Raw genomic sequence first — 64,297 nt, forward strand, 5'->3', positions numbered from 1 at the left:
GATGAGCAGCAGATTACTTCTGACTTGTCCAGTGAGTTGTCAGAGTTTTAAAGTGACATGAAACATTCACAGATGCAGCAGTGTCCTTATTTTTCATCACTGTGAGCGCAGAAAGATGCCACAGTGAGTAGTATCCAGCTTTTGCCTACCTTAGGACAAATAAGACTCAAACTATAATTCAAGAATTTAAAACAATGTAGTAAGTTGGACCATAAAGACCCTGTAAAGTGAAATCCAAAGTTTTTGTCTTAACACTCTAGATATGTTGGAATATGGTTGCTGTAAACATGAAAATACTGAGATCTACATGTGACTGTATTCTGGATTTAGACCAGGAGAAAGTTTTGCACCTCTTTCCTGGCTTGGTTTCATGTTGGCCAATATGTGGGCTCGTTAGCCCACATATTGGTCCCGCCCCTCTAACACTACAATATAAAATCACAGAGCAGTTCATCTCAGTACAGTCTGTTGTTAGCTGATGTCAACGCCTTTATTGAAAGTTAACAGTCAGTCAAATGCTGTTTTTTTGTTCATTGCGAGGTAAATTTGCCAAATCTATCATGTGTAGTGGTCCATGGATCATTTAAAGAATCACAACAGATATTTCAGCCAGAAAAAAGACTTTTTCTCTTCTTTTAAGGTCAACAAAAGGTTAAGAAGCAGGCTGATGGTGTGAGTGATTTCCTCGATTCAGATTATAGGATTTTTTTTAATTTGAGAGTCTTCTGCTTCATTTTTCATGATTTTGAAGCTTAATTTTGTTAACTTTTTTAGTTGACTGAAATTTGATTTAGGAGTTCATAACACAGGGACCTGTCTTAAAACAAACCTAAATACAAATTCATTTTCACTTTACAGGGTCTTTAATCTTAGCATGAATTACATGTTAATCCTGACAAAATACATATAAAGAAATACAGAACATTTGAATGGCAGTTTTTCATATTAAATATAAATTCTCTGGGATATACAAGTCCATTTTTACAGCACTTCAACTCCATAAAGCGTCCCTACAAAACTAAACATAAATTCATTTCATTCAGAGGTCAGTTTTTAGAGATTTTCCTGGTTCATTTAACAATGAGTCCTTGATTTGTGCATCCAGATTCTAGAACTACACTATCTGATCAGATATGCGGGACACGTTGTCCATGTGGTTCACTTGAGTCGACAGGGATTTCCGGCTCTCTGTGCTCGTTCTGGTCCTTCTGCTCTTTGATTGATTTGGGCTTTTTCTGTAACATTGGCAGGAAAAAGCTGCTTTAAACTCCTTCCGGAACTTACCTGAGGACAAACAAAGAAAGAAATATGATTGAAAACCTAATACTGCTGTGAAAGATAAGAGGTTTGCCCAATCCCCAAAGCTGGAGCACTGAGCCCCCTCTGATTTTAACTGCGTCATGTGTGCAGTGTGTCCAAAGGGGCTTGAGATCCTGGTAATTAGACTCACTTTAACGGCATTACAGTTTCCTAGAAACAGGATGGGGTATGAAAAACACCTTATTTGCTCTTTTAGTACAATTTGTGACCTCTCAAAAACTCTCCTATTAACATTAAAGTCTCTGAAAACTACACATTCACATTGAAGTTCTCTCTTTATGAAATAAAAATACAGAGTTAGGTATTTTGTAGGATAGTATAAAAGAAAGGAAATGTGTGTTTGGTAGATTATTTCTTTGTTGAAACAATTCTTTGTGGCAATAAATCTTATACCACTGGAAAGCCTGTTTATTTCACTTTAAAATGGTGCCACATTTGTAAGGAACATTCATTAGTGGGATGAGCAGCATCTTCAAGCTGCAGTTCTGCAAAACCAAGTTGCAGAATTGTTAGGAGTGAGCCCTAGTGCCATCTCCAAACTAAAGGCTGAGTTCCATAAAACGGGGGATGTCAAACACAGTCCCAAGAAGGTGACACCCCAAGAAGACCTCTTCCTCACCCTGTCAGCACAAGTACCGTTGGCGGTCTTCTACAGATTTGCAGTCAAGGTTTGCAGGACAGCCTCTCTGCCCGGAACAGACTGCACTCAGCCAGTCCCTGATCTCACAGGGCTGCCAGGAGGCCTGCCATGACTATACAAACGTATGTCTTCTACATGACCATATATATCATCTGTTCACATTCAAGTGGCTTATTGTAAGTCTACCTTAAATGGTTGTGACATTATGGTTAATGATCGAATCTGAAAAAGCAGCATGGACTGAATGTTTGATAAGGGACAACAGGAATGAGGGAGTGGACATGTCTTATCCCACCTCCCTCTCAGCCCTGTCCACGATGTTCTCAAAGCATTTTTCTATATCTCATGATAGATGCACCTCAGCTGAAACTGTGCTGACGGGTGCGTTTGGCTGCATGTTTCTGCATAAAGTCCAAGTGAACAGTCTGTCAATACTTGTTTTCTTTGTTCTATCTCACCCTGTCATTGTGTCTGTGATCTCAGTGCAAAGCCACTGATGTGTCACTTGTCTTGTGAGTGCGCTCAGCTGCCAAACTTTGTGGATAATGGATCATGATTGGTGCAAATGCTCTTGTTGATATGATGCTAAAACGGGGCACACAGTGGACAAAGCAGATGTAGTTTATTCTTTGTGGATTTGGCCCTATGAGCACAGCTGATTCAGTGCTTGAGCTTCAACCATTGTCGACTTTTATTTAGTACTTCTATTTCTGCGTATAAAGAGAATGTGTACTTTTGAGTTAACCTTTATGATCAGATAAGGAACTTAGAAGCAAGTAACTGTATTGTTGTCTCCACATCATGTGCTAGAGGTCAGTCATAAACCAAAACAGCTGCTTCAGGTGGGGAGGCAGGTATCAAACTTACCACTGAGGAAGTTGTAGATGATGGGATTAGCCGCACTGTTGGCATATATGAGCCAGTGTGAGAACGTGAACCATGCGTAAACTTTCTCTCTGTCGTTGGTTTTCTTGAATGTTCCAAAGACTCTGTTGGCAAAAAAATGACACAAATTTCTCAGAGCTTTATTAATGCACTTCAAATCAGACTGTAGCAGAAAAGCAGAAAGATCTTAGTGCCATCAATGAATTCAGTCATAAAAAGTGAAGAAAGGAGATACAGAGGTAAGATAGTCATAATGAAAATTGCAAATTGAAAATGCAAATTGTACTGCTTTATCACATCATGGCTCTCTGTGTTCAAATGGCTTTTGATCCTGGAAGCAGCAGAGCTCCTCAGATTATTACCTTTTCATGACATTCAGCACGCTGATTGGCAGGTAGCACACAGCGAACACAAAGAGCACCGCCATAAGCATGCTGGCTGTCTTGCGGCGAGCTCGGACCTGTTTGATCTCAGCGCAGACCGTGCTGGTCCGGACTCTCGCCTGTTCTCCCACTGCTGGAGCGGAGGTCGAGCACTGCATCGACCTCCACTTCCTCTGCTGCACTGATGTGCTCCCAGGAATCTGTTGGTTAAATATATGTGCATGCATCAGCAGGGAAGACTTGCTTAAAGAGGATCAGTTTAAAGACAACAGGAAAAAGGAGGAGGAGTCAAGTGAAGATTGCTGATGATCTGTTTTAATCTTGGGTGCTGAGAACCATCACAAATAATTAAGAGTCACAGGACTGCTCAAGGCAATACTACAGAGTCATCAGCAAGCATTGTATTGATTGCTTTGGCAACAAAAGAAGCAGCAAATCTTTCATTTGTATGCCAACTGTTAGCTCCGTCACAGCCTATTATCATTTTAAATACAGTGATTGAGTGGAATGAAAATGTTCCAATGATTTCTGCTTCCAGGCTGCACGGTGGCACAGGGGTTAGCGCTGTTGCCTCACAGCAAGAAGGTGTGGGCTCTCTCCAGGTTCTCCGGCTCCCTCCCACCACCAAAGACATGCTTGTTAGGTTAATTGTTGACTCTAAATTGGCCGTAGGTGTGAGCGTGCCTGGTTGTCTGTCTCTGGTGACCAGTCCAGGGTGTACCCCACCTCTCGCCCAATGACAGCTGGGATAGGCTCCAGCACTTCCGTGACCCCAAATGGGATAAGCAGTATAGAAAATAAAGGATGGATGGGCTTCTGCTTCCTGCTCTGATTCTGGCTCAGAAAACTGAAACATAGAGCCACTAGAGCCAGGATGATGTCGATCTAAACTTGATATGCTACACCTTCCAAGGTTTTATTTTCTCCAAGTTTTATGTACATTCATTTCATTTTATTTGAAAAGGTCCAATGTATGTTAAAGGTTTTTTTTTTTCCTCACTTGCTTATCCTGTTCGGGGTTGGAGCCTATCCTAGCTGTTATAGGGCGAGAGGCAGAGTACATCCTGGACTGGTCACCAGTCAATCACATGGCTGACATGTACGGCCAATTTAGAGTCACCATCTAACCTAACAAGCCTGTCTTTAGCGGTGGGAGGAAGCCAGAGAACCCATGCATGCACGTGGAGAACACGCAAACTCCACACAGAAAGGCCCTGATCAGGAAGTGAACCAGGAACCTTCTTGTTATGGGGCAACAGCCCTAATCCCTGCACCACATTAAAGGTACAGTGTGTAAAAATGGGACTATCAACATCTAACAGTCAATTCTGGAGTGTGATGCTCATTTCTCTGGTGATAACTGTGGGAACCAGTGAAGTTTAAAAATCAATACATGCTTAACTGTTATTTGGTTCCTTCTATGGTGCCATAGAAACAGGCAAAATGCAAAAATCCAAGATGGCAGCTTCCTTGGAGGGGACCCTCCCTATGTATGAATACAAGGCTTATTCTGAGTTAATTTAAAACATAAATTTAAAAAATGTGTTATCAGATGTCAACACTAATTTAGATCAATCTACTTATAAATGTTATGTTTCATTTTAACCAAGCTTGTTTTGCTAAATGCTAATAGGCTAAATATTACACACTTCACCTTTAAAGGTATACTATGTAAAATTTGTAACATATATAAGGTGGATATCTAATATATCCTTACTAATGAATGCTGTTGAGTAATGACTTTCTGAAAGAGAGTGGAGTCAAAATCCCTCTGGGTTTGTTGTTCTCAGCTTTGTGTTCACATTGATGAGACAGCACTTCCAAACAAGTTTCTTTTTTGTTTTTTTTTGTTTTTGTTTTCTTTGCATGAACTTATATGCATTTCAAAGAAAACTGTTTTGCAGCAATCACTTGGAACTGTTCAAGGACAATTTGCAGACTGACTGCACTTTACATCTGAGTTTGCTGACAAATTAGGCTTTATGTTGATGAAAGTCTTTTCCATTTGACAATACTGGGTAAATGTGGCACTAATGCTGGCTTTACACCAGAGGACTTTAATAAAACTTTTAAATGACTTTTCAAAGACTGACATCTGAGACTGTCTCACATCTGAAGACAATTTGTCGGCAAGTTGCTGAATTTTTATTCACAAACTAAGATTGTGCAAAGACTGGAAATAAAATTCCTTGCAACTTTGCAAGTTACTGCTACAATAGAAGAACTATCCCAGACACACAGAATTAAAGGGAACTGTATGAAAATGCTGGTTGTCTCAGAACAGAAAGCCACAGGCTTTTACTTTCAAAAACTCAATAGAGGTTTACCGTACCTGTCATGTCAAACTGGAATGAATTGGCAGACATGAATCTAAATTTGAAGACATTTGAAGAAATTTGAAGACAGACATGAATCTAAATTTGCCAGCAGAACAAGCTCTGATCTTTGAGATAGGAAGGGAGAAGCTACTTGGTAAGAGGAATCTGCTTTTGGTTGTTTCAGTTGGAAGTAGGTTGTTGGCAGTTTTGCTTAGGCTGAACGTGTTAGTTTCACTCTCTCTGCAACAATAGGTGAGGCAGTTGATGCGTGTGGCTCCCTCTATTGATTGCTAAAGTGTAAACTGCCGGGGCGGAGTTTCACTGTAGTCCAAGCTTTAAGAGAGTTTGAATCTAAATTTGCCAGCTGGGGCGGTTAGCGGCTGTGCACAATCAACTCAATTGTGCACATCTGTGGCATTTCTCTCTATATAAGTACACAGACTGCGCTGAAGCGTCAGCGTAAGCGTCAGCCCTTGTGGAAGCCCAATTGTGTGAAGACCACATTGGGTAAAGACCAGCGAGCCTACCTGTGTGAGTCCACCAAACAAGGCCACCGACAGGCAGCACTGCCTCATAACAGTCTAACGCACCCCAGCAGTCTAACGCAACATGTGCAACCAAAAAATACAAGTCATATATGGGAACAGAAAGAAGCACAATAGTTACAGAAAACGAAACCTGCATAATCTATCCACTTTGCAGAATGCCTCTTTTCCACAACCTTTTATCACAGTTGGCCTCTGGAACTGCCAGTCTGCAGTTAACAAAGCAGAATTCATCAATTCCCTCACTAAACTGTCTAACATTCAGGTCCTAGCCCTGACAGAAACTTGGGTCCCTCCTGAGAACACTGTAACACCAACTGCTCTATCAGTTGATGCAGTGTTCTCTCATACACCTCGCTCTTCTGGCCGAGGAGGTGGCACAGGCATTATTCTTTCTCATAGCTGGAACTTCAGCCAGTTCAAACCCTTGGACAATAACACCTCATTTGAATATCATGCAGTACAGGTCACTGCCCCAATAAAGGCTTACATGGTTGTGGTATACCCCACCTGGGGTCACCTGGACAACTTTATTGTGGAACTGGACATGTTACTCTCAGACATCCCTGATGATGGCACACCATTGGTTGTCATGGGTGACATGAACATCCACTTGGATAGAGCCCAGGCTACTGATTTTATTTCACTACTGTCCTCCTTTGACTTGAAACTGATTCAAACGCCTCCTACACACAAGGCTGGTAATACACTGGATTTGATTCTAACTCGCAATTGCTCCACGGCTAATTTGAGTGTAACACCACTTCACCTCTCTGACCACTACTTCATTCAGTTCTCACTTGGCTTACCTGAACTTCAACAATCTACTACTCAATTAAGATCATACCGCAGAAACCTTCAGTCACTTGACCCAACACAGCTGTCTGATGAGGTCTCAGCTGCACTAGCCTCATGTAACGAGTCCTTCACATTCACTGTTAACGAGGCCACAGACACATTCTGCTCCTCACTGACCTCCTCTCTGGACAAACTCTGCCCTCTGGTGTCTAAGCCTATTCGAAATACTCCACCTTGTCCCTGGCTCACTGAGGTCATCAGAACCCAAAGGGCAGGGCTCAGAGCGGCAGAGAGAAAATGGCGTAAATCCAAACAAACCACTGACTTGAGTGCCTATCAGCAAAAACTGTCCTGTTTTACCTCTGCTCTAAAATCTGCTAAGAAGGCGTTCTATCAATCAAAGATCTGTGCTGCCACTGATGCACGCAAACTCTTCTCTGCTTTTAACTAGCTCCTCTCTCCTTCAAACCCACAACCCTCCAGTATGTTGACTCCAGACATGTTCGCCTCCTACTTCACTGACAAGGTTTCTACCATCAGCAACCAATTCTCTGAGCCTGTCCAACTCAGTTTTCTGCCACCAGCTAGTGATGCATCACTTAGCTCATTCTCTCCACTAAGTGAGAGCGAGGTCACCAGGCTTCTGCTTGACTCTAAGCCCACAACCTGTCCCCTCGATCCGATACCATCACATCTCTTGCAGGCGATTGAGCCCACAATCAGCCCTGCTGTGAGTTGTATCATTAACTCCTCTCTGTCCACAGGTGTTTTCCCAGCTGCTTTCAAGCAAGCGCGGGTTACACCACTGCTCAAAAAACCCACTCTCAACCCAGCCCTGGTTGGAAAATTACAGGCCGGTCTCACTTCTCATTCCTATCAAAAATACTGGAGCGCACAGTCTTCAACCAGCTCTCAGAACACTTGCAGAACAATGATCTACTTGATCAGAATCAGTCTGGCTTTAGGCGGGCCACTCTACCGAAACTGCACTTTTGTCGGTAACGGAATCACTGCTTGGCCAGAGCAGCTGGTCAGTCCTCAGTTCTCTTACTGCTGGATCTGTCTGCTGCCTTTGACACAGTAAACCACCAAATCCTCCTCTCCACACTCTCTTCACTTGGTATCTCAGGATCTGCCCTACAGTGGTTTAAGTCCTACCTCACAGGGAGATCTTTAGAGTATCATGGAAGGGAGGAGTGTCTAAACTGCATGGCTTATCAACAGGGGTGCCTCAAGGGTCTGTGCTTGGTCCCCTACTTTTCTCAATATACACCACCTCACTTGGTGCAATCATCCGCTCCCATGGCTTTTCTTATCACTGCTATGCAGACGACACACAGCTATTCCTGTCCTTTCCACCAGATGACACAACTGTCTCAGCTCGGATCTCATCCTGCCTTGCTGATATTTCTAAATGGATGAGGGAACGTCACCTTCAGCTCAACCTGCCCAAAACGGAGCTCATTATCATCCCAGCCAGTCCCACTATGGAACCGCAGATCAGTATCCAGCTTGGATCAAATAATCTCTTGCCCACTAAGTCAGCCCGGAATCTGGGTGTCATGATTGATGACCAGCTAACCTTCAAGCTCCATGTGGCCTCGATTGCTCGGTCCTGCCGTTTCGCCCTCTACAACATCAAGAGGATCAGACCCTACTTGACAGAGCATGCTACACAACTCCTGGTACAGGCTCTTATAATATCACTATTGACTACTGTAACTCATTACTGGCAGGCCTACCTGCATGCACAGTTATACCTCTGCAGTTGATCCAGAACGCAGCAGCACGTCTGGTCTTCAACCAACCCAAGAGAGCTCATGTCACGCCTCTTTTAATCTCTCTACACTGGCTTCCAGTTGCAGCTCGCATTAAATTCAAAACTCTAATCATTGCTTACAAAGCAGTAACTAAAACTGCTCCTGTTTACCTGGAGTCCCTCATCCAGGTCTACACCCCTTCTCGCCCACTACGCTCAGCCAGCGAAAGGCGCCTGGTACTTCCAGCACATCATGCTCCTAAGTCACTAGCTCGACTCTTCTCCTCTGTTGTCCCTAAATGGTGGAATGAATTACCCAACTCCATTTGATCTACAGACTCCCTGTCTACCTTCAAGAGAAGGCTAAAGACCCAGCTCTTCAGAGAACACTTTGCACTTAGCTAGGCAATTCTCTACTGTTGTCCCCAGTAGTAGATTGAGTCTCAGCCAGACTATTCTCCACTGCTGCCCCCAGTGGTTGAATGAGTTTCCCAACTATAGTTAGCTCGCACTGTCCTGCTCTACTTCTGGGATTTCTTTGCCCAGCTCTTTGGGAATGATCCAGCACTTGGTACTTGGTAAATAGTTGTTGTGAAGTCTAATGAATGGCGATTAGTGATCCCACATTTTCCTTGATTCATTGTTGCTGTCTAATAACGTATATTTTAGGTACTCTGCCTTAAACTCTACACGGCAGCACTTGCGTCCAATTGGACCTGAAGCACTTGATGGCACTTACTGATGTTGTTTCTTCCTGTCTAGATCATTGCTTGTGTTGTTCTTGCTCTCAAATGTACGTCGCTTTGGAGAAAAGCGTCTGCTAAATGACATTGTAACATTGTAACATGACACAGAAACAGGTGCAGCAAGGTCTGACTGCAGCTCAGGGCAGAAAAGTTTTAACTGCCCAAATCAAGTTTTATGACCACCTTACACCTAATGAGTGAGACACCAGAAGCACCCTCATGATTTCTGTCCGACTTTGAATTTTGACTGCGATTTTGAAATTGGAGGAAAAGTCGTTAGGTGTGCAGCCAGCATAATACGCCGTCGTCTCTGGTTCAGGAGTGGCTCGACACTAAGAAAACGTCACCTGTAGTCCATTTCCTGGACCCGTCTGTGTGTGTTGACTGCTGATCCCCTGACTCCAGCCTCAGTTTTCTCCTTGTGAAGCTCCCCTAAATTCTTAAATCTGCTTCGACAATCCTCTGAAGGCTGAGCTCATCCCTGTTGCTTGTGCACCTTTTCTTAAAACACTTTACCCTTCCAGTCAACTTTTCATGACTAAGCTTTGATACAGCCTTTGAGAACAGCCTGCCCTTTCAGCAGGGACCTTCTGTGGCTTACCCTCCTTTATAACTGTGTCAATGATTGTCCTCTGGACATTTGTCAAGTCAGCAGTCTTCCCCATGATTGTGGTTGTGTGTACTGAACCAGAGTGAGAGAATGAAGGCTCAGGAAACCTTTGGAAATCTGATTTCCACAATATTCTAATATTTTGAGATAGTGGATTTTTGTTTTTTATGAGCTGTGAGCCATAATTAGCAAGATTTATAACAAAAAAGTCTTGAAATATTTACCTTGTACTTTGTATAATGAAGTTTAACTTTCTGAAGTAAATCATAGGGGGAAAAAAACTTTGACAGATATTCTAATTTATTTAGATGCACCTGTAAGGTCATTGCAAGGAGAACAGAATTTCCCATCCAAAGAAAATACTTTTATAGTTGTGTTTGAGCTGCATATCTAAATAAGTCTTTAATCAACATTCCACATTTGTGCCTCTGTTAGCGTTTATACCTGCTGTCCAGTAGCCTTGGCTCTTTAATGCCTAACAAGACTCTAAACTGTGATGTTAATGACTAGTTTTTACTTTTCTGAGCATGATTCCAGAGGCTTTACACTTTGTTTAAACTCGATATCACTTTAATAAATAAAAGTAAGTGCTGGAATACACACCTGCTGACACCACAGCTTGTGACAGATCTGGATGTATGCTAGGATCATGAGACAGAGTGGTGCAAAGTATGTGACGATGAAAAAGCATGTGTGATACACCTTCGGGTAGATTTCAGCTGTTGAAAGAGAAAAAATAGTCAAACTTTATGGATTGAGACAGTTTGCTAAAACACATGACCTCATTACTGACATTATGCTGGCTCAACTCTCAGTCCTTGTATAACAACATGTTGACCTTTATGACACAAAGTCTCTTTATTGATATCCATTTGGTTGGCACTGAAATAAGCAGACTTTTTATTGCAAGCAGATTTCATCAGAAGAAACAACTGTCGCTTAAGAATCTTATCAACCATAGCTGGGGTTTTGAATGTTTTTGAAGACAGAATTTTATGCTAATATGATTAAAAATAATCCTGCCTGCAAAAGGAGTTGACATCATAGACTGACACTGACTCAAGCTGAGATGTAGATTCAAACTTCATGTTAATCTTTTTAAAGAATAGGTAGGTAGAGAAGTTTTAAAGATGTAATACTAGTCCAAGTTTGGCAACAGTTGTCAAACAGTAAAACCAAAATGCAGAAAAGACCAACTACAATTAGAGAAGACTCCTGATATTGACAGGTTTTTCTCTTATGCAATTCAGGTATTCCAAAATTTTTTTAAGGCTCAATGAGTCATTGGATGTTTTACCCTTTTATTGTGTTTATAAATCAATCATAATCAGTATCATTTGGCTTTGTATAATTAGTGAAATGAGGATCACCTGAGTGCAGTGAATGTGTCTCAAGTGATGTAGTGTAGACGTCTGTGTCTGGAAGGTCCATTCACTGATGAATCAGTATTCCTGGCTACCATTTCACTATGAAGACAAAAGAACACTCCAAGAAACTCAGAGACAAAGTAAGTGAAGGAAAACATAAGTCATGGGATGGATGCAAAAACATTTTCCAGGCCCAGAACATCCTCTGGAGTTCAGTTAAATCCATTCATCAAGAAATGGAGGGAATATTGCAGATGATGGAATCTGCCTAGGTCAGACCGTCCTCACAAACTGAGTGAGTATGCAAGGAGACAAGTGAGAGAGGCCACCAAGACACCTATGACTACTCTGGAGGAGTTCCAAGCTTCAGCAGCTGAGATGGGAGAGACTCTGCATAAAACAACGGTTGGTCAGGTTCTGCACCAGTCAAAGCTTTATGGGAGAGTGGCAAAGAGAAAGACACTGTTGAAGAAAACTGGACATTCACCAGTGTGGGAGACTCTATGGTCAAGTGGGAGAAAGTTCTTTGATCTGGTCAAACAACACCAAAAACTGTGCATCACCGCAACCACACCATCCCCACTGTGACATATGCTGGTGGCAGCATCATGCTGTGGGGATGCTTCTCGGCAGCCAGCCCTGGAAAGCTCTTAAAGGCAGAGGGCAAAAGTAATGCAGCAGCATTTATTTTCTAGCCAGACAACAGCCCTAAGCATACAATGAAAGCTGCACAAAAATGGTTCAAAGACAACAAAGTGAATGTTCTGGGGTGGCCGAGTCAAAACCCAGGCTGTCATCAGGTGGATCCGTCTTTCAGGGCCTCATGCAGATATATTTGTTCCCAGTCAAAGACTGAATGGACCAATCAGCTACAAGCAGCCTGTAGCCAATTGCAGCCAGAGAAGAGATTAGTGTGGATGCAGCTACTTTTTTACTAAAAGAAGATCAAAAAAAAAAAAGACAGCAGTGCCAGCCTACTGTACCCCGTCTTTTGCTGTTGTTTGGCCTGTTATAAATGTGACGGACCTAAGGGTCATCCAATCATCCTCAAAGATTTCTTTTCTAATTTTTTCCCTTCCCAAACACACCACCAATGGGCTGTTGCCCAGATGGATGTGAAATACATCTCATGCAGTGGATGTGTGAAACAGTATCTGACTGTCAGGTTAGTTCGTTTTTATAATCCATCAAGAATTACACCCTCTCTCTTTCTCAGACCACATGAGGGTTGCATGTATGGATTTTTTGGACTTTATAGAGGACAATGTAGCTACCTCAAGATTGTTATGAAAATAGGTAAAACATAAATGGAAAAGACAGAAAATGCTTACCTTAAATTAATATCAGGAAATGAAATAAGAGCAGTATTGTGCATGCTTTGAATTGGGTGCCTGACTCTGTCTCCACCTGTGTGTCAGATGACCTTTCTTTGATTTTGAGTCAGTCTTTTGCTTATGTTTCTTTCCTAGATGGTAACTAGGTGTCGACAATTTCAACTCCTCATCTGAAATGTCATCTGAGCTTTCACCATCCTCCTCTACTCCTGGCTTTCTTCCCCTTCTCTTCTTCCTCTGACAGATTAATGTCAGGCTTTTTCTTTGGCTTAACCGGGCTCTTTCACCTATAGTTCATGTTCTAAAGGGTTTCTGTGCTATCTGTGGACTCAAACAGACTGAATGCAATGCAAGAAAAAAAAATCTGTATCTGTCAGTCTAGTGCCACTCAAAAGAGATGAAATTTGAGAGGTAAATGTCATGATCTTAACAGCGGAAGAAAATTAATTCCTGGCTCTCTGTTGGATATTATAGAGAGCTTCTTTGTCATGTTCAACATTCTCTATATTGTCAGACACTACAGCACAGTGTAGCTACATTTTGTCACAGTGTGAGGTAACTATCCCCACACTGTCTACCTGCTAATTTGTTGAACCTTCACAACAACAAAAATGTTCAGTTTAGACACGTTGAGAGATCAGGAAAAATCCAGTTGCCCTTCTAGCTACCAAGGTAGACTGGGCAACAGTTCGTTCACATTTTGATAATATTGTTGCATCATTTGACATATGGTGTATTCCTACTGTTTCTCTTGCTAGATTACTTTTGAACTGACCTTGTTTATTGAGAAATTGAAGTACCTGAAGTGGATGCATTAATGAAGTGAGTTTAAAAGCGCTCTTTTGGTAATCAATTTAACATTTATAGACTTTGAAACTGTCTGTAATATTTCCCTTTATGTTCTTGTGTTATATATGGCAATGATTCTGTGTCTGAATGTGCACACAACATAAGCTGTTCTGAGAAGTGACGACAGTATGGACCAAATTACTTTATGAAAAGAGCAAAGAAAGGCATTAAAAGCACAGACTGTAAAAAGAATTGGATAAAGCTTGTGTGACGTCAGCCATTTGACTACAATCAGCACGCTCAAACAGCTTTTGAAGCAATCCGTGGTGGGCTCCATATTGAAATCACTTTAGATCAACCTAACGGCAGAGATGAGCCCGCCCACTGAGTTTGACTTCCTGTCAGCTAAGCTATCACAAAAGCTAGCCTTCTGGCTGACAGATAGGTAGCGTCTGCCTGTCAAGCTATCTGTCAGTCAAATGAGACGCACCAATCAGTGCACAGTGAGGTTTTTCCTAAATATAATCGAAAGGATTGTGGTACAAACCCCCCGCCCCTTCCAGTGTGTGCTCTTGCAGGCATTAGCTAGTGAGACAGGTTTCACTTTGAACCAGACTGTAAACCAGTTTATTCCTAGTGTAAAAACATGTGTTGTGTATGTGACTTCCAGTGTTCCTGCAGCCAGCCTCAAGTGGACACTCGCTGAATTGCAATTTTTTGCACTTCCGCACTGGCTTCATATTTCAGGACCGGTGGTTGCCGCTTGGTCAAAGGCTTTTCATGGCTGAAGATGTTATTGCTTTTCAACTTTGCCATGAGTTTGCGAACTTTACAGACAGGATGGTTAAGTTGTACTGTAAGTCAGCTGCAACAGCTGTAGCTATTAGCTCAGATGTAGCCACAGTGGCAGTTTAATCAGACCTCGGCTGCAGTCCTTTATCAAAGCAAGAGCAATAAGCCACACTGGAAGCTTTTCTTGGCAGTGAAGATGTTGCACGTCTCCAGATATGCTTTAGCACGAATTTTAGCAAGTGACAAGCTCGTTCATACACTATGGCAGCGCTAGCTTGTACAGCTCAGGTTAGCTCTGAAGGAGCATATGTCTACTACCTCATTTTGTCTTGTTGCTTGGATTGGCCCGTCATGAATTCGGTGGGCAGGGCATTCATCCAATCACCTTCTGAGAATTTTTGGAAAGGCCCTGCTCCTCTCAAACGCTTTGTGTGGGAATTTTCCCAGATGGATGTGAATAAAAAGGAGGGGCAGGAGGAGGGATGACACAACCCCGCTCATGCTCTGGATGTCCTTGCATATTACTAGGGGCGTAGGAAAATAATCTGTTGAAAAAAAAAAACAATGTCCACGCTTTTAGGGTGGAGTAAAGCCTGACTTACGCCGTCCACGCGATGCTGTCGTTGACCATTGGAAGCTCTGCATCGAGGGAATGCGAATCCTTGTTTATCTTCCGGTCACAGTAAACAATGGTGACCAATGGGACTAGGTGGAGCAGGTGTGTTTAGAGTTGGAGCTCATCGATATCAATGAACAAATTATTTTGTTGCAAATGTTGAAGCACAGGCGACAGGGAAGACATTTGTGGAGGTGGTCTGTAGGACCATTAAATGAGTTGAGGCTGAGAATGGGTGAATTTACCACACTGAGGGACCTGGATGACGTCTTGAGCAGACCAATGACAGCCCTTGCGATCCGTGTCGCCGCAACGCGTAGTTAGGATTTTTTGGAGGTGCGCATCAGGCTACGGCATAGGGGTCCGCGTCGACGCAGAGGGCTATGCGTAGCTACGCCGTCGACGTGACGCAGAAGCATAAATCAGGCTTAAGGGGTTGATGTGGTGGGTAAGCATGGCATAGAGTACTGTCTGAGTGGGTAGTAGGGTTACCACGAGCCCTTGGTAGATCTGTTGATGTCCCAAAACTTCTGGTGGTCTCCAGGCTTATTATCAGGAGTGAAAAGGCCCGGACAAAAGAGATGCTGTCGAGCCTGACCTTGGCTTGCCCTTCTCTAGCCCTGGATGGTCGTACATTAAGCCTTAGATGAATACTTAGCTCCCTGCATGCTTAAAACATATGCACCTGACTGTGTATGGAAAAAATGTAAAAACTTACATCTTTTATGCAAAATCTTTATACTTTAAAATCTACTTTAAACAGCTAAAAATATTTTGATATGTTAACAAAAATCAATAGGCCAGTGCAGCACTTATTTTACCTAATTTTGTTAACAGTTAAGGTTTCTTTTTGGTGTAAATTTGCTGGTCTGGCATTGTAGACCATCACAAATAAAGGCTGGGTTGTTCTATTATTTCTGGTTTAATTAGGATCTGAAGCACAGTCAAAAAAGTGTTTGTTGAATTAGCAAAGCAAAGATACGACAGGGCAGGATCACCAGGATGCAGGCAAACAGGAACTGCATATTTAATTAGTAAACCGATTTTGATCAGCAAACAAACAAGTATGGCTAGACCTTTGAAGCACAAAGGTAACTTAGACCAGCTGTCAGCTTTTTCAGGCAACTTGTGGATGAGTGAGGGACTAAAAGAGAGAGGACCAGGGTTCAGGAGGCACCACAAGGCTCAAAAACACTCCTGTAGGCAAAATTGACAGCAGGAAGTTTGGTGTCTTTGAGCTTTAAAATGTGAAATTCCTTTGTGGAGATCCTCCTGGAGGAAGTCTCTGATGGTCTGAAAACAATTTTGCAAAGAAACTGGTCCAACTCTCTTCAGAGGTTCTCTTCAGACACTCCAAAATGAAATATATAACCCATACACCTTCACATTTCAATGTTTTTTCCCTTTTTGTATTTTTGGTGTGACTTTGTGAGTTTCATCACTGTCAGAGGAAAGAGAGGAAGCAATTTTCAGGAACTGCAATCAGACAACAGGCTCAGTCAGGAAAATTCAAATCAAACAGGAAACAAATCTTATCAACACATGCTTGGTTTGATTGGCAACGAATAAATTTGTTTAAACCCTGGTGTTTGAAGAATGAGGGTTCAGTTTAACTGTCTAGTAAACTGAATGAGGAATATACAGTTGAAACCAGAAGTTTACATACACTAAATAAAAAGGCACATAAACTTTTTTTTCTCACCGTCTAACATTAAATCAGATTAAACTTTTCCTGTTTTTGGTCAATTAGGATTACCAAAATTATTTCTATTTGCTAAATGCCAGAGTAATGAGAGAGATCATTTTTTAGACAATTTTTTATTATTTTCTTGAGAGTCAGAAGTTTACATACATTTCATTACTATTTGGTAGCATTGCCTTTAAACTGTATGACTTGGGTCAAATGTTTTGGATATGCTTCCACAAGCTTCTCACAATAGTTTACAGGAATTTTGGCCCATTCCTCCTGGCAGAACTGGTGTAACTGAGCCAAGTTTGTAGGCCGCCTTGCTCGCACATGCCTTTTCAGCTCTGCCCATAAATTTTCAATGGGATTGAGATCAGGGCTTTGTGATGGCCTCTCCAAAACATTGACTTTGTTATCTTTAAGCCACTTTGGAACCAGTTTGGCAGTATGCTTAGGGTCATTGTCCATTTGGAAAACCCATTTGCGCCCAAGCTTTAACTTCCTGGCTGATGTCTTGAGATGTTGCTTCAGTATTTTCATATAATGTTCTTTCCTCATGATGCCATCTATTTTGTGAAGTGCACCAGTCCCTCCTGCAGCAAAACAACCCCACAACATGATGCTGCCACCCCCATGTTTCACAGTTGGGATGGTTTTCTCGGGCTTGCAAGCTTCCCCCTTTTTTCTCCAAATGTAACAATGATCATTATGGCCAAAAAGTTCAATTTTAGTTTCGTCAGACCACAGAACATGTCTCCAAAAATTAAGGTCTTTGTCCCTGTGTGCATTTGCAAACTGTAATCCATCTTTTTTACGTTTCTTTTGGAGTAATGGCTTCTTCCTGGGAGAGTGGCCTTTCAGCCCATGTCGGTACAGGACTCGTTTGACTGTTGATAATGACACACTCTTACCAGCTTCAGCCAGCATCTTCACAAGGTCTTTTGCTTTTGTTCTTGGGTTGAGATGCACTTTTCGGACCAAAGCACGTTCATCTCTGGGACACAGAACCCGTCTCCTTCCTGAGTGGTATGATGGCTGGACATTCCCATGGTGTTTTTACTTGTGTATAATTGTTTGAACAGATGAACGTGGCACCTTCAGGCATCTGGAAATTGCACCCAAGGATGAACCAGACTTGTGCAAGTCCACAATTCTCTTCCTGATATCTTGGCTGATTTCTTTTGATTTTCCCATGATGTTACACAAAGAAGCAGTGTGTTTCAGGTGTGCTTTAAAATACATCCACAGGTATGCCTCTGATTAACTCAAATGTTGTCAATAAACCTATCAGAGGCTTCCAAAGACATGACATCATCATCTGGGCTTTCCCAAATTGTTTAAAGACATAGTAATCTTAGTGTATGTAAACTTCTGACTTTGAGGAAAGTAATAAAAATTGTCTGAAAAAAATCATTTTCTCATTATTCTGGCATTTAGCAAATAGGAATAATTTTGGTAATCCTAATTGACCAAAAACAGGAAAAGTTGAATCTGATTTAATGTTAGAGGTTGAGAAAAAAAAAGTTTATATGCCTTTTTATATAGTGTATGTAAACTTCTGGTTTCAACTGTAAGTCTCAAATATTGTACTTAACATTAGCATGGGAAATATTTCTTTAAATATTAACTTGCAAAGTAATTTCAATATATTGCTCAGATTATGTTCATTGGTATGTTAAACATTCTCATAAATATTGGACAATATTATTTGATTTGCATTTACAATGTTCCTTGTAAATACTGGACTATATTATGCACATAGCATCGATAATATTATGTCAAATAAAAGACAATGAATTTTCATTTGCAGAGTTTTTCTTCATTTCAGTATGTGTCATTATTTCCAAATATTATATATATTACAGCGTGAACAAGGAAGGGCACTTTTTGAACAGCTTTTCTCCGTTGTTATTTGAAATTCATCAATGAAACAGAAACATTACTTTACTGCTGAGTAAAAACACCATCTGGGGTTTCGGTTTCACTGATGAACAGAGTCCTCAACCCAAAACAAGAAGTTTCCTGTAGAGGTGGGCGAGCTGAGCAGTGCATCTGGTCTCTGTTTGACCAGGAAAGACCGGAACAGACAGGAATTAGCTTGGGTGATAAAACTCACAACTGGACTAGAGATTAACTGTGTTTCAACACAAGTAAGGTGCAGAAAACATGAAGAAGATTCAGTAACAGCAGAGCCACCATAACAAGGCATGTCCCTCTTATTTCATTTTCAATTGAAATGAGAAATTCAGTGCCTTTAAAAACTGTTGGAAATATTGTAGATAATGCAAGTACTTAACTCAACAATAGTACAAAGGAGTAGTAGGACTAGGAGCAGGACACTCACAGCACTGAATCTGTGTGGATAGGTCTGTATCAGGCTTGAACATCTGGAAACTGCAATTTTACTCAATTTTCCAAAACTGATCATACTCTGTCAGGTTGCAGGAAGACTGTGGATGAACAGCCCCTTACAAGTCCAGCCACAAATTCTCTATTGGATTGAGGTCTGGGCTTTGACTCAACCACTCCAGAACATTCATTTTGTTGTCTTTAAACCATTTCTGTGTAGCTTTCAGTGTATCATTAGGGTCATTGTCTTGCTGGAAAATAAATCTTCTCCTAAGCTTTAGTTCTCTTGCAGACTGAATAAGATTGTTCTCCAGGATTTTCATATATTTTGCCTCATTCATTTTACCCTCTGCCTTTACAAGCCTTCCAGGGCTGGCTGCTGAAGAGCCCCCTCTACATAATGCTGCCACCACTGTGCTTCACAGTGGGCATGGTGTGTTTGTAGGGATGTGCAGCGTTTGGTGTCTGCAAAACATTGCATCTTCTCTGATGGCGAAAAAGCACCCTTTTGGTCTCATCAGACCAAAGAACTTTCTTCCACTTGACCATGGAGTCTCCCACATGCCTCATGGTGAACTCTAGTCAAGATTTAATGCGTCTTCATCATCAGTGGCTTTCTCTTTGCCACTCTCCCATAAACTTTGACAGGTGAAGAACCCGGGCAACAGTTGTTGTCTGCAGAGTCTCCCATCTCAGCTGCTGAAGCTTGTAACTCCATCAGAGTAGTCATAGGTGTCTTGGTGGTCTCTCTCACCGGTCTACTTCTTGCACAGTCACTCAGTTAGTGAGGACGTCCTGATCTAGGCAGATTTACACATGCACTATATTTCATCCATTTCTTGATGGTGGATTTAACTGACCTCTGGGGGATGTTCAGTGCCTTAGATTCTTTTTGTATCCATCCCCTGACTTTGACTTTTCATAACAATATTTTTGTTGGTTGCTTGGAGTGTTCTTTTGTCTTCATGGTGTAATGGTAGCATTGGTAGGCATACTGATAACCAGTGGCAGGACCTTCCAGACACAGGGGTCTTTACACTACCATCACTTGAGACACATTCACTGCACTCAGGTGATCCTGATCACACTAACTGGAAGACTACTAGCACCAGCTGTCTGGACTGCTGTTAAATTAGGTCAGACAATATTTATGTAATCACTTATTTTATATGACATATTTTTGTTCAGTTGGCATTACTTTGCAGAAATTTGTTTTCACTTTGACATTGAAGATGATTCGTTTTTAATTTTTGTGAAAAAAAAGACAAATTAAATTGACTACGATTGATTTATAAAATCAATTAAAGGGTAAAACATCCAAGGTGGTGAATTCTTTTCCCCTGCACTGTATTCATGGAATTTGATTTTAATGACAGCAAAGTTGCTTTTATTTTTATCACATAGTATATGCCACTGAAATTCATGCAGCTTGCAGAAATTGAGAGACTTGCACCATATTAAATAAGGAAAACTTTGTGGTAAACTAACCTCCCCAGTGCTCATCACACACTGTGAACAGGCTGGTCTTGTTTGTTAGTTCAGGCAGAAGGCTGCTGCTCTCCATCACAACAGCCTGAGGGATCATGATGATGCATGACACCACCCAAATGATAACAATGCTCTTACGAGCCCTCTTGGCAGTGCTCTTGAACATCAGCGGGTGGCAGATGGCATACCAGCGGTCCTGGGCGATGCAGCTCAGTGTCAGGACTGACACAGAAACTGAAATTGTCTGTTGAAAGAAGAAGACAAAAATTTGAAAATATGGTAGTATTTTTAACACTGCTCCATCAGAGGGTGGGATCAGTGGTAGAGTTGGTCACCTCTCGCCACACTTACAGGTCAGAGATTTGATCCCCAGCTCCTGCAGCCATGTGTCGAAGTGGGCAGAACACTGAACTCCAAATTGCTCCCAGGTGTATAACAATGCCTTAAATCTTTAGAATATTACACAGCTATAACTAAAAGTTCATCTAACTGCCAATCCAGTTATCAGCTCTTTTTTCTGACATACAACGTATTGATGAATATGCATTTGAAGGTAAAATTCATTTGCCTTTCAAAGCCGAATCAATAATTTAGCTTTTGCAAAAATTGCACAAGGAAAGCACAGATAAAAGCTCTTCAGGACCCAAAGAATCTGCGGCCAAACATCCATCATCTGAAAAAAATAGAAGAACTTAGCCTTCATTTTACAGCATCAAGAATATACTTTGTTATGATGAATGTTGCACCAGCAGTTTTTCTCTGCTGATTTCATTATTTGAAAAGTGAATCTACTCAAAGCAGAACTATAGCTGCTTCCATTACTCAGGGCTGACCCTCTGTTAAGGTCAGGAGCATGCAGAAGTAGCCCAGTTGTTATTACGATAAAGCAGTGAATAATGGTATTCAAATTCATTCACCAAAGAGGAGTTTTTGAGTAGCACAGTCATGTTATTCTGAAGGAGCAGAGGGTCAAAGACATTTCCTTGTCTCCTCTGATAGCACCGACTCCTCTCGCTGTCTGATTTACACACATTGCTGATGACTGAGCTCAACTAAACGAGGGAACTTTTCAATGATTCTTCTGTGAAATTCAACAAGGTCAGATGTGGAATGTTGATGCACGAGTGGCTTTCTGTTGGAGGGCTGTTGGTGTTTGTCCGGAATATTTACGAGTCCTTTTGGTTCAAATGGGTACACTGATATCATGTGGGAGATAAATGTTATTTGATCTGAGAGTTTCATTTCCTGTGGAAACAGCAAAGAGGGGGGTTGACTGGCTGCTCAGTATGACTAAGGTGCTTCAACAGTAAAGCAAAATTGGGTGCTCTTGGAAAACAGGGGGAAAAACTGTCCAAAAGAAGGGGAGAAAACCAGGCACTCCAAACACAAAACAGTGCAAATGAGGAAGGAAATACTAAAAAGCCTTTTTTTGTAATGGCCAAATCATTAAAAAGCCAACATGTTTCTACCAAACTGGTCCTCTTCAGGGCTAACAAACATTTGTGGTGTGGTCACTACTCTATGTAGACTACAGCCAATGAAGGCAGTCACATGGATCAGAAAGAAGAGAAGCCAGGAGAGAGTCTTCACACAAGGCTCACTAATCAGGTATTGGCCTCTCCCAATACAGGTGATGACCAATTAGAGGCAACCACAAACTCAGAGAAAAGACAAAGCAGGTGAGGCCTGTTAGGGGTGGGACAAAATATCGATGCAATGAAATGTTGCGATATTTCCCGGCACCAGACTGTATCTTTATTTCAAAATGTAGTATTGATATTTTATTAATTAATAATTTACGTTCATGGTACGGTAGTTTGTGGTGTAATTTCACCCTCTGACCACTAGTTGGCGGCAGGCTTCACCGGCTGGCAGCAGCATGCAGTTGACTCCTCCCTCTTCTCCTCTCTTTAGACAACAAGATCACGCTAGACTTCCTGTCTGAGCGAGCTGGTTGCTTGTGCCTACCCGGCAGAGCGACTTCTGCTACATTCATAGTGGATATGTGGACTAATTTTGGCTTCCAAAACATTAAAGACAGTACAAACTTAGGAGTCAAGTCGTTTGCAAGATATGCCAGAGTGAAATACTCGGACAACACGACGAACCTGTGAGTGGCATCACAGCAATTCAGCCAACGGTTAACATCAACAAACAAGCCTGTTGAAGCTACCGCTGGTCTCTACCCGTGCAACCATATTCACAGTCAATACTTCGCTTTATTTGTAAGGACCTCCATAAAACACAGTCCATCAGTCCTTAAAGCTGGACGTGACGATCATCTTGTCTCCCATATTCTCCTTCCACAAACACCTGGTCGTTACATGATGACATAAAAAACTGATGTAACACGAAATATAGAAGATTTTAGTACATTTACTCCATATTGATTTATTCCCCTTTTCTTAAAAAAAAATCCCCACAGCATTTTAATTCTGTGCAGCAAATGGGGAATATCCTCATCTTCAGATTGCACAAAGATAGTTAAAACTCGAGATGATGCAGGACTACATATTTTTAAATAGCTTAATTCTGTTTTGTTATAGTCCATATTAACTTAAAATTACATAGTAAGTTTTATATATATTTAGTATCCCTCTCTCTCTCTCTCTCTCTCTCTCTCTTTATATATATATATATATATATATATATATATACGGTGCTCAGCAAATTTATTAGACCACCCTAACCCTAACCAAAGTAAGGTTTATGCCACAGCTGCCCTAAATTAACAGCATTGGTAATTACCAAAATCATTTTTTATATTTCTACAATGGTTAATACACCAATATGTAGAAGCTCTTTAACCAAAATGATATTTTTAATACTAAAATTAATTATTATTGTTATCCATGAGTTTTCAAATTCACTGATTTACAAAAAAAAATTAAAAAATAGTAAAGCACATTATTATTTCTTGATTAATATGTCAGATTATAGTTATTTACTTGCATTCCTGAACAGAAAAATTAGTTTTAGTTGTTGAATGTTATGCTTGATTACTTTCCGACTTCTCAGAGAAGCCCAGTGAGCCGGCTCAAATTTGGGTGAATTCAGTTTGAAATTCCTCATTCCTGTTCAAAATGGTTAAACGTTGAATGCCCACTGAAAATGATAGAGTCCGCATTACAGCACTTCATGATGCTAGATGGTCTTTGAGACAAATATGACAGGGTGGTCTAATAAATTTGTTAAGCACTGTATATATATATATATACACACATACACATAATTATATATATTTATATACTCTGTATAGACTTTATGCACTTTATGTTATCTTCAGCTCAGTCTGTGTCAAATAAAGTGCAAATGACACTAAATTGCAATGAATAAACTGAGAAATCCTGCACTTGGCCATTTTACAAATATTTTGTATCTTATAGTAGACATATTTTGTGATGTATCGTTGTACAATCTTCTGGCAAAATATCAATTACCGCAGTATCACAACAATATCAGCATCGTGGACCATGTATCGCGTATCGTATCATGAGGTACCCTATGATTCCCACCCCTATTATGGAGCAATCAGACTGACAAGGCAGAATTAGGGAGTAGATGGGGCACTGATGGCAAAGTGCAGGATTGGGCAACTGGCGGCCACCTTGCTTAATCCGGCCCCCCATGTCAGTTTCAAATACCATTAAATACAAAACTTTAAAAAAAGATCGACAAAGTCTACCATGAATACATGAAAATCAATTCTCCTACAGTTTTTCACTACTGGTATATGGTCAGTACTTTTATTTAGTTTTTCTAATTGATTAGAAAATAAATAAATAAAAAAGATTTCCTTTTTTATTTTTTATTTTTTTGCTCCAATGATAAAATTTTATTTCATTTAATTTTTTTTAAAATATTTTATAAGTATTTATTTCAAATGTATTTTTTATTTCTAAATTCTTTAAAAGAAATAGGAATTAATTTATTTACTTTTTAACCTTTTATTTTAATTTAATTTTTACTTTTATTTATTTCATTCTATTTAGATTTTATTTATTTATTTTTAATTCATTTTTTTCTATTTCTTTGACTTAAATTTTTAATATAACTTTAGTTATCACTTTACTTTTTTAGATTTTATTGGCTGTGAGTTATTCATGTAAACCTTTTTTATTTTCATCACTTATTACACTTGTAAGAAAATAAATATGCAGGTAAAATAAGCAACTGTCATGTTCACTGCATTCCAAAAACAGCTTTAAATCTTTTTAATTTTGTGTTTCTCATTAAATCAACTACTTCTATTTCCACTTGAGTTCAAAATCACAAATTTTGGTATAATCAATGATCATGAATAAAACATATTCTTCCTTTCACTGAATTATTAGTAATCGCAGGGATTAAATTGAGAATAACCAACACTCTTTTACAATTTGGCTGTTTGGCATTAGCAATTAAATTAATGCAGGCCTCTTGGTAACCAGAGTTGTCCATCCCTGGCCTAGAGGTTAGGTAGCGCCCCAAGTGTACAGAGACCAGCCCGTGGCTCTTTCACCACATCATTCCCCATCCTCCACTCCCTGTTTCTGTCCACTGTCCTCTCTACTAAAGGCAAAAAGACCTATAATAAATCTTGGAGAAAAACAAAGAGGTAGTAGACATGTGCAGCTCCAATACTGAGCTGAGCTGTGCAGGCTAGTGCTGCCTCGTCCGTGGCCAAAACCTAACGGGAGGCTTTAAAAACATCTTCTCTGCCAAGAGAAGCTTTCAGTGTGGCTTTCTGCTCTTGTTCTAATAGAGATATGTGGCAAAGGTCTGATTAAACTGCAGCTTTTCTACAGTTACATCTGAGCTGATTGCTACAACAGTAGCAGCCATTGAGTACACCAGATCATAGCAAACTCATGCTGAAGCAGATCAGGGGAATAGCGAAACATCCTTTCTGTCATGAAAAGCTTTCAGTGTGGCTCTTTGCTTTTGTCCATTTCCTATAAAACTGCTGCTGTGGCTACATCCAAGCTAATCGCTCCACCAGCAGCTCACACTACTACTAACTACTGCAAACTTGTGGTGAAGCAGGTCGGCAGAAGAGTGAAAGCATGTTTTATATCATGAAAAGCTTTCAGTGCTGTTCTTCGCTCTTGCATTAATAAAGTATAGGTACATCTTAGCTAAATACTACACCAGTGACAGCCATTACTATCAGTTTCCAGTAAAACTAAACCCCATCTGTTGCTACGAAAAAACACTGATTATTCAAGCCCGTTTTCAAACCTGGCAAAAACATATATTGAAGTTTTGCAAGATGGATTTGCCAGATGACACACACAGAATCTGGCCAATCCACCCGCTTTGTGAGGTTAAACACACACACTGGGTTCAATCACGTTGACATATTCAGCCTGAGACTGGAAGTACATTTATAAAGCAGGTATATTGAGCTTTGAATAATATTCTATACACAGACCCTGCATGGTGACATTAAAGACTGAGTATGCTTTTCAAACAAAGAAACACAGAAAGCTTGAATGCAGAGGCGAGTGTGCAAACTGGTGGCCACTGGTTGTAATTTCACAATTACAGTCAAAACACGTGTAGCTTCCATCTGTAGTATCATCTTGTCTTCTTTGCAGAGGAATTAAAGGCTTAAGCCTGCAATGACTATATGTTACATGAGTCCACGAATCCAATAAATCACAGCCATAACTGGAACACAGCAGATGTCATAGCAACCACTCTGACATCAAGGGGAAATTGACTGCCATGTGAAAATGGGGAGTTCATCCCATCCTGAGAACTAATGCCACAAAAAGGACAAGTGTATAGTTTTCTTTCATATGAGCAATGTTTGTTAAAAAGTGCCAAGCTTTTTGAGGAAATAACTGGTTGAAGAGAGGAAAGAGTTGTAAGGCTGGAGGTACTTGTAGTTAATTTAGTGCACGCAGCATGATGGCTACCAAACCTGTTGGTTTGACCTCTCCTTTTAAAAATCAATGGGATGTGTACACAAGATGTAATGTGCACTTCTGTGTGATGTGTTGCTGTAAAGCCACAAACATGTCTGTCAAACCAGCTGGGACAGGCATGATCTGCATTGGAAGTCAATGTAGAAACATGTTTTAACAAATACTTAACTGGTGAATAAACATTTTGACAAAGTAATGAAAGATTAAACAGAGATGCAGACATCTTCTGTTTTTCATATCAGGCACTTGTGTGCTCGGTGTTGGCCTGCTGTCTTCCTGCTGTCACAGCCTTGTCTTCCTTCATAAGTTTTATCTCAATAAATTCCCTAAAAACAAAAAACTCACTGTATGACTAAGCCAGGAAATTTCAGAATAAAGTATTCTGTACTAGGGATGGGTACCTTTCACATTTGAACCGGTATGGTAGCGGTCCCGGTACACAATGGTGCCCATTTTCGGTACTTTTGAGTGTGAATAATATTCAATATTAAATGTTATATAACCTCAAAACTTATGAATTTTCAATATCAAAACACTATCAAGTATCAAATAAGCAAAAAGAAGCAAGAAATGGTTGGAGACAAAGTACTGGAGAGTTCTGAAGTGGCCAGCAATGAGCCCGGATCTGAATCCCATTGAACACCTATGGAGAGAACTTAAAATTGCTGGTGCAAGAAGGCACCCTTGGAGCAGTTAACAAAAGAAAGTGGTCCAAAATTCCAGTTGAAAGCCATAAGAAGAAGCTTGTTAATGGTTATAGGAAGTGATTGGTTTCAGTTATTTTTTCCCAGGGGCCAACAATTTTGGCCAATTTTTTTAGTTTTGTGTAAAATTACGTCAATTTTGGCTTTTATGTTTTTGTTTTTTTGTGTTGTTCCAATGCACATAAAGGAAATAAATGTGTATACCAAAACATCTGTAATTGCAACAATTTCTGGGAGACATGATGTATTTTCTGGAAAACTTCCAGGGGTGCCAATACTTTTGTCCATGACTGTATTTCTGATATAAGCTGTAGAGTCGCTGCCTCCAGAGAAATAATGAGAACAATCAGATAAGATGAGAGAGGACCGTCAGAAAGACATCTAGAGAGCAGCTGGGATTTGCTCTGTACTCTGTCAATAGAGTACAGCTGTTTTAGACTTCTTCAGCAGTGTAAAAATGCTGCAACAGTGTCAGAAGTTGAGAAACATTTCTACTGTGTTCTATTGTTTCACCACTTTCCAACAAAATGATAATGGCTACAATGTTATATGAAAATTTGATGTATTTCCTCTCACACTGCCACAACACAAATTAATGTGATGTGTACAGTAATGAGGGTTGAAGCAAAAAAAGTAACGTTTGAGTTACTTTTCAAAGTAACTAGTAACTTTTACAATGCAGTAACGCAGTTACTAACTCAGTTACTTTTTGCTAGCAGTAACTAGTAACTCTAACTTGTAACTATTTTTCAGTAGCTTGCCCAACACTGCTAACAACACAGCCAGATGCATACACAGACACAAGATTAAACTCCAGGTAAATCTGGTATGTGTGTATCATTATTGATAAATTTTGTGGGTTTTGTTAGTGAAATAACATTTGATGTTCTGAGTCAGGATTTCAATATTTTGTTGTATTATTCCTTTATTCAGTTTGGTTGTGTGCCTTATGTCATTTCAGATGCAGTCATTCCCTCATCTGCTTATCTACCCCAATCACCCTATCACCTAACCTGACACACCAGATGAATGTGTTTCACACATCCATCTGGGAAACCTTAAATACTAAGTGTTTGGGAAAGGGCAGAGGCTTTGAAAAAAACTCTGAGTGTGATTGGATGATTCACACCAATCCAATCAGGGCCAATCAGAGAAACAAAACACATGCAAAACACTGCACTGCTACTGAGGTGCGCGTGCGCAGCTACCAAGGAATAATGCGAACTATGGCAACTACAGACATGTAAGTGCACGACTTGTCGTTTTTGAAAAGAAAACAACTCACTGCTGTTCTTTGTTCTTCTTTTAACAAAGAAATGTCAAGTTCTGATAAAACTGGCACTGTAGCAGCGTCCATGCTAATCTCTTCTGCCATGATTGCATTGGCCTCTTGTTGCTGCTTGCTCACGATTCATGGCGTGCCTGAAAGTACTGCCCCTAAACGCTGATTGGTCATGTCACTTTCTAACCGGGCCAAAACCGTTTTGAGGGGAGTTTTGCAAGATGGATTTGCCAGTGAGCAACAAGGAAAGGGGGTATCCATCTGCTTTGTAAGGTTACCTAGCACCCTCTCACATTTGCAATTTCAAGCCACTCTTCTCACAATTTTTTTGTGCTTTTGTCTCATCTTAACCAACAGTTTACTATTGTCTTCCCCTGGTTTCAACTTAACCTGTCATGTTTTGACTTCACGTCACTTCTGTATTCGTTTTTTCCTTAGTAAAGGGTTTTTACTGTCCTTTCTGCCTCTAGAGTCATGCATTTTTGTTCCTTTTACCTTACGCTGTCAGTATATGCCACTTCTGTATCTATGTATGCTCTTTAAAGATTGTGGCAAGACATTTCCCTGGAAAAGGACGGTAAATGTATCTTTTTCAACCAGCACATGCACCTTTCTTTGAGCATACGATCAGGGATGTGCTATATTATTATCATTTAATGGCATTTAAATGTCAAGTCACAGTACGCCACAGAACACATCATCTAGAATATACTCACTGAATATCCAATCCACTTTATTTATATATCACATTTAAAAAATATTACGTTCTGCACACAGATCTTTAAACAATACAATTATGAATGAATTCTGAAATGAATGGGCAGCCAGAGAAGGGTAGCAAGAATAGGGGTGATGTGTTCATGTTTTCAAGTAACTGTAAAATGAGGAGCAGTGGCGTTATGGACTAACTACACACTTGCAAGGGAAGCCTGGATTAATGCAATATAAAGTGCACCGCAGTAGTCCAAACATGTAGAAATGAAAGCATGAATTACTCGCTCAAAGGGGTTGTAAGATGAAACCAATTTAATTTCAGTTAAAAGCCTCAGATGATAAAAACTTGATCTAACCGGATTAATCTGTTGAGCCAATTTAAAATCACCATTGATTTTTATACCAAGATTAGACACTGGGCTTCATAGAGGGTCAACAAAAGGTGCCTCAGTGATTCCACAAGAGGCAAACGACAACACAGTGAAAGAGAAACTGATCTGACCCGTCTTTCTTCATCTTTCTTTCGAGGGTAATTTTCAGGTCAGCAGCTGCTGCCTGTGTCAGGACTGGATTCCTTTACATTGTATGTCTTCTAGGGGTGGGAATCACAGGGTACCTCACTATACAATACGATACGATACGATATGTATCGCCACAATACCGATATCATCACGATACAGCAATACTGCGATAATTGATATCTTGCAAATGACTTGACACCTGTCTATTGTATATAGGCACAATAAGTGCTAGTGATGGTACCTGGTCTGCTTCCTGGTCTCTCATCAATTGGTGTGGGTACTCTGGCAGAGGCACAATTTTATTTTATGATTGGGGGTCTGGGAGGCTAAGACGCAATATAGAGCAGTAAAACAATCGTGTTGACTCCACATACATGAAGATTATTTAGACAAATAATCGCTTGCGAAAAGGCTACACTCGGGATACTCCCCCAGGACTGGGGGGGCGGGGGGCGCAAATCTTGCCTCAAACCTGGCTTTTCCTGTAGTGTGAGGTCACCTTAAGATTTCAGAAATTAAAGGAAGCTACAAGAAAAAAAGACACAACAGAGGAATCCAAGTTTGTGTTTTTTGATCAGCGGTTCGACAACAGCTTTCTTAAAACAAGCTGAGTGTGGTGATTTTGTTGAACTGATCTTATTTTGGTGGGTTCTGGTTCCGGTGTTTTGGTGTTTGTGGCTAACTTCACTCTGCTTCCTCTGAGGCGGCTCCTTTCCCCCCTTGGCGCTGAGGCTGATTGATCACACCTGAGTCCACTCTGCAATCAAGCTCCCCTTAAGAAGGCTGCACTGACTCGCCTCAGCGCCAGAGTATTGCCAACTTCTCACTAGTGGTACCTTGGCTCCTTCTCTGGTTTTCTTCTTTTCATGTGCATTTATTGAAGAATTCTAGTGATTGTTGTATATGCTCGAATCTAGCCCAGCTTGTCCTCCTTCTCTTCCAGTGCCTTACTCCTCATCTGACTACAGCCCAAACCCAGCACACTCTCTCCCTGGAGCCCTTCACTACCTCGGACCTGTGGATTCCCTCTTCTTCACTGAACTTGTCATAACTGATAAATCTGTTTAACTTCGCTTTTCTGGTCTGTATTCTGGGTTCAACTCACCACATCCACCACGTGAGACAGTGCCTGAGGTCAGACTGCCATTTACAATCAACTGAACGTTAGGACCAACCGTTTCCAAGACATGGTGAGATATAGTGGGAATACTATGAATATTTCCTTATCATGTGAAATATTTGGATTCAAAGACAAGATAAGAAGATGTATTTAAAGACCCTGTAAAGTGAAATCCAAAGTTTTTATCTTAACACTCTAGATATTTTGGAATATGGTTTATGTAAATGTGAAAACTCTGAGATCTACATGTGACTGAATTCTGGATTTAGACTGTTGGAGAGTTTTTCACCTCTTTCCTTGCTGGTTTTAATTTGGACAGAGCCAATATGTGGGCTCATGATGTCACAAGCCCTCAGTGGGAATGATCCCGCCCCTCTAACACTACAATATAAAATCACAGAGCAGTTCATCTCAGTACAGTCTGTTGTTAGCTGATGTCACTGCCTTTATTGAAAGTTAACAGTCAGTTAAATGCTGGGGGGGTTTTTTTGTTTATTGTGAGGTAAATTTGCCCAATCTATCAGCCACGGTGGTCTATGGATCATTTAAAGCCTCATGACAGAGATTTGAGAACTTCATATCTTCTTCTAAGGTCAACAAAACTTCAAGAGGCAGTCTAAAGTGCTTTCCTCCATTCAGATTGAATTTTTTTTTTTAATTTGAGAGGACCATATTTCTTCTGAGTGGGTGTGGCTTCAGCTCATTCAACAGAAACACCCACGCCATCCTGGAGCAGATTTTACTGCCTCAATTTTTATGATTTTGAAGCTTAATTTTATAAACTTACAGATGCTTTATTTGACTGAAGGTTGACCTGGTGGTTCACAAAACAAACCTAAATACAGATCTATTTTCACTTAACAGGGTCTTTAATACTGTGACTTATGATTTTTGAATATCTGCTCTCTTTGAGAGATAATATAATTCGCTGAATCTGGCTTATACTGCACACTGCAGTGAATTAAGTCACTTAAATACATGTTGAACAAGCAGAGAGATTTGATTCAGGGCTGTCTGTGATTTCTCCTTGTTTACTTCAACAATTAATAAACTGCTCCTTCAAAGTGACTACTAAATATGTGCTGCTAATGACTCCACATTCATTCTGCCAGTTTTTCTCTGCTGTTTCAAGATGTCTTTCAGGAATAAATCATGTAAATTCTGTCATTCCAGAGAAATACGAAGACAGTCATAGCTCTTGTTTTACCTCTACTCTTGGGAATGAGCCGTCCTAGGAAAGTGGAGCTTGTAAAACCAAGCAGTATGTGACATAACATGCAGGAGGGGATAAGGTAATTCCCAACTGGGAATTGGTTTGGAAGAAAAACCATACTGGAGGGTTTGTAAAAGCAGCGGGGGGTTGTCATTGCACATGCAGTAACAGTCAGAGTTACACTGAAGTGCACAGCAAGAAGCAGGGTGACTGTAACCATGAAAGACTTCAAACACATGTTTAATGCAAAGCCACAAGGTTTAATGCGTGTTCTAAGCTAGTGGGCAGACCAGCAGAAGACCCCCCACGATGTTTCACCAGTGTTGGGAAAACCAATGTTACCTTTAAGTTTGAGGCTGCAGGCATCCCATAATACAAAATGTGCATTTTCCATAAAGTTACACCTAAATTCACTTTCATATAGATTTTTACACAACTATCACAAGATTGTGCAGAAGCATGTAGGAGACAGGTTGACAACATCAAGGTGGCCTACAGCCTGATGAATATGTATGACGTTCTTTGGCTGATGTGTTGGCATAATAGGGACGACGTTAGACTGAATTTTTATAAAACTGCAATAGCAAAACATGTGCTCAAGGGGTGGCATCAAAGGTCTCCCACAGCGCAAATCTCATGACATACAAAGTATTTGATCATCCCCATCAATACAGAGTCAGAAAAATGTGCAAATAGAGAAACAGATCAGGCTTTGGTTCACATTCATACATTTATAAGAGCAAAATGATTCGCATTACAGATAGTGGTAGAAATATTGTTGCCAAGAGAGGATGAAAAGAGCAGCCACCAACAGATTTGATTGTTAATGATTTATTGGTTATGTCATTGTGCATATTATTCATGCTGTGCACTCACATGGCAGTTTTCTAGAGCAGAGATTAATGAGCCATCTCACACACTTACTATCCTTGTTGAGAGTTGCACATGCAAATCAGCAACTGTGACATGGCAGGGAAACAAAACAGAGAATAACAGCGACAGCCAATACGTGTCTTAAAGCCTTTAAACTCTGGGTCAAGGAGGAGTCAGGAGTTTGAACTCCTGTTTGCAGCCCTCAATGTTGCAAACAGGAGTTCAACTTCCTGACTATGCTGGGAAAGCACTCATTTGTCTGACCCAGCATCACTCATTCAGGGCTAACATCTTTATTTTAACCAATCAGCAGTGAGCAATGAGTGTAAACAGGAGCCTGGCATGAGTCCTGAGGAGGTGGGAGCGTAAAGTAAACTAAAGTAAACATCTAGCTTTGAATTAAAGTGTAAGTGAACCCCCAGCTCAAAGCTAATTCCGCTCACTTCAGGAATTCAAAAAATGCACAGAAAGTGGGCAGTTTGGTACTAAGAGGAGGGAGGGGACACGGATGTTTTTTTTTTTGTTTGTTTGTTTATTAAAGGACAGGGTTTCCCAGATGAAGCGGGAGTGACATAACATTGCAAAGCAGATGGATGAGCCCATTTCCATGTGTCTTACTGGGCAACAAGTCCATTTGGCATGCCAGGTTAGGAGTGACAGTGACTTCCCCTTGCCAGAAACTGACACAGAGTCCTGCAGCACTGCTGCCTCAGAGCAATCTTTAGAGGTGGAGGATTTTTCCCCTGAAGCAGGCTGTGGACTGGTGGTAGACCGTGGTTGTCCTGAGCACTACCTGTTTGCACCGTTTGCTCCAGCACCGGCGTTACTAAAGCCGGAGCTCTCAGAGCCGAAGCAGTGCAGGAAAGGATTGGAGTGATTTCTGAATGGGAAAGTCAGTCAGAAATGGTAATGCTATACTGTTTATATAGAGTTTGTGACGTAGGGGGACGTCACATAAGCCCCGCCTTTTCAGAAAAGATTTTTCAAGGCAGATGTCTGTTTGAGCTAATTAAAAGGCATTTCGTGACACTTGCCATTTCTTGATGATGGATTTAACTGAACTCTGAGGGAAGTTCAGTTTGTTTGTTTTTGGGGGGGTATCCATCCCCTGACTTTACTTTTTAATAACCTTTTCTCTGGGCTGCTTGGAGTGTTCTTTTGTTTTCATGGTGTAATGTAGCCAGGAGTACTGATTAACCAGTGACTGGACTTTTGAGACACAGGTGTCTTTAAACTACAATCACTGAGACATTCACTGCACTCAGGTGATCCCCAGTTCACTCATTTTGAGACTACTAGCATCAGTCAGCTGGACCTCTATTGAATAAGGTCAGTCACTTTAAAGGGGGTGAATATAATCATTGATATTACTTTGAAGAAATTTGTTTTTGACTTTGACATTAAAAATGTTGTTTTTGGCTTTTTTTTTTGGTCAAAATATCCAAATTATACTCATCATGATTGATCTATCAAATCAATAAAAGGGTAAAATATCCAAGGAGGTGAATCCTTTTTAGCTATATGCTCAACTTTTCATCTCTTTTCTTCTTCTACTCTCACAGTTAACAGTGGAGCAAATCAGTGTTAAACATTTAAGTAACCTTGTGTATTGTATATGGACATATAAATCAGGTTACCAGCCTACACAAGAAAACAATTGAATATATATACTTTTGAACAAGTCTTGATATTTTATTCATCCTTGACTAATAGTTTTTTTGCTGATTGAACCCTAAACACATCACCAATTATCTTTAATCCTGCTGGTTTCAACACAGATTTAAAATAAAGGGACTTATTACAAAGTTTGGATCATCACTTTTAAACACCAATTTTGCCAATTTTAGCATATTTTTGCCACTGAAAACCCATTTTTGTCAATTTAAACCCTTTCCACCACTTTTTCTGCCTGTTTTTGCCACTTCTAAACCAATTCTTGCTGCTTTCTCACATTTGTGCCTCTGTTGACCCATTATTGCCACTATTAACCATTTTTTACAACCCTTTTTGCCAATTTTAACCACAATTAACCCATTTTTGTCAGTTTATATCAATTTGTCATCCCATTCCACCCAATTTCTACCAAGTTTTTGCTCCTTAAAGCTATTTCAGCCTCTTTTTAATCCCATTTGACCACTTTTTGTGCCCATTTTGCACACTTTAACCCATTTATGTTTGTTAAAAATCCAATTTCACCTCCTTTTCCATCATTTTTTGCCATTATTAACCAATTTTAGCAGTTTTTAACCCATCTGAAATATGTTTTTGAACAAAAGTTTTCTTTTTTTATTTTTTAAGAAGGCTATTTAGTACACAAATGAATAAATACAGATATTGTTTCTTTGATTAGAGTGTCCAGATATAAAGTATGGTTTTCACAGCTTAACTTCATAATAGACCATGATTTTGCAGACCTCCATGGGCCCCCAGTTTGGCTGGGTCCCAGAAACCTCCCCCTTTATTCCTCCTTGTGGGCAGCCTTGTCTGCACATGACTGTTCTTGATTTTGCATGGCTGTGTTCAACCACCTTCAGGTGCAGCAGGGTCCCCGGTCTCTGGCACCTTTATTTTGGGGGTCGCAGGCTAAAAAGGCTGAGAACCACTGGTCTAAGGTACTGCATGCTGTATCAATTTGATTCACAACGCTAATGTGCTTAGTTCTTTTGAAAATCTTCTCATCGTGATTGGCAACTTCTAACATCCTGTTTGTAAAGCAAAGATCAAAAGCCGATCTCTTACCTGAAGATAAGGCACAATTTTGCAAAGCGTGTTTCCAAAGAACCACGTCTCTGTGATGTCCACCACAAGGCTGGCAGGCAGGCAGATGATGGTGACCAACACATCAGCCAAGGAGAGATTCACTATGAAGTAGTTGATAACAGTACGCATGTGGCGGTTTTTCCACACTGAAAAACAAACTGAAAGAGAAAAACAATCAATGAGAGCCCTAAGACTTCGTAATGGAAATTCATCCTCACATTAGTGTAAGGTGTACTATGTTCATTCCAACACCTCTGAGGGTAGCAGTTGATCAAAACGTTTCACTACAATCAGTCATTATGTTATTGTCTTTTGTTGCTGAAGGCAAAATAGCCAATAACAGTTTCCTCAGAATGAGTGTGGCATCACATACAGACTGTCACAATGAGTATTTAGAAAATCTGAAGTGATTTGGATAGTTGTGTTTTATTTAGGTGATTCATGGTTAAATCAATAGCTGTTTTTTGTTTTGTAATATCCAATCCACAGCAGCCTTGACAGTCATTTCAAATCAAAAGGTCACAGGTCTTCTTGAGCTACAGACCGCTTAAAGGCGAAGACAGCAGAGTAAATAACACCGACCTTCACACTTTCTCAGTGATTGAATAAGATTCAGTAAAAGTAAACACAAAGAGAAGTGCTGAGGTGAAAAGGCTGGGAAAAAGCAAATCTGCTGACAAAACAAGTTAAAAGAGAATCTCTGGTGTGTCTGTGTTTGTTTCAGCTGTGTAAAATAAAGTTGCATCAAAGGTCCTATAGAGCCATACTTCTGATCAGGTTTACGCACTGGTGGATAAACAGCGTAGTTTAAAAGCCACTGGACAAGTCTGGAATTTTCATATTTCTTTTCATCTATTTTGACAAAAAATATTTCTTTATAATCAAAGTATCCAACTAAAATATTTAATCAAATAAATAGAGCTGTTAAACAATTTGATAAAAACATTACATTTTATCTGAAAATTTCAGTGGTTAATTATGATTAATCATTCTTTTAATATATCTTCAGAATGAAATTATTTTGCATTTAACTGCATATACCAGGGATGCCCAAACTGTGGCCCCAAGGCCAAATACAGAAAATACATAAATTAAATGAGCATGGCCCACTTTTGCTTAACTGTATTATACTTTTTAATTACAGTACCAGGCAGTGCTACCATGCTAATTCTGTAAACCAACATTTTGATGAGTAGATTTTTTTTAATGTGTGTTTTTGTAAAGTGACTACAAATGGTAAAAGTATTACATATTTCTATAATACACTTAGGGCTGTTAACATTAATGCATTAACGCTTATGATGGATCTTGAAACCTTAACGCGTAAGAACGCAATTTAATCATATGACTAAGTTTGACCACAACTTGCTTCCGTAGTCTTCCAGCGTGGATGTTTACGTCCAAAAACTGTTGGTACATGCAGCAGTGATGAATGATCTTTACATCAAAGCACAACGAGTCTTAAGTTCCACCTTCAGGCAAAGCACATCTTTGCTAATGTTAGTCCAGTTAATCCAGAGTAGAAATCTGCAGTGGAATTGGCAAATGAGCTGAAGATGGAAAATATGATCCGTTCAGGTAACCTCAGTAAATTAGATGACTGTATTCTATATGTTATGATGTGTTCAAATGTCACATAAAAATGGGAAAAATTAGTTTTTCATGAGAAACCTCTATAAATACAGTGTGAATATGTTTATATTTGAGGTATATACAATAGATTTGACAGACTGAATCATAGCTTTTTAACTTGGCACTACTCAGCTAAGACCAACTGTAGTTAAATATTTGCCCTCATTTTGTCTTTCCACCAAACTGTAGCGTGTCGATAGTGGTATTGATAAGGACTAGTAACAATAAGGAGTATTGATAAGGGTATCAATATCAATAAAAATTATTGATCCCCATACCTATACCTATTCGAGACATCATCAAAATATACTTAAACTATTTTTAAAAATGCTTTGATTAATCATGATTAATCACAGAGTAGTATGTGATTAATTTGATTTTTTTTTTAATCGAGTAACAGCACTAAATATAATATAAAAATATTACAGCAGCATATAGCAGTACCGACAGCACTCAAGGGTCAGAGCCAGTGGTAGCCAGGGCCGTCCACTGCCTCCCCTGACTTTATTTTTTAATAACCTTTTCTCTGGGCTGCTTGGGGTGTGCTTTTGTTTCCACAGTGTAATGGTAGCCAGGAATACTGATAAACAAGTGAATGGACCTATCAGACACAGGTGTCTTTGCACTGTGAGACTACTCGCACATTTTGGAAGGACTTTTGTTGAATTTGGTCGGTCAAAGATTGTTTTAATTATTTTGGTCAAAAAAGCCTAATGATATCGACCATGATTGACTGTAACAACACTGTAAAATATTTTTTTCCATTTTCTATGGGAAAAAAAATGCACTGATGCACTGATTGATGCTTAATTAATTTGCTTTATTAAAAAAAAATAATATTAGTGTCAACCTTTTATGCCAGCGAGAAGTATCTGTGTCTAAGTTAAACATGTATGTCTGTTTGCCCAAAAGGGCATCAATAGTTCAACAAACTTTGTACGTATTAGGAACCAAGTTGTCATGAACACATGCCTCTACTGCAATGTTCATTTGTACTGCAGTAAAACTTGACAAGGAGCATCTATAAATATATTGACATAAGCTACAAACCCTTGAACTTTGTCCACTGCTTAAGGGAATGAAAGGTTGAACTACTTTCTTCCTTCTCTTTGTCCAATTAAAGGCTGAAAATAGCGGTGTTTTTCTCAGTGTGATTAAGTGCTACTTCTTTGTTGTGCATGTCGTATACAAAGAGAGCAAAGTTTCTGAAGACTCAGTGTTAGCTGAAAAGTATGCTCAAGTCTGAAAGCAGCAGAAAAATGTCTTTCTGCCTAGAGAGAAATGTCTGCAGGACACTTTTTCATCAGTCGTTATTTGCAAAGAACCAATTCGTAACAAATTTATCTCGTGACACTTTGCAAAGAGGGCAGGTGGAGACACTTTGTTTTGCATTATTCAATAGAGACTGTTTATGTGCTCTTCAGCATGTGGAGAGTTAGTGTTTCTAATAGGGTTGTGCTACACTCACATTGTCTTTAGTTTTCTTTAGCAGCATCTTTTCAATGTTCAGTACCTCACTTAAGTCAATATTACAAGTTGAAGTTAGAGCATCACTGCAGCAGAACTCAGCAGCACAGGCAGTCACACTGAATTATTTCCTCTGTGCCTGAGGGTGGAAAAACGTCAGCGAACAGAGAGCAGTGGGCTTTCCAGGGGATCCAAGAAACAAAGAGATGGGGAAAATCTATTCTATATACTTTGGTTTCTGTCTGCCTCTTCTATCCCTGTTCTGTACACTTAATAACAACAACAGTAAAGTGAAAACGAAACATGATGGAGGGGCTTTGAAGTGAAATCTCTAGTAGCTGATGATCAAACATTTGCTGATATTTTAGATGTTAGATGTCATCCCAATTGCATCTTTTAAGTCAAAACTACTTTGTGGATGAGGTCAAAATATGTGCTTCCACTGGAGAGAAAAATTGACTCATAGACCGTGTAAAACATGGATGAAGTCTCAGTGACGTCATCCTTTAGTTACAGAGATGTTACACAGCCCAGTGATGAAAGTCGCCATATTAGATCAACCAAGAAACATCAAAAGACGTGTAGATGAAGCAGCCAGACACACCAGATTGACTATTTCACATATCCATCACATGTATTTCATACTGGGCAACACCTCATAGACTAGAGCAGCCATTCCCAGACTTCACTGCATTGTGACCCAGTTAGAGACTTGAAAATCTTCCAGGGTCCAACCAAAACCTTCATTCAAATATTACATGAGACTTAAAGTATTAATCTCCTTTTTAAAAAAAAAAAAAAGTCTTAAACAGAGGATTTCAGTGCAAACACCTGGTTTTAACAAGAAACTGTTTGCATAGCCATTGAGTCTAATTAACGATCCACCAGCATTTATTTTGTTTAAACAGGCATCTAACAAAGTCACTCGTAATTTCTTTTCAAATATTAATATCTTCAAATGTGTGTTGCGGTTGTGTTTTGGTAGTTCTTGGACGTTTAAAAGGAAATGTATCATGTTATGAAGTATTCATGATCATTTAAAGCTACATTTAAATTTTCAGAATTATGTTTCTGGCTTTTATATGAGGTATACTGGCCTCTCGTGGCTCACCTGCAGTACCCTCAGGGCCCACTAGTGGATTAGTTTCGGAAGCACTGGACTAGAGATTCCAAAGTGGGGTGCATGGCCCCAAGGGGGGACTTGAAGCTATGACGAGGGGCTCAGCAAGACTGAATAAAACAATGCATGCCAACTTATCACAAAAGTCAGGAAATGTGTGTTTGGTAGATTAGTTTTTGTTCTAACAATGCTTCTTTGTAATAAAACCTCCGTTTTAAATTTTTTGGTGCCACATTTGTAGGGAACATGCACTGTTGCACACAAGTTTGGCACTGGCAGAGAAGATCTGGTACATTTTCATGGGCTCAACCCACATACTCAGCTCTGCTGCTCATCCCATAAATGCATGTTCATTAAAGTGGCACCATTTGAAAGGGAAATAAACATGCTTTCTAACGTAAGATTTATTGCCAAAAAGCATTTTGTCATCATGTCTTTCTTGAATGTCACTTTTGCTTTTCCAGCCATGACCTCTTAATTCTACAAGTCCAACAGAATTTGAAAGAAAAACATTTTAGGTCAGTTTGCATGAGGATAATTTTAATCTGGTCCTGACTCTCTGTGGCATGAATGAGGAAGAGATGGCAGTCTAATTGTACCTTTAAACTAGTCATCAAACACAACAAACCATAGATAGATTTCAGAGTGAAAGCTCAATCATTCAAAAACAGTCCGTTCATGCCCACACTGCCATCAGAACAGATCTTTTTAGACAAAACAAATAGAGATGCCTGTGCAATTAAACTTTCCTTTTTATTACTTCAAAGGTTTGTCTGTATATTCGAAGAAGCAGTTTATCGACAGCTGTCGGAAAAAAATGCATCAAGTATGCATTTTTTCATCAGCAACTCTTTGAACTCTTCTTGTTTCAAATATGCTGGATTATTCAAATGGGATGAAGCGCCTGTCACTGCAGCAATGCTCAACATCAAAGACAGGATGCAGACATTTAAAATCAGTCCTTTGTTCATATCTGAGCAGCTCAGTGGATATGAGAGCCACACTTTTCATGTAAGGTGATCTATTGCATTAGACTGTCAGCATTTATTTGCATACATACAGTACAATACACATGCTTGGATTACCTACTCTGCTTCTTCCATTAGAGGTCAAGGGGAGCCAATCCCAGCTGTCATTAGAGACTACAATAAACCTAACACATTTTGGTCTGTGGAAGACAGCCTGAGGAGCCTATACAAACGGAGCCTTATGGGGAGACTGCAAACTCCACACAGAAGGCCTCTGTGAGGAAACAGAGCAAACTACTTCTCCTCTTGCAGCCCTTGTGTACAGACATACTCAGTAATGTTTAAAGGTACATATCGTACATATCCCTCCACACATTAATATCTTTAAAAATGCACTAAATCCACTGTCTGAGCATTCCAGGTACACGTTGCGACTTCTCCTTAAAAATCCCTTGTGAATGACAAAATCATGTTACGACAGCTTTTTGCCTGTTAGATTCCATACCGTCCTCAGCTCTTGTCCAAATCTAACAGATTTTTTCATGCAGAGCACGTTTTCCAAAAATGGCACTCAGTGAATTTGCTTTCTTTACTGTAATTAAAGCATTACACTGATGTAGAGATTGTGGACTGTTCAAAGTAGTCCAAAGTAAAACAGTCTCTGCTGAGAGTAGCTCTAGCCTGGCAGCTTAGTTTGCCCCCCTCCTCGCTTGTATCTCATACTTATGACTTAGGATTCTGTTTTGTAGTTGCCTAACTTTCACATTTTTCTTTTTTTAGTGGTAGAAATGGGCTTCTATACTCTTTAAAGCACATCCTCGTGATTTTTCTCTGTAGTTTTATTTGTTGGGGCTCTCTCTCCTAGCCTGACATGCCAGATGGATTTGTTTCACACACCCATCTGGAAAACAAGGGCAGAGTCTTCCATGAGTGACCACCTATAATGGCATATGGGTAAAATAAAGTTTGATACCTGTAATTTTTCATATTGCGGAGATTGTGCCAAATTGTGCCCAAATGGCACAAGAGGGGATTTCGCCTGGATATTTTTAATTAAAACCTCTTATTTTGTCCTGAAAACCCTCTAGTGGCATGAAATTTGAAAGAGGTAATGTCAAAGTGTGGTGCTTTGGCCTACTGGAGATTTTTGGACTTCAACTGCATTATTTCTAAGTGATATATATGCTAAAATTGCAAAAAAAAAAAAAAAAAAAAGGCAATGATTAAATTTTTCATTTGCCAACTTAATTCTCTGTGACCCTGTAACATATATACACATATTTACCCTTCTGAATAAATGTCACAAGTGCCCTCTTCATAATGGTACCTTGATCATTCAAATAGACCTTGTAGTTACAGAGTTATACTTATTTAAAGATGGGCTGGAAATTTCGAGCAGTACCACAATAAAAGAGGCTTGGTCTTAACAGGTTGTTAATGAGCATGTCTTTGGTGGTAGGAGGAAGCTGGAGTACAAGAAGAGAACCCACGCATGCACGGGGAGAACATGCAAACTCTGCACAGAAAGGCCCTGACCCGTAAGTGAACCAGGGACCTTCTTGCTGTGAGGCAAGCCCATGCTATAGCAGCACCCACGTTAATCCCCACGCCATAATTGCACCAGCCTCTTGTCGCTGCTTGCCTATCTCACAACTCTGCTGCCCCCAAGAGTACAGCCCCTCGACGCTGATTGGTCCTGTCACTTTCTAACCGGGCCCAAACGGTTCAGATGGGAGCTTTGCAAGATGGATTCGCCAGTGAGAAACACGGAAAAGGGCGAATCCATCTGCTTTGCAAGGTTACTCTCTCCCCCTCCCTTTCTGTTTTCCTGCAGGGAATGACGAGAGTGCTAACAGCGGGGCATTAATAGAGTAAAGATTAGTCTACTGTCTGTTACAGCTGATGGAACTTCACTGCAGTTTTATGATGTACAAACTTAAACATAAATGATGTGTAAATGAGACCAGTAAATATTATTTTGACACTGCTATTACTGAGCCATAACCAGGAGTTAGAGCAGTCTGAAGCTCCCAGCTGTTTTTATTATCCATGTGTGGCTCCATTACGGATGATGATGATGTTTGAGTGTTTTCTTGGGGTTTCCTTCCTTCAGAGAGGAAACTTTGTCAAGGTGGTGCTTAATTAAACAATTAAAGCAATGAAAATACGTAATGACAAGTTAAATAAACACCGTGATGGTCAGAAGTCCAGCAGGAGTGGGTGGGAGCGGGATTAAGAAAAGAGTCCCATACAGGGCTCTAGTTATATAAATCAAATAAGCTCACTTTTACAAACAAAAAGGCAATTTAATGAAGCCCTGGAGTGTAAAAATAAAATAAAAGAAATAAAGCATTCGACACTCAAAATATCCTGGGGCAGAATTCTTATTCAAAAATTGTTCTAACTGTGTAAATATACACATAAGCTTTTATGTTTTTACGAAAGTTTCTTTAAACCAACAAACCATCACTAATGAACAAACACTTTATTGGGTACACATTCATTGTTCAGTTGACCCACTAAGATGTGGTCTCAGAGAATCAGTACATTGAAAACCTGTCAGCGTCACTGAATTCTGCACACGCTGAGTCCATTTTCATTTTCAATTTCTCTTGTGTTTGTTCAGCTCCAGTCAGCAGCATAGGTTTAAAGTCACTAAAAACTAACGATTTACATCTTTGACACCCAGACATCACATTTGTTAAATGAATCAGTACGAACATGCATGAGGGACCCTTAAATCTGCTCTGTAGACAAACATTTTTTTAACCTAGTATAAAAGCTACTGAAAGCTTTTTTTCCCTCTCCCACATCTCCCTACAGCTTATAGGCACTATCATACAAAAACAGATGCTGAAGAGAATGTCTCATCTTAAAAACCAAACAGGAAAACTGAATACACAATCCCCAATGAGCGCTTGGATTCACAGGAATGCAGCAGAGAAGCACAGCCGCTCTTATCCACCATTCAGTTCAGAGACAGAACGAGACTGACTGCTCTATGTTTTTTAATTTCTCACGTCTTAAATTTAAGTCCTCGTTCTCAGCCTGTGTAGCTTGGTTCCTGCATTGCCTGGCATCCTCTTGGGTTCCCATTGTTTTTATAGTACTTGATGTCAGTGTCTTGCCTGCATCCTGATGAGGTCCATGATGTCTTAGTTGTGTAGTATGGTTTGATGTCTGCACCCTGACTGATGTCCTGTGATGTCTTAGTCACATGATGTCTGGGTTTTGATGTAATTTGATGTTGTTGAATTATTATCTCAATCATATCTTTGGTTAGTTTCTCTGTGTGTTTTGGATTCTGCTGATGTTGTCGGGTTTCATTTGTTCTGTCTTCTTTTTTCCTTTATTTGGGTTTGTTGCTTTGTTCTTCTGTTTGCTTCTGCACATGTTAAAGCACTTTGTAAACCCATGTTTACAAAAGTTCTATACAAATAAAGTTATTACTATTATTATTATTATTATCATTATCATTATTATTATAGCAAAAAATGGACACTGAAATGTTTGCATGATGTTTAGCCAGTAACATCTCTGCTGCAAACAAAAAAAGAATTCAACTGGTGAAACACATTTAAGGTTAAAGGAATATAGCAAATTATGCAAACTGAAAACTGGAGTATACTCCAGTTTTCAGTTTGCTATATCCTATAGGACATTGTGATTTAATCTAAATGTAACTGCTCAGCCTAACAGCGAAGCATCTGGTAGTATTTGCTGCCAGCTGAAAGGATCTGCAGCGATTTGCTCTTAAGCACTGGCTTCATTTTTAAATACCAGAAGTCGAAACTGATAAAAATTTGATCCAATAATTACTACAATCCCTGAACACATGTATCTCTGTACATTCTTCAAATGTAGCTGGTAAACAGAATTAATGAGCTGCCAGTGCTTCAAAAGAGATGTGGGAGAAATTCCATGTCGGTTATTAGTTTTGCAACATGTGTCTGCCTGACTTGCATATAAGATGACCTTATTGTGAATGTTTAGCTGTTTGATGCCTGTGTTCCAGTTGATGCATGGACCCACTGATAACGTTCCCTGAACATAACAAACTAAATGTTCTTCATAGCAGCACTGGACAAGAGAGACGGCTTTACAAAAGAAAGCCCTGAAGGCTACAGAGGCACAACAGTTGTGTCACAACTACATAACAGGATCATGCTGATGTGCTGACTTGCTCATAACAGCATTTTTTCATGAATTGCTTGATATCATAAGTGATGATGTGCTAAAGTTCTGTGAGACTGGTTTGAAATATTTTGCCTACTAGAAACACCTTCAATGTCTGAACCACAGTCAGAACTAATGGGTTTCTGTCCATCACAACGATATTTCCAAACTCATCAGTACTGATATACCGGTAATATTTCAAGATATTTTTTGTTTTAATCTTAATGATTATGGCTTAAAGCTAATGAAAATCTAAAATCCACTATCTAAAAGTAATCAGACATCCAATTTGCAAAGGGTCCTGAGCCATTATTCTGCCTGATTGGTACCTGTTATGTTCAGGGATGAGTCCAGAGGCTCGTCATCATTGGAAGCAATCTCAATACAAAGAGATATCGAGATGAGATTCTGCAACCAGCTGCAATCCCACATCTCCACGGTCTGGGACTGAACTCTATCCTCTAAGATATCAACTCTCATCCCCACAAAGCAGGTTTATCAGAGACTACCTCCAGAATTTGGGAGTGGAGTGGATGGAATGGCCTGCCAGCATTCCTGACCTCAGCCATATTGAACACTTGTGGGATCAGCTTGGGCATGCTATTCGTGCCAGAGTGACCAACACAACCATGTTGGCTGACTTGTGACAAATGCTGGTTGAAGCATGGGATGCCATCCTACAGCAGTGTGTGACCAGGCTGGTGACCAGCATGAGGAGGAGGTGCGAGGTTGTTATGGCTGTGTATGGTTAAATGAATAAAATGTTAAATTGCCAATATGTTTTGTTTCTTCAGTACAGAAGAGGATAAGGGCCACTGAACAAAAAAAAGAAACGAAATTCTTTTATTAACTTGTGAGAAAAAAGTCAGAATTCTGATATTAAAGTCAGAATCCTGGGGAATAATGTCAAAATTCTGAGAAAAAAGTCAGAATTCTGAGTTTAAAGTCAGAATTCTGGGGTTAAACATGGTATTCTTAAAATAAAGTCAGAGTTCTGAGATTAAAGTCAGAATCCTGAGATAAAGTCAGAATTCTGAGATTAAAGACGAAGTTCTGAGATTAAAGTCAGAACCCTGGGAAATAATGTCAGAATTCTGAGTTTAAAGTCAGAATTCTAGGGTTAAACATGGTATTCTTAAAATAAAGTCAGAATTCTGAGTTTAAAGTCAGAACCCTGGGGAATAATGTCAGAATTCTAAGTTTAAAGTCAGAATTCTGGGGTTAAACATGGTATTCTTAAAATAAAGTCAGAGTTCTGAGATTAAAGTCAGAATCCTGGGAAATAATGTCAGAATTCTGAGTTTAAAGTCAGAATTCTGGGGTTAAACATGGTATTCTTAAAATAAAGTCAGAATTCTGAGTTTAAAGTCAGAATCCTGGGAAATAATGTCAGAATTCTGAGTTTAAAGTCAGAACCCTGGGGAATAATGTCAGAATTCTAAGTTTAAAGTCAGAATTCTGGGGTTAAACATGGTATTCTTAAAATAAAGTCAGAGTTCTGAGATTAAAGTCAGAATCCTGGGGAATAATGTCAAAATTCTGAGAAACAAGTCAGAATTCTGAGTTTAAAGTCAGAATTCTGGGGTTAAACATGGTATTCTTAAAATAAAGTCAGAGTTCTGAGATTAAAGTCAGAATCCTGGGAAATAATGTCAGAATTCTGAGTTTAAAGTCAGAATTCTGGGGTTAAACATGGTATTCTTCTGAGATTAAAGTCAGAATTCTGAGTTTAAAGTCAGAATTCTAAGTTTAAAGTCAGAATTCTGGGGTTAAACATGGTATTCTTAAAATAAAGTCAGAGTTCTGAGATTAAAGTCAGAATCCTGGGAAATAATGTCAGAATTCTGAGTTTAAAGTCAGAATTCTGGGGTTAAACATGGTATTCTTAAAATAAAGTCAGAGTTCTGAGATTAAAGTCAGAATCCTGAGATAAAGTCAGAATTCTGAGATTAAAGACGAAGTTCTGAGATTAAAGTCAGAATCCTGGGGAATAATGTCAGAATTCTGAGATAAAGTCAGAATTCTGAGATAAAGTCAGAATTCTGAGATTAAAGAAATGTTTTTTTCAGTGGCTGTAATCTTATACTTCAGACTTCAACCATCCAATCCAAAACAAAAATTTGCATCTCAAATGTTTTTTTCAGTGGCTGTAACCCTCTTCCATACTTCAGACTTCACCCATCCAATCCACCAAACAACACCAAACAATGTCAATGGCAGAATAAGCTGTTTGGCATTGGCAGAGAAGATTTAGGAAAAATTTCATAGGCACAACCCACATACTCAGCTCTGCTGCTCATCCCACAAATGCATGTTCCTGATGTGGCACCATTTAAAAGGGAAATGAACAGGCATTCCCACAGTATAAGATTTATTACCAAGCAGCATTGTTACAACAGAGAAATAATCTACCAAACACAAATTGCCTTACTTTGCGTGGTAAGTTTAGTTAAACTACACTATTGAAAGTATTATGACAAGGCAGCAGTTAATCTAGAAAATCTGTGGCAAGATGGGTCTCCTCTGGAAGAAACGAAGCAAAGAGTCAACCTCATAGCAAAGCAATACGTACTGATGGAAAAAAAAGCACTTAGCATCCTAAAGGAACACCTAAAGTCAGAGGTGGGAACTCTAACTCAGTGGATAAGTTCACTCATGGGGCAAATGTCTCACAACAATGGAGTTAATTAATAGGAGTTAATTTTGAAAATATTTAACCCTGAGATATCAACTGATTTATGCTGTGGACAAGAGCTGTTGGGGTGTGATGTGGAACCATCCTCCCTCTGTGCTACTGTACAGTCAACAGAGGTGGAGTATTGTTCTCAGGTAAAAGTACAGATACCCCAGTTAAACATTAAGTAGAAGTAAATGTAATGATTTCAGATTTTCAAAACAGTACCAGTACCCCCCAAAATACTACTTAATTACATTAGTTTTATCAAATGTAATTGGTTACGTTCCACCCTTGAAAATGCAAATGCAAAAGTGAAAGTACTGGAAAGTTTTAGATGCACCAGAGAGAGTGACTCCAGAATGAACACCTCATTAGCCTCACTTACTGAGGAGCTGAAGTGCTCTGCATGAGGCTGCAAACAGAGACATAATGAAGAGGGTGGATCCTGTGCACCCTCGAGTTCAATTTCCCTCTCTTCAGGCTAGCTGAATAAAGAACATGGCTGCCACTGAGGATGAAAACCATTTCTGTAAAGACAATAGCCTGACATGGTAAAGAAAAGAGAAACCCTGCAGTGAGATGGCAAAAACATTTGTAGAAAAAGTCAAAGAGCTGAGGCAGAGATGAATCAACTGTAAATGAAACTAGAGTATGTGCAGGTTAAAATTGCATCTGCTTGCTGTATTTTTCAGTGGCATGCTGGTCAGTGTACTTTCTGGCAGCTCCACTTCCTGGTTGAAACCAGACTGAAAAAACAGGAGAAACTTTCATTATTCCAGTTTTTGTTTTTTGACCAAAAATTAAAACACGAGCCATTATTCCGTTTTTTTGTTTTGTTTTGTTTTGTTTTAACCAAAAATAGGAAAAACGAAAAACAAGCCGTTATTCAGTTTTTCCGTTCTTGAACGAAAATGGAAAAAAAGGAAAACAAGACGTTTTTCTGTTTTTTCATTTTGGTCACAAAAACAGAAAAACAAAAACAAAAACAAAAAACAAACATGTTTTGACATGGAGACTTTTATTTTGAAATGCTCACCTTTCCCAATGACCACATTACTTCCTTTTCCCTAAGAATTTCATTAAATGAAGAAAACAAAATAATGGAATTGAAAAAAAAAAAAAAAATTGGACCAGTTTTTAGAAAATGTTGTTTTTCCGTTTTTCTGTTTTTGTGACCAAAATGGAAAAAAAAACAGAAAAATGACTCATTTTTCCATTTTTCCCATTTGTTGTGAAAAACGGAACAACGGAATAACAGCTTGTTTTTTCATTTTTTCCATTTTTGGTCAAAAACAAAACAAAAAAAAAAATAGAATAACAAGAGTTTCTCCCATTTTTTTCAGTCTGGGCTCAACCAGGAAATGGATCTGCCAGAAACTACACTGATCCATGCCTATCCACTGATGTGAAAATAGAAATTAATTTGTAGTGAGGCATCCAGCCATTCAGTTCCCCTTACCTCCACTATCTCACACTCTGAGTTGACCTATGAGTCAGTGGGCTTCTCAACTCTATCTGAAAACTATTCAAAGAATGAAAAGGCCAAATTAGGCAGAAAGATGAGGGACAGATTGGATGAAATTGAGGTGAAAATGGGGGAAAATGACAGATTCATTATGTCAGTCACAAAAGCTATTCTCCTCTCTACACCCATCAGTGCTCACAGGGTGAAAATATTCCATTATTTCTATCTTATAACACATTCTTCTGCAGATGCAAAAAATAAAAACATGCAAGGTGATTTTTTTCCCTCCTTTATTTTCTTCAGAAGATGCAAGGCGTAAAAACGCGTGCAACTATCTCTGTTGCATTTAGTTTTATTCCCCTTTGGTAAAAATATGAGAATGATGTCCTGAAATAAGTTAGCTATTGAAAGTATTTCACCACTTTACTTTCTTGCATGACTATTCCGTAGGAATGAAAAAAGACTTACCGAGCGAGTTTCCAATGAGAGAAACGAAGAAGACAATAATATAAGCCACGATGAGGACCCATTCATACTTTTTTGGGTGTAAGTACTCCCTCCAGATGTATCTGAGAAGTTCATCGTCATCATCCACGGGAGAGTGCAGCTCCTCGCAATCCTCACCCCCGGTGCTCTCAGTCATCCTTCCCGGGTTTTACTGGGACTGATTTTGTTCTGCTGTGCTCCGTGTGTCTGCAGTGTCTGTCAATAAAACCTCCTCAGTGAGGGAAACGCGCCTCGCTGACCGTCAGCGTGACGCTGATCCCTCCTCTGCCCTCATCGCGCGCCCACCGTAGGTCACACTCACACAGAGCGACTGACTCACCGCGAGAGGGGGGACACCTCAAATACCTGATCCAGCTCGACTAAACAGGGGGGTTCGGGTGGAGGGGAATCCTGGGAGAAGCAGAGGGATGACTGAGAAAAAACGCACGTGCCCTGTGAGCCAAATTTACTGCATCCTCCTGCTCATTCTTGTTATTTTCTGATGGGAACGTGCTCCCACTATTAACTTCAGCTTATTGACTGACCATTATGTAAATGTGCCAGATTGCAGACAAAGGCTAATTTTCATCTGTCCCCAGGTGTACAGATGCATCTAAAAAAATTAGAGTATAGAGGAGAAACTTCATTATATATTCTAACAGTGGTGTGAAGAGAGACTGCCTCCCCCCCGGCCCAATTGTTGAAAAACGCGCGCTAAAGTGCCCTCTTGGGAGCCAAAACGTGCACTAAAGTGTCCTCTTGGGAGGCAAAACACGTGCTAAGGTGCCCTCGAGAGCCAAAACGCACGCTAAAGTACCCTCTTTAGAGCCAAAACACACGCTAAAGTGCCCTCTTGGGAGCCAAATCATGTGCTAAAGTGCCCATCAACTGCCCTCTTGGGTGGAAGAAACACACTAAACTCCAGAACATTAGGACCAAGAAATACTATGAAACATTACTGTTGCAATGACTTTTATGTTGGGCCCTTTTTTGATCTATATTGAGCCAGAACTATATCTCACAGAACCAGTTGGGATTATCTGGTGCTAATATGGTGTTAAAATGCACTAGAATACAGGAAATGGCATCTACTTAATTGAAAATGTTCTGTTTGAATCCAGACCCCCTAGGGACTTATTTATTTATTTCTGTGTTCTTCACAGTCCAGCATTGAATCTACACAGTTCTTGTGGATGCTGATCCTAACTACAAACTAACTTGAGTAGTCTGTCTAGTTAAGTCTGTTTTAAGGCTATATAATGGGACATTTGTATAACATATAAACATGTCTAAAGTGCCGAACTTAGTGCCCTCTTCAGTGGCGAGAACGCGCTGTATGTGCCCTTTTTTTCTTTTTGCCGCTGCCCTTGAAAAAGTCTGTGCACACCACTGTTCTGAACATTAGAACCTACCTGGCCCTATGTGAAAGAGGGATTGTCCCCTAAACGTAATAACTGGTTGTTACACCCTTGGTGGCAACAACTGCAAACAAGCGTTTGTGATAACTGGCAGTAATTCTTTCACATCACACACCGCTCCTCTTTGCAGAAGTGTTTTTTATCCAGCCACAATGGAGGGTTTCCAACAGGTTTTGGCTATCGCTTGCATGCTTTTGCACTGCAAATTAGTGACAAAAATACTGAGGATTTCAGCATATAGCACTTCAAAAATGTTCCAAGAATACCTTGATGCAGACAAGATGGCCGACATACATCCAATCCATACTGGAAGTCTCCACCAGAAGTCCGTACATCTAAGGTTAGGCTTAGGCATTAAAACCCAAGTGGTTAGGTTCAGGGTAAGGCAGTGGGGAAGGTGATATATTTGAGATCCAGCACCAAGGGTTAGGGTTAGGGTAAGGGTTAGGGTTAGGCTTAGGCACGAAAAAGACTGACAAACACTGCCAGCTGAGGTCAACACGAAGAAGAAACTTGGGACTTCATGGATTGGATGGAAAGCGACGCCCATGTCAGCCATCTTCACTGCAGTTGGGTCCCTCTCAAAATTTTTGATAGCGTGTAAATTTGAGGCAACAGTGTTTTGTGGTCCATTTCTACCAAAAGCTTGCTAAATTTAAAACTTCCTGGCAGGTACAACCAGGTAGTCCTTCTTAAAGGAGCAATGCTTAGAACTAGTATAGAGAAGGAGCCCATGATTGCATGAGGAACATCTGAGATACTGTAGGACCTCAGTTAAAAAAAGAAATATCATATAGGAATGGTCAAGTTTTAAATTATTATCTGGCAGTGTTGTCTCTGGACTTGATAGAGACCAGTGGACCAACAGCAGCAGGTGACATGCACCTCAAACCATCACTGACTGTGGAAACTGAAAACACTGGACTTGAAGCACCTTGGATTCTGTGCCTCTCCGATCTTCCTCCAGACTCTGGGATCTTGATTTCCAAAATTAAATGCAAAATATAGTTTCATCTAAAAACCGGACTTTGGACTTTGGTCCTGTTCTTTTTCTCCTTAGCCCAGATGAGACGCCTGTGACATCTGTGGTTCAGGACTGGCTCGACACTAAGAACACCACACTAGAAGTTCATTTCCCTGGGCGCAGCATAATTTGAATCAAAAAAGGAAAAACTTCAGGCATTAGAAAGGATTTTTCTGTTTTCTGTTACAACAAGGAAAACTGCGTAGGATACACAGTGGCTCAAAGTCAGCATAGCTACAAAATAAGGTGGTCTTGTACACATCAAGGTTCTAATAGTTTGGGATTTTTCAGTAGTTTTTGTTTGTTTGTTTGTTTTCACTTTCTGTGTTCAATTTTAGTTTAGTTTTAATTAGTTTTTACTGCTCCTTTGTTAGTTTAGTTAAGTTTTTATTTTGCAAAAATGCTTCGTTTTAGTTTAGTTTTTATTAGTTTTAGTTTTTTCAGATACATGTCAGGGCTGAGTGAACATCATACATTTTAAAAACATTTTCAAACAGGCCACTCTTCACTCATCATTTTATTAATTTAAAGATTATGTTTGAATCCAACTCCAGACATAAAACTACCACTGTGTGAAGTCTTAACCAACCAATTCAGGCAATGTTACACTCCCCAGTCAGGTGCCAGTCAGTCTGGTTGTGTCAAAGACTAAAATTAAGAGTATTTTGTCTCTATTTTTATTTTATTTTATTTAGTTTTGTAAGCGCACTGTACAGTTTTAGTTAGTTTTCATTTTTTTTTTTTTTTGTTGTAAAGCCTAATTTTTATGTAGTTTTAGTTAACTAAAATGATTTTGGAATTTTAGTTTTAGTTATTTAGTTAGTTTTAGTGACCTATAACAACCTTGGTACACATTAAGGCATCTGTCAATTTACCCAAAATTTTTAATATATTGAATGTGGCCCAAAATACTTTAGACCCAGGTGGATTCAGATAAGCATTTCATAGGCTACTTAAACAGCAACTCATTCTAGTGTCGTGGTTAAAATCAGATGAAGATAGGTCCAAGATCAGAAGTTCTCAAAACTAGAAATAATTTCTTAAGAGATTCAGGAATCAGACTCAAAAATCTCTCAGCAGACTGGAACTGATGCAGCAATAAACCCAAGTTGCTGTTGTCAAAAACAGCCGAATCACTGGTTTCAGCGTGCCGTTCTTATACTCTTTTGACTCCCCAGGATGCCCCTCGTGCACGATTCAGATTGGAGCAATGCTACAACTTTCATTAACATAATTGTTGTAATCAACCATAAATATCACGGTGTCCAGCTGTTGCATTCCAAGCCACCCTCATAGTCTCTATCTACTATGTCTTTCAAAACAATACACAAGTCCTTGGCAATGCTTTCTCCCTGATTACTTTTGTCAGTTTCATATCTCAGCCGTTCCTATCATAGATGTTGACCATTTCTCCTAATAAAGTTGCTTAAGCTTAACCAGACTTCCTATAAAACCTCAAGTGTGCTCCCACATGCTTGACCATTCGTGCATAAGTTATCTTACAGTAGTATGCTGCCTTAGAACTTTATGACTGTGAGACCCTGATAAGAACCTGCTTCTTATTGTGAGTCCAACAGCTGTAAAACCATCAAAAACTGAAGTGCTACTTCAGCAGTGCTTTTCATGTCAGGGTTAAAATAAGGACACACAGGTGTTATGTCTCTCACCAGCTCTTATGCCTTCTGTTTCCACACACTCATCTTCTGCATGACTTTCTACTGGTTAACTTCATGTTTATGCCATAACTTCAGATATAAGATAACATAATAAAATGTGAGGTCAACAACTACACTAAATAAATCTAAGATGAAGGCAGACTACATATAAAGTACATAAGTATAATGAAAATTAAGTACAATATCTCTCTACACCAGCTAACAGCTAGCTTTGGCTTACATTGCCCTGAAGAAGTTTTATCTCTTTCATCTAATTAGAATATTAATGTAGGCCACAAACTGCCCTCTTCTCCTTTTTGTCCTTGTCTCAGACTTGGATGACGATATCTCACAGTCATTGGAGGTGCTACCTGTGTATGATTTTAACTAATGAGGAAATCCATTCTTGCTTGTGTTTTATCGGTAACTAAAGAGTTGTGCTCCTTATGGGCTAATAAGAAGGAAAATTGTGGTAATCTAATTCATTTTAATGACACAATCTGACTCTTATGCCTCATGTGCAGAAGCTCACATATTCTTCATTATCAGGCAAATCCATTTTACAAAGCTCCAACCTGGAACAACCATGCCAGGTCTGAAGACACACCAGACCAATCTGCATCATTTTTACTGGAAGCTGATAGTAATGGCTGCCACCAGTGTAGCTTTTAGCTCTGAATTAGGACTAGTATGGTGGCAGTTTTATCAGAAATTGAGCACATTACGTTATCATAACAGGCAAAGAATAGAAATAGATAGAATAAAATAGAATAGAAAGCTTTAGAAAGCTTTAAATGATTGACCTGCTTCAGCATGAGTTTGCAATAGCTATAGGTGGGGTTTAGTTGTACCGCGAGCTGGTGTATACACTGGCTGCTGCTGCTGTAGTGATTAGCTCAGATGTAGCTATAGTGTACTGGCAGTTTTATTAGAACTAGGCCACATTTCTTTATAAGCAAAGAACACCACTGAAAGCTTCTCATGGCTGAAAGATGGTTTTACACCTCTCCCAGCCATCCTCGGCATGAGTTCTATCCACCAAACAGCTCCGATGTTCATACACCTCGGCAACATCTGCCAGTCAAGCGCAAGTTACTACCAGAGCTGCGCACGCGTCCAACCTCGTTTTGTCTTTTTGCTCTGATTGGCCCGTAATGACTGTGACAGACAGAACTTTTGTCCAATCATCCATCCATCCATTTTCTATACCACATATCCCATTCTGGGTCGGGGGGGGGGGGGGGTTGGAGCCTATCCAAGCTGTCATTGGAGAGAAGCGGGGTACACCCTGGACTGGTCAGTCAATCGCTGACACATAGAGACAGATAACCAGGCACACTCACATTCTACGGCCAATTTAGAGTCACCAGTTAACTTAATGGGCATGTTTTTGGTGGTGGGAGGAGGCCTGAGTACCCAGGGAGAACACACACGCGTGCACGGGGAGAACATGCAAACTCCGCACAGAAAAGCCCTGACCGGGAAGCGAACCAGGGACCTTCTTGCTGTCAGGCAACAGCAGTAACCCCTGCACCGCCATGCAGCCCCGCATCCAATCATCTTCAGAGATTTTTTTTCAAAGTCCTACCCATTCCCAACGGCTTTGTATGGGAGGTTTCCCAGATGAATTGGAAATACATCCAAGCAATGGATAAATTAAACAGTCTCACTGGCGTGTAAGGCTACAACGAATCTACAAACACACAAATCACAACCACGGAGCAAACATTAACTTTCTAATTTTATAAAACCAACAGCTCTCCTGAATCTTAGAAATATTAAACATCAACATTAGATTTAGGCTAAGATAAGCCTTTCAGATTACAATTTTAGATCTTCAATAGAGCACTACTACATTTGGATCTGTGCATCTACGTGGAGTACAATGGATGCTCTTGGCCTCCGCCTCTGTAGGAAACCTTGAGCATCTGACTGACTGAGATAACCGAGGGCTTTGACAAAGCATAAGTATTAGATAACTTTGAATGAGAGAACGTTGAACGAACATGCCAATGTGCCACAGAATGTATGCAAATTATACTGTTGTATAATGGGTGGAAGGCTCCCAACATGTTTTTATGGATTCTTTTTGTCTGACGGCAACACAAAAAGGAATATTTTTTTTTTTCATCCATTCATAGTGTTTATTATGGTGCAAAAGGATACACTAAGTAAAAATGGTGTTTTCTGCTATATTTATATTTAGATTAGCAGTTATTTTTCTCTGACCTATCTCTACACCCACTAAAGAGAACATTTACACCATGTACAAAAGAAAATTATCTAATGGCAAAAGTATTTTGCACAACAATTTTCAATGCATAAGTAATGGCTGACAATTGTTGATATTTATGCCCATTTAGGTTTTGCCTCATCTTTTCCAACACTTAACAGGAAGAAAAAGAGAACTGTGAGAAGTCTTCAGGGATTAGACCCATCAGGATGTCTTATGTAGTTAGCTGGGTAATGAGTCTGAACAGAATGAGAATAGGAACAACCCCCTAGATGGAGTTTAGACACTGATGGTGGTGTCACTAGTGGTTAGGAAAGGATGCAGGACATGATGAGATGTGGACCTCTGATACAGTCAGCCCACGCACTGATGAGCCAAACCAGAGATGACTGGGGTGGAGGGAGGTTGCGGCAGACCACAATGACACAACAACAAGAGAGAGGAGAACAGATTGAAGTTCGACTGCAGCAGTGTGATTGCTTTTCAAGGTTGTGTTCTGCAATAAGTTGATCAGAGAAAGAGTAAGAGAAGACAACAAAAAAGCTCTGACCAGTATCTACTATAAAAATAATGGCAACAAAGTAACACCTATTAATACCACGTAGATTTTAAGTGCTAAAGTAAGAGTTGAATGAATTGTTTTGGAAATAGGTTCTTTGTGTCCTGAAGCTAGTGAAATAGGCGTAAAATGTTACAAAAGTTTTTAAAAGTCACAGAGAAATGGCAGCCAGAAGGAATTAAAGCCTCTAAATTGATTAAAGCTTGAATGAATGGTGTCACACAACACCGGTGTATGGACCGTTTCCACAAAGCGATCCGGTTCAGTACAGTTTTGCCATGTTTTAGCACATCAGAATCTGATCTTGGCGGTGTTTCCTCAGCTGGTGTGCCGTCCACTCTTGCTCTATGCATCCTCCAAAGTCACAGGCAGCGACCCCCACTCAGTGGATAACTTCACTCATGGTGCAAATGTGTCTCACATCACAAACAACAAAAATCCACCATAAACACGAGCAAAAGAACCCCAACAGGGATCACTGTGCCACAGGAAACCTCCAAACACAACTAAACTCATATAAAACACATCTGAACACTCTGCCTAAGGGCATGATGGGAACTCTGCCCACACATCCTCCCAGAAACGGCAGTGGGAGAGGCTTAGATCAATTGACTCTTTACAAAGTTGAACAAACACTTGTGGATCAACACTGTCAAATAATTCCAAGACTGAAGACCATTTCACTCAGGATTGAGTTAAAATCATATCTGAGATTATCAACCCTGAGTTATCAACAATCCTGTTTCTGTTGTTTTAGGATGTAATGTGGAATCATTCTTTCACTATGTGCTCCAGTGTAGCCAACAGAGACAGAAACAGTATAAAAGTATGGCACTCAAATAATACAGTGACTCTGGTTTAATCTTAACCCTATAGAACCCAGCATATGCATATAAAATCCGGGGAGTTACACTAACATTTCACACATTCACCATGTTTCAGAGGGCTTTTTCATTGGAGTGATGGGTTTGTAAAAATACACAATAAAACGCACATAACAAAAACCTTTATAAACGAGACCACAGGTATTTACAGTACTTCCTAAATAAACGTCATCATTGTGGGCATGACCTGTCACATGATTCTTAAGTGTCTACCTCATAGGCTCCCCACTCCAACAACAGGAAGGGGCGTATTTTCCCGGGAGTTGAATTTTTTCTGCAGAATACACTGAAGAACTTAGCCTGCATACATACTCGCCCTCGCTCTCCTTTCACCCCCTACGTTTTTACAAAAACACTCAGACACACAACCCACACACACCAGACATCCATCACACACATCTCTGACACACTTCCACACATATGTAGTTATGGATTCGCAAAACCCCGGTCGTGCCAAACAGTTTTAGAGCTGGCGCGAAGCTTTCGAACTAATAACAGCATCAGATGAAGACTCCAACTACTCATCTGGCTCGTTTTTTTTTTTTTTTTTTTTTTTAGTTGTTGTTGTTGTTGTTGTTGTTTTGTTGTTTTTTTTGTTTTGTTTTTTACAGGTAACAAAATTGACTATATCTCAAAAAACAAGTTATGTACAGACTCCAAATAAATTTCCTGATTCCAAAGGATATTGTGAAACTTTTTTACATTTACAAATTTGAGGGATACAGCTGTGCAGTTTCTGTATTTTAAAATATATGTGACAAAAACAAAAATGATTTTCATTTGTTTTAGGTTTATTGCACTTTTAAGCAATTTATTGTAGTAGTTATGACACAAGTAAATACATATTATTAAAACTTGGGATACAAGGGTTATATTGATGGAAAGTAAATAAAAATACTCCCAAAAATGGCACTACAGCGTGTAAAAATGTAAAAATATGTCCTGGCAGACTTGCACAATGGTAGGTTTTAAAGGGTTAATAAAGAAGAAGTAGAAGTACTGATTTGAAAATGTACTCAAAAAAGTACAAGTACCTCAAAACACTACTCATTTACAGTAATTTAATTAATTATAATTAGTTGCTATCCATTCACGGTTTTCAGCATGCCAGAAATCTATTCTGGACCCACGATGTTCAGTGACTTATAAACACTTAAAAATGTATTCTAAAACAGTCTAACACTAATGCACACACCAATGACCAGTTCACCTAATTAGCATGTTTTTGGTATGTGAGGGGAAACCGGAGTACCCCAAGAGAACCCATCCATGCTACGGAATAACATGCAAACTCCACACAGAAAGGCTGAGGGTGGCCATTTCCACAGCACCAAAAAAGAGGACACTTTGCAACTAATAGGACTCTGGTGTATTCCCTGCTACAATACAGTTTTGCCAATGACAGCAATGGTATCATGTTACAGTGATTCTGAGATACTCTATTCATTGAACGACAATTTGATCCAGTACCACCCCTGGCCAAAGTGAGGCCCTAAGCAGACTGACATGAGGCCCCTGAACACTGATGCCACTATCGCCCCTACATATTCACTTAACAATACTCAAAAATATATTATAATAACTAAAAAAACTAAAGGATATATTATTACAATAATGATCAATACAAAGTCTTTGCAATTTAGCCTGAGTTAGTCACATGTAAAAGACAGTTCTTAGTTAAATTATCATTGATTTTAATGATCATATTTCTTGCTGCAGTAATAAGGATATTTAAAATTTCCATCCGTCTAAAAAAGTGATCACTATAGGTAAATTATTTTCATCATAACATTAATCCCACTTCATTAGCTATCTGTTTTATTGGGGTCTTCTCAAAATAAAACTAATATAAACCAGCAGATCTTTCCCCCCTTAGACCCCCTCACACTCACTCCTCCCCTTCCCTCACACACAGCAGCTCATCCATTTTGTTTCTTTCTCCTCCTTTCTATGGCCTTTTTAAGTTTTTGCTTAAATGTTATCATCTTTTGTTAAATATCCTTAAAATACATTGTTTTATTTGTTTTCACCCACGATCTGATTTTAAAACAGCTGATCTCTGCAAGGAAGTTTGACAACGTCAATTAATTCCTGATCAGAACTTCACAGAGTTTTACCATAAATTCACAAACTAAACAATGGTAGAAGTTAAAGACTGGCAAGAGAGGTTGCAGAATAACGGGGGAAATTACGAGACAGACATGATGAAAATTTCTGTCCAGCAAGTGCCAGAAGAGAGGGAGAGCGAGCGGACACTGCGTTATTTAACAAGGATGGCACGGATCTCCAAAAACTGATATCCTTAGGGTTAAATTACTAATGTGTGACAGTCAGGTAAAGTTCATGTTTAGTCAACGTTGTATATACAATACCTGGATCATATTTAGCATACAAACACCGGACTGATGTGCAGAAAGAGAGAGCAATGGACAATATACTGTGTTATGTTCAGGTGCGACTCCAAAAGGAGGGCAAATAAGCGTCCGGTTTGAGGCTGCACCAGACGCCAGACAAGGTATTCAAATTCTGGACTGTCTGGCCAAAAGCCGACCGTATGGTCATCCTAGAAAGGCCCTGTCCGGGATTCAAACCAGGAACCTTATTGCTGTGAGGCCTTATTGCTGATCCACAGCCACTGAGTAGCCCTATAGAGACAAATATCTGGACATCATCCACATAACTGTGGTAATTAATGATGCCTTCCTGCAGAATATGTATCAGCAGAACCATATAAAGATTAAAAAGAGGAGGTCCAGAAGCTGATCCCTGACAGATTCCACACATCATAGCCACCCTGTCAGATTGACAACTACCAAGAGTTACAAAATTACTAAGTAAGACCTGAACCACCTCAGAACTGTTAAAAAAAGCCAAACCCAGTTCTCCAACCTGTCCAGTAGTATCCCATGGTCCACAGTGTCAAAGGCAGCACTGAGGTCCAATAAAAATCAAAACTGTTGCTTTCTCTCAGTCAGTATGAAACCTTATGCCATTCAAAATTTTAATAAGGACTTTGTGTTGTGGTTGGGCTGAAAACATGACTGAAATTTATCAAAATATCACTAAAGTTCAAGAAGGTGTTAAGTTGAAGAAAATACACCCTCACAATAACCTTTGCTATGAAAGGAAGATTAGAGACAGGGCTGTAATTGCTTATCAGAGGCACTCTAGAGTTCTTTCTTTCAGCAGTGGTTTCATGGCAGCTTTCTTCAGTGCCTTTGGGAAAATGTCAGACAGCAGTGACCTGTTTAGTATTTGTATTAAATCAGGTTCTCATGATTGAATATATAACAAAATTGTCACCTTGTCTGTCTGTGTGTGCAGTTTCAGACTCTGTTAGGTAAAACATGAGGGACAGCAGGTGCGGGAACATACAGGCTATTATGACTGAAATATAACAATATAGCCACCTTGTGAGGTTGGCTAGTAAAAGGTCATAAAGGTGCTGCAGATGAAAGTACCCTGAATTCAGCCCTTTCCCAGATTCTGGGGAGTCTCAGTGTCATATATTTCCAACTAAATGAGATTTAGATTGGGTCCAAATCATTCGTCACAATACGTATGCAACCTGTTTAAAGCGCAAGATTTGCCTTGACACTGCAGTCAGGATTTACCACATGAGAAGATAAGATCCAATCTGTTGTCCAAATTGATGTCATAGCTGTGGCTTTCCTCTTCCATTTCAACATGTCAATTTTAACCACTAACAGTCTAGTTGTGGTAGCCTCACATGCCTGACATAGTCATTCATTATACAGTGGATTTATTATCAGCTGAAGATCAGCTCTTGACCACCTTCAGACCATTGCTACAAGGCTTTTAACACCATGAGCAAACTCCTTCTGACACCTCTGATCTCCTGACACCCTATTTTTCTGCAAAGACATTAAAGTCATCTGTGCACACTTTAAAACGTAGTGGATCGTACCCTCCAGACACTGTGTAGAGTCTATGAAGGATGTGAACATAATGTCTTAGCACAAAAGGCAAGGACATTTGTGTTTGGTAGATTATTGCTTTGTTGTAATGATGCTTCTTGACAGTAAATCTTATACCTTTTAAAAGCCTGTTTATTTCCCTTTTAAATGGAGCCACATTTGTAAGGAACATGCATTTGTGGGATGAGCAGCAGAGCTAAGAATATGGGTTGTGCCCATGAAAAATCTGCGAGATCTCTGCCAATGCCAAACAGCTTATTCCACTGTTGACTCTTGTTTTGAGCTTCTGGTACCTCAAGGTGCTGACAGTAAGATACCTGATTGGCTGCTGATTGCAGCACCAGTGAGCACGGGACCTGCTAAAGTGGTCAGTCGGTGTCTACTCTAAGAATTGGCACGCCACGTTTGGCTTATCTGAATAGGACCTGTGCAATAAGACAACTTCAGGATGTAAAAATCAAGTTGCAGCATTATTTGGAGTGAGCCCCAGTACCATCTTCAAACTGCAGGCCGAGTTTCATATAACAGGTGATGTCAGAAACAGGCTGCAAAGTGAACATCCCAAGAAGCCACTTAGGAACCGTAGGCTGTCCTCTTCAGATCTGTAGTCAAGGTTGATTTGTAGGATGATATGGCCGACGGCTCTTTCTTTTCTTTCTTTTTTAGCTTACCTGTATTGTTCCTTAGAAAAACTTGTTATATCAGGGGGAGGAATATCGATAAGCCCTTTGGCTTCTAACCTCCCCTGCACATTGTTTGCTTTAATTATCTTGTATTTTTCTGTTTTATAACGTGCAAATAATAAACTAAACTTAAGTAATAAGGTAAAATAAACTAATAAGCTGTTTGGCATTGGCAGAGAAGATTTGGAAATTCATGGGTGCAACACACATACTCAGCTCTGCTGCTCATCCCACAAATGCATGTTATTTATTTATTTATTTTAATGCCTACAGTGCATATTAATCAACATTTCTGTTAATATGCCAGAGTTAACCAAAACAATAATTTCCATCTGCAGCCCCTGGCGAGATGTTAAATTTGGCTCCCTAAAAAGAACAAAAATAGAAGAACAGGTGAGGGAAGAAAAACACAAAACAAAAACAGCTTGCAAGCAATACCTGCTAATGAAAATTACTAAAAACTGTGTGTGTATATATATATATAAATATATATATATATATACCATGTCATCATTTGTGGGCAGGTAACACAAAATGTATAAAGCATGCAAGAAAAATCATGAAGCAGAATAAGCAAATGTTAAAAAAAAAAAAAAAAACAAACAACCGCATAACATATGCAAACCCAGGGTTGGTTTTAATGATCTGGAGGCCCAGTGCAAAGATCATTATAAGGCATCCCCTTCACATTTTGCTTAAATGTCACTACTCTCAACTTCTTCAATAACTGGCATATGATTGTCAAATAATATAATTAGTGCAGTTTACAGTGCAGAACAGGGCACCACTTGTAACATATCTTGTAACATATTTCACCTCTATTGAGTGTAATATAAACCGCATCACAAGTAGGATCTGTTAAAGAGGGGGTATTATACTTTTCAGATTTTTAAAACATAAATATAAAGTCACAATGTTGGGTGTCCATACTTCATGTATGCACATTTTCAAACCCAAAGCTAAACATATGTGGCAGTAATCTTGGAATTAGACTGTAAACTGATGAAAACGGTTCGTTGGGAATCTCTCCGAATCTCTCTGTAGATTCTCTCTCCGAGATCTTCCCGAGACGAGATTTTGATGGAGCGAACTGATGAGGTCATCGCAATAGGATCTCCTGACTGGTTTTTCCGTGCTGCAGCCGTGCAGCCTAAACATGTTTGTTTAGGCTTTAAGCTTGAGTCAAATTGGTCACTGTGCTTGTTTCTCTATGCTTTGTTGTTTGTCTTTCTCATCTAATGTTCTGTTTCATAAATCACATTATAGTTTACTGTGAAGCGCTTTGTGATTTGTGAAAGACACTCTAAAAATAAAATGATCTTACATAATTACTTAGAACATGGCAGCTTTACAGTGAAGGGCATGACTTGTCATTTTTTTCGTTTGGACAGATCCTGAAATTAAATAGGGTCATTATACTACCGCATTCATTGTAATTGTAAAGGGCAAGGTTTTTAATTGGGTCTTGCATAATCAAAATAAATTCTACTGGTTCATTGTTGAGCAACAGAGATTCTTTACCGGACAGACTAATTACTTATCTCCTAGAAGCCCAACCAATTAATTTCCTGCTGATGCTGTCATGGACCACGCATTTGCTGTGCCTCGCTATAATCATCCCTGTGAAAGAGCATACCAGAGAGAGTTATGCAATTTATACTAATGGCCCACTCTCCTTAGACATGTCTGGACATTTGCTTTTGATCAGTATGCTTCACAGAAGTGGAACCATTTATTTGAATGCTCACCAGTCCGTGTAGCTATTGGATATTGAATAATCAGACATGGTCTTTAAAAGGGCAGGAGTGTCAAATGGAATAAAGTGTTTCACTGGTCCTTGAGCTCTTTATATATAGTCTTTGGAACCGTATCCTATCAGCAAAGATTGATGTCCAGATCTACGGGTACATCTGAAAACAACAGATTATCAGGTAAAAGTTCATTTTTTTCCCCATGATTTACTTCTAAAAGTTAAACTTTTATAAATTCTAGATTTGTTTCATACAGAGGGAAATATTCCAATACCTTTTTTTGTTTTAATCTTGGTGATTCTATCTTACAGCTCACAAAAATAAAAAGACCTGCTTGAATACTGTGGAAAGGTCCACTTTGCAAAGGTTTCCTGAGTCTTCATTCTCTCACTCTGGTTTAGTATAATCACATAATCATGGGGAAGAGCTTCATAACACCCCAGCAGTGCCACAGACTGACTGGCTCCATGCCATGTCTTACAAAATCAAATCATGGGAATGAAGAACTTTTTCATGATACTTCACTTTTTCAGAAGTGCCTGTAGATTGATTTAAAAAAAAAAAGTTTCTAAATGCATCATTGTCACACATCCAGTGTGCTTTAAAAGTTTTGAAGTTGTTCCAGGACGGTTGTCT

The 64,297-nt window shown here is 39.6% G+C and overlaps 1 protein-coding gene across 1 annotated transcript; it reads right to left on the bottom strand.

The window, feature by feature from the left end:
- Positions 1-1,114: 1,114 nt before the first annotated feature.
- On the bottom strand, positions 1,115-49,673 carry hcrtr2 (hypocretin (orexin) receptor 2). Its single transcript, XM_041789004.1, has 7 exons — positions 49,499-49,673; positions 35,505-35,683; positions 20,427-20,670; positions 10,608-10,723; positions 3,208-3,428; positions 2,828-2,949; positions 1,115-1,284 (listed from the first exon to the last, which is right to left on the bottom strand). Exons 1-7 carry the CDS (start codon positions 49,671-49,673, stop codon positions 1,115-1,117), a joined length of 1,227 nt encoding a protein of 408 aa, XP_041644938.1.
- Between the last annotated feature and the right edge of the window lie 14,624 nt (positions 49,674-64,297).

The sequence above is a fragment of the Cheilinus undulatus genome, linkage group 6, assembly GCF_018320785.1.
Source record: "Cheilinus undulatus linkage group 6, ASM1832078v1, whole genome shotgun sequence".
Classification (NCBI taxonomy): Eukaryota; Metazoa; Chordata; class Actinopteri; order Labriformes; family Labridae; genus Cheilinus; species Cheilinus undulatus.

Bases quoted from the DNA above. Each gene is read 5' to 3' on its own strand.
- hcrtr2 (XM_041789004.1), bottom strand. From the start codon at position 49,673: ATGACTGAGAGCACCGGGGGTGAGGATTGCGAGGAGCTGCACTCTCCC. The intron at 3,429-10,607 runs GTGTGTATTCCA...TTTAACCAACAG, and splicing joins ACAAGCTGTGGTGTCAGCAG to ATTCCTGGGAGCACATCAGT. The intron at 2,950-3,207 runs GTAATAATCTGA...TTTTGCCAACAG, and splicing joins GTGCTGAATGTCATGAAAAG to AGTCTTTGGAACATTCAAGA.